The sequence below is a fragment of the Larus michahellis genome, unplaced genomic scaffold (genome assembly GCF_964199755.1).
Source record: "Larus michahellis unplaced genomic scaffold, bLarMic1.1 SCAFFOLD_26, whole genome shotgun sequence".
Lineage (NCBI taxonomy): Eukaryota > Metazoa > Chordata > Aves > Charadriiformes > Laridae > Larus > Larus michahellis.
In genome coordinates, this window is record NW_027436225.1 from 4340127 (window position 1) to 4407147 (window position 67021).

Sequence of the window (67021 nt, forward strand, 5' to 3'; positions counted from 1 at the left end):
GGCCCTACCGGAAAATGCTTCGGGAGCTGGCGCGGCGGCGCCAGGTGGGCGCCGGTGGCGCCGAGGCTGACGGCCGCCGCAAAGCCCGCAGCCCCACGGGCTGTGGGGCCACGCGAGCGGCTGCCAAAGAGCTTTCCAACGAGGCACGGCTTTCCCTCCTGGCTCTTCGGGTGTGGGAGCTGTGGCCAGAGACGCGGCCCTACCGGAAAATGCTTCGGGGGCTGGCGCGGCGGCGCCACGTGGGCGCCAGTGGCACCGAGGCTGACGGCCGCCGCAAAGCCCGCAGCCCCACGGGGTGTGGGGCCACGCGAGCTTCTGCCAAAGAACTTTCCAACGAGGCACGGCTTTCCCTCCTGGCTCTTCGGGTGTGGGAGCTGTGGCCAGAGACGCGGCCCTACCGGAAAATGCTTCGGGGGCTGGCGCGGCGGCGCCAGGTGGGCGCCGGTGGCGCCGAGGCTGACGGACTCCGCAAAGCCCGCAGCCCCACGGGCTGTGGGGCCACGCGAGCGGCTGCCAAAGAGCTTTCCACCGAGGCACGGCTTTCCCTCCTGGCTCTTCGGGCGTCGGAGCTGTGGCCAGAGTCGCGGCCCTACCGGAAAATGCTTCGGGGGCTGGCGCGGCGGCGCCAGGTGGGCGCCGGTGGCGCCGAGGCTGACAGCCGCCGCAAAGCCCGCAGCCCCACGGGCTGTGGGGCCACGCGAGCGGCTGCCAAAGAGCTTTCCAACGAGGCACGGCTTTCCCTCCTGGCTCTTCGGGCGTGGGAGCTGTGGCCAGAGCCGCGGCCCTACCGGAAAATGCTTCGGGGGCTGGCGCGGCGGCGCCAGGTGGGCGCCGGTGGCGCCGAGGCTGACGTCCGCCGCAAAGCCCGCAGCCCCACGGGCTGTGGGGCCACGCGAGCGGCTGCCAAAGAGCTTTCCAACGAGGCACGGCTTTCCCTCCTGGCTCTTCGGGCGTGGGAGCTGTGGCCAGAGCCGCGGCCCTACCGGAAAATGCTTCGGGGGCTGGCGCGGCGGCGCCAGGTGGGCGCCGGTGGCGCCGAGGCTGACGGCCGCCGCAAAGCCCGCAGCCCCACGGGCTGTGGGGCCACGCGAGCGGCTGCCAAAGAGCTTTCCAACGAGGCACGGCTTTCCCTCCTGGCTCTTTGGGCGTGGGAGCTGTGGCCAGAGCCGCGGCCCTACCGGAAAATGCTTCGCAGGCTGGCGCGGCGGCGCCAGGTGGGCGCCGTTGGCGCCGAGGATGACGGCCGCTGGAAAGCCCGCAGCCCCACGGGCTGTGGGGCCACGCGAGCCTCTTCCAAAGAGCTTTCCAACGAGGCACGGCTTTCCCTCCTGGCTCTTCGGGCGTGGGAGCTGTGGCCAGAGACGCGGCCCTACCGGAAAATGCTTCGGGGGCTGGCGCGGCGGCGCCAGGTGGGCGCCGGTGGCGCCGAGGCTGACAGCCGCCGCAAAGCCCGCAGCCCCACGGGCTGTGGGGCCACGCGAGCGGCTGCCAAAGAGCTTTCCAACGAGGCACGGCTTTCCCTCCTGGCTCTTCGGGCGTGGGAGCTGTGGCCAGAGACACGGCCCTACCGGAAAATGCTTCGGGGGCTGGCGCGGCGGCGCCAGGTGGGCGCCGGTGGCGCCGAGGCTGACGTCCGCCGCAAAGCCCGCAGCCCCACGGGCTGTGGGGCCACGCGAGCGGCTGCCAAAGAGCTTTCCAACGAGGCACGGCTTTCCCTCCTGGCTCTTTGGGCGTGGGAGCTGTGGCCAGAGCCGCGGCCCTACCGGAAAATGCTTCGGGGGCTGGCGCGGCGGCGCCACGTGGGCGCCGTTGGCGCCGAGGATGACGGCCGCTGGAAAGCCCGCAGCCCCACGGGCTGTGGGGCCACGCGAGCCTCTTCCAAAGAGCTTTCCAACGAGGCACGGCTTTCCCTCCTGGCTCTTCGGGCGTGGGAGCTGTGGCCAGAGACGCGGCCCTACCGGAAAATGCTTCGGGGGCTGGCGCGGCGGCGCCAGGTGGGCACCGGTGGCGCCGAGGCTGACAGCCGCCGCAAAGCCCGCAGCCCCACGGGCTGTGGGGCCACGCGAGCGGCTGCCAAAGAGCTTTCCAACGAGGCACGGCTTTCCCTCCTGGCTCTTCGGGCGTGGGAGCTGTGGCCAGAGACGCGGCCCTACCGGAAAATGCTTCGGGGGCTGGCGCGGCGGCGCCAGGTGGGCGCCGGTGGCGCCGAGGCTGACGGCCGCCGCAAAGCCCGCAGCCCCACGGGCTGTGGGGCCACGCGAGCGGCTGCCAAAGAGCTTTCCAACGAGGCACGGCTTTCCCTCCTGGCTCTTCGGGCGTGGGAGCTGTGGCCAGAGACGCGGCCCTACCGGAAAATGCTTCGGGGGCTGGCGCGGCGGCGCCAGGTGGGCGCCGGTGGCGTTGAGGCTGACGGCCGCCGCAAAGCCCGCAGCCCCACGGGCTGTGGGGCCACGCGAGCGGCTGCCAAAGAGCTTTCCAACGAGGCACGGCTTTCCCTCCTGGCTCTTTGGGCGTGGGAGCTGTGGCCAGAGCCGCGGCCCTACCGGAAAATGCTTCGGGGGCTGGCGCGGCGGCGCCAGGTGGGCGCCGTTGGCGCCGAGGCTGACGGCCGCCGCAAAGCCCGCAGCCCCACGGGCTGTGGGGCCACGCGAGCGGCTGCCAAAGAGCTTTCCAACGAGGCACGGCTTTCCCTCCTGGCTCTTTGGGCGTGGGAGCTGTGGCCAGAGCCGCGGCCCTACCGGAAAATGCTTCGGGGGCTGGCGCGGCGGCGCCACGTGGGCGCCGGTGGCGCCGAGGCTGACGGCCGCCGCAAAGCCCGCAGCCCCACGGGCTGTGGGGCCACGCGAGCGGCTGCCAAAGAGCTTTCCAACGAGGCACGGCTTTCCCTCCTGGCTCTTCGGGCGTGGGAGCTGTGGCCAGAGCCGCGGCCCTACCGGAAAATGCTTCGGGGGCTGGCACGGCGGCGCCAGGTGGGCGCCGGTGGCGCCGAGGCTGACGGCCGCCGCAAAGCCCGCAGCCCCACGGGCTGTGGGGCCACGCGAGCCTCTTCCAAAGAGCTTTCCAACGAGGCACGGCTTTCCCTCCTGGCTCTTCGGGCGTGGGAGCTGTGGCCAGAGCCGCGGCCCTACCGGAAAATGCTTCGCAGGCTGGCGCGGCGGCGCCAGGTGGGCGCCGGTGGCGCCGAGGCTGATGGCCGCCGGAAAGCCCGCAGCCCCACGGGCTGTGGGGCCACGCGAGCGGCTGCCAAAGAGCTTTCCAACGAGGCACGGCTTTCCCTCCTGGCTCTTCGGGCGTGGGAGCTGTGGCCAGAGACGCGGCCCTACCGGAAAATGCTTCGGGGGCTGGCGCGGCGGCGCCACGTGGGCGCCGGTGGCGCCGAGGCTGACGGCCGCCGCAAAGCCCGCAGCCCCACGGGCTGTGGGGCCACGCGAGCGGCTGCCAAAGAGCTTTCCAACGAGGCACGGCTTTCCCTCCTGGCTCTTCGGGTGTGGGAGCTGTGGCCAGAGCCGCGGCCCTACAGGAAAATGCTTCGGGGGCTGGCGCGGCGGCGCCACGTGGGCGCCAGTGGCACCGAGGCTGACGGACGCCGCAAAGCCCGCAGCCCCACGGGCTGTGGGGCCACGCGAGCGGCTGCCAAAGAGCTTTCCAACGAGGCACGGCTTTCCCTCCTGGCTCTTCGGGCGTGGGAGCTGTGGCCAGAGACGCGGCCCTACCGGAAAATGCTTCGGGGGCTGGCGCGGCGGCGCCAGATGGGCGCCGGTGGCGCCGAGGCTGACGGCCGCCGCAAAGCCCGCAGCCCCACGGGCTGTGGGGCCACGCGAGCGGCTGCCAAAGAGCTTTCCAACGAGGCACGGCTTTCCCTCCTGGCTCTTCGGGCGTGGGAGCTGTGGCCAGAGACGCGGCCCTACCGGAAAATGCTTCGGGGGCTGGCGCGGCGGCGCCAGGTGGGCGCCGGTGGCGCCGAGGCTGACGGCCGCCGCAAAGCCCGCAGCCCCACGGGCTGTGGGGCCACACGAGCGGCTGCCAAAGAGCTTTCCAACGAGGCACGGCTTTCCCTCCTGGCTCTTCGGGCGTGGGAGCTGTGGCCAGAGCCGCGGCCCTACCGGAAAATGCTTCGGGGGCTGGCGCGGCGGCGCCAGGTGGGCGCCGGTGGCGCCGAGGCTGACGGCCGCCGCAAAGCCCGCAGCCCCACGGGCTGTGGGGCCACGCGAGCGGCTGCCAAAGAGCTTTCCAACGAGGCACGGCTTTCCCTCCTGGCTCTTTGGGCGTGGGAGCTGTGGCCAGAGCCGCGGCCCTACCGGAAAATGCTTCGGGGGCTGGCGCGGCGGCGCCAGGTGGGCGCCGTTGGCGCCGAGGCTGACGGCCGCCGCAAAGCCCGCAGCCCCACGGGCTGTGGGGCCACGCGAGCGGCTGCCAAAGAGCTTTCCAACGAGGCACGGCTTTCCCTCCTGGCTCTTTGGGCGTGGGAGCTGTGGCCAGAGCCGCGGCCCTACCGGAAAATGCTTCGGGGGCTGGCGCGGCGGCGCCACGTGGGCGCCGGTGGCGCCGAGGCTGACGGCCGCCGCAAAGCCCGCAGCCCCACGGGCTGTGGGGCCACGCGAGCGGCTGCCAAAGAGCTTTCCAACGAGGCACGGCTTTCCCTCCTGGCTCTTCGGGCGTGGGAGCTGTGGCCAGAGCCGCGGCCCTACCGGAAAATGCTTCGGGGGCTGGCACGGCGGCGCCAGGTGGGCGCCGGTGGCGCCGAGGCTGACGGCCGCCGCAAAGCCCGCAGCCCCACGGGCTGTGGGGCCACGCGAGCCTCTTCCAAAGAGCTTTCCAACGAGGCACGGCTTTCCCTCCTGGCTCTTCGGGCGTGGGAGCTGTGGCCAGAGCCGCGGCCCTACCGGAAAATGCTTCGCAGGCTGGCGCGGCGGCGCCAGGTGGGCGCCGGTGGCGCCGAGGCTGATGGCCGCCGGAAAGCCCGCAGCCCCACGGGCTGTGGGGCCACGCGAGCGGCTGCCAAAGAGCTTTCCAACGAGGCACGGCTTTCCCTCCTGGCTCTTCGGGCGTGGGAGCTGTGGCCAGAGACGCGGCCCTACCGGAAAATGCTTCGGGGGCTGGCGCGGCGGCGCCACGTGGGCGCCGGTGGCGCCGAGGCTGACGGCCGCCGCAAAGCCCGCAGCCCCACGGGCTGTGGGGCCACGCGAGCGGCTGCCAAAGAGCTTTCCAACGAGGCACGGCTTTCCCTCCTGGCTCTTCGGGTGTGGGAGCTGTGGCCAGAGCCGCGGCCCTACAGGAAAATGCTTCGGGGGCTGGCGCGGCGGCGCCACGTGGGCGCCAGTGGCACCGAGGCTGACGGACGCCGCAAAGCCCGCAGCCCCACGGGCTGTGGGGCCACGCGAGCGGCTGCCAAAGAGCTTTCCAACGAGGCACGGCTTTCCCTCCTGGCTCTTCGGGCGTGGGAGCTGTGGCCAGAGACGCGGCCCTACCGGAAAATGCTTCGGGGGCTGGCGCGGCGGCGCCAGATGGGCGCCGGTGGCGCCGAGGCTGACGGCCGCCGCAAAGCCCGCAGCCCCACGGGCTGTGGGGCCACGCGAGCGGCTGCCAAAGAGCTTTCCAACGAGGCACGGCTTTCCCTCCTGGCTCTTCGGGCGTGGGAGCTGTGGCCAGAGACGCGGCCCTACCGGAAAATGCTTCGGGGGCTGGCGCGGCGGCGCCAGGTGGGCGCCGGTGGCGCCGAGGCTGACGGCCGCCGCAAAGCCCGCAGCCCCACGGGCTGTGGGGCCACGCGAGCGGCTGCCAAAGAGCTTTCCAACGAGGCACGGCTTTCCCTCCTGGCTCTTCGGGCGTGGGAGCTGTGGCCAGAGACGCGGCCCTACCGGAAAATGCTTCGCAGGCTGGCGCGGCGGCGCCAGGTGGGCGCCGGTGGCGCCGAGGCTGACGGCCGCCGCAAAGACCGCAGCCCCACGGGCTGTGGGGCCACGCGAGCGGCTGCCAAAGAGCTTTCCAACGAGGCACGGCTTTCCCTCCTGGCTCTTCGGGCGTGGGAGCTGTGGCCAGAGACGCGGCCCTACCGGAAAATGCTTCGGGGACTGGCGCGGCGGCGCGAGGTGGGCGCCGGTGGCGCCGAGGCTGACGGCCGCCGCAAAGCCCGCAGCCCCACGGGCTGTGGGGCCACGCGAGCCTCTTCCAAAGTGCTTTCCAACGAGGCACGGCTTTCCCTCCTGGCTCTTCGGGCGTGGGAGCTGTGGCCAGAGCCGCGGCCCTACCGGAAAATGCTTCGCAGGCTGGCGCGGCGGCTCCAGGTGGGCGCCGTTGGCGCCGAGGCTGACGGCCGCCGCAAAGCCCGCAGCCCCACGGGCTGTGGGGCCACGCGAGCGGCTGCCAAAGAGCTTTCCAACGAGGCACGGCTTTCCCTCCTGGCTCTTCGGGCGTGGGAGCTGTGGCCAGAGACGCGGCCCTACCGGAAAATGCTTCGCAGGCTGGCGCGGCGGCGCCAGGTGGGCGCCGTTGGCGCCGAGGCTGACGGCCGCCGCAAAGCCCGCAGCCCCACGGGCTGTGGGGCCACGCGAGCGGCTGCCAAAGAGCTTTCCAACGAGGCACGGCTTTCCCTCCTGGCTCTTCGGGCGTGGGAGCTGTGGCCAGAGCCGCGGACCTACCGGAAAATGCTTTCGGGGGCTGGCGCGGCGGCGCCAGGTGGGCGCCAGTGGCGCCGAGGCTGACGGCCGCCGCAAAGCCCGCAGCCCCACGGGCTGTGGGGCCACGCGAGCCTCTTCCAAAGAGCTTTCCAACGAGGCACGGCTTTCCCTCCTGGCTCTTTGGGCGTGGGAGCTGTGGCCAGAGACGCGGCCCTACCGGAAAATGCTTCGGGGGCTGGCGCGGCGGCGCCAGGTGGGCGCCGTTGGCGCCGAGGCTGACGGCCGCTGGAAAGCCCGCAGCCCCACGGGCTGTGGGGCCACGCGAGCGGCTGCCAAAGAGCTTTCCAACGAGGCACGGCTTTCCCTCCTGGCTCTTCGGGCGTGGGAGCTGTGGCCAGAGACGCGGCCCTACCGGAAAATGCTTCGGGGGCTGGTGCGGCGGCGCCAGGTGGGCGCCGGTGGCGCCGAGGCTGACGGCCGCCGCAAAGCCCGCAGCCCCACGGGCTGTGGGGCCACGCGAGCGGCTGCCAAAGAGCTTTCCAACGAGGCACGGCTTTCCCTCCTGGCTCTTCGGGCGTGGGAGCTGTGGCCAGAGACGCGGCCCTACCGGAAAATGCTTCGCAGGCTGGCGCGGCGGCGCCAGGTGGGCGCCGGTGGCGCCGAGGCTGACAGCCGCCGCAAAGCCCGCAGCCCCACGGGCTGTGGGGCCACGCGAGCGGCTGCCAAAGAGCTTTCCAACGAGGCACGGCTTTCCCTCCTGGCTCTTCGGGCGTGGGAGCTGTGGCCAGAGCCGCAGACCTACCTAAAAATGCTTTCGGGGGCTGGCGCGGCGGCACCAGGTGGGCGCCAGTGGCGCCGAGGCTGACGGCCGCCGCAAAGCCCGCAGCCCCACGGGCTGTGGGGCCACGCGAGCCTCTTCCAAAGAGCTTTCCAACGAGGCACGGCTTTCCCTCCTGGCTCTTTGGGCGTGGGAGCTGTGGCCAGAGACGCGGCCCTACCGGAAAATGCTTCGGGGGCTGGCGCGGCGGCGCCAGGTGGGCGCCGTTGGCGCCGAGGCTGACGGCCGCTGGAAAGCCCGCAGCCCCACGGGCTGTGGGGCCACGCGAGCGGCTGCCAAAGAGCTTTCCAACGAGGCACGGCTTTCCCTCCTGGCTCTTCGGGCGTGGGAGCTGTGGCCAGAGACGCGGCCCTACCGGAAAATGCTTCGCAGGCTGGCGCGGCGGCGCCAGGTGAGCGCCAGTGGCGCCGAGGCTGACGGCCGCCGCAAAGCCCGCAGCCCCACGGGCTGTGGGGCCACGCGAGCGGCTGCCAAAGAGCTTTCCAACGAGGCACGGCTTTCCCTCCTGGCTCTTCGGGCGTGGGAGCTGTGGCCAGAGACGCGGCCCTACCGGAAAATGCTTCGGGGGCTGGCGCGGCGGCGCCAGGTGGGCGCCGTTGGCGCCGAGGCTGACGGCCGCCGCAAAGCCCGCAGCCCCACGGGCTGTGGGGCCACGCGAGCGGCTGCCAAAGAGCTTTCCAACGAGGCACGGCTTTCCCTCCTGGCTCTTCGGGCGTGGGAGCTGTGGCCAGAGACGCGGCCCTACCGGAAAATGCTTCGCAGGCTGGCGCGGCGGCGCCAGGTGGGCGCCGGTGGCGCCGAGGCTGACGGCCGCCGCAAAGCCCGCAGCCCCACGGGCTGTGGGGCCACGCGAGCGGCTGCCAAAGAGCTTTCCAACGAGGCACGGCTTTCCCTCCTGGCTCTTCGGGCGTGGGAGCTGTGGCCAGAGCCGCGGCCCTACCGGAAAATGCTTCGGGGGCTGGCGCGGCGGCGCCAGGTGGGCGCCGGTGGCGCCGAGGCTGACGGCCGCCGCAAAGCCCGCAGCCCCACGGGCTGTGGGGCTACGCGAGCCTCTTCGAAAGAGCTTTCCAACGAGGCACGGCTTTCCCTCCTGGCTCTTCGGGCGTGGGAGCTGTGGCCAGAGACGCGGCCCTACCGGAAAATGCTTCGGGGGCTGGCGCGGCGGCGCCACGTGGGCGCCAGTGGCACCGAGGCTGACGGCCGCCGGAAAGCCCGCAGCCCCACGGGCTGTGGGGCCACGCGAGCTTCTGCCAAAGAGCTTTCCAACGAGGCACGGCTTTCCCTCCTGGCTCTTCGGGCGTGGGAGCTGTGGCCAGAGACGCGGCCCTACCAGAAAATGCTTCGGGGGCTGGCGCGGCGGCGCCACGTGGGCGCCAGTGGCACCGAGGCTGACGGCCGCCCGAAAGCCCGCAGCCCCACGGGCTGTTCGGCCACGCGAGCTTCTGCCAAAGAGCTTTCCAACGAGGCACGGCTTTCCCTCCTGGCTCTTCGGGCGTGGGAGCTGTGGCCAGAGACGCGGCCCTACCGGAAAATGCTTCGCAGGCTGGCGCGGCGGCGCCAGGTGGGCGCCAGTGGCGCCGAGGCTGACGGCCGCCGCAAAGCCCGCAGCCCCACGGGCTGTGGGGCCACGCGAGCGGCTGCCAAAGAGCTTTCCAACGAGGCACGGCTTTCCCTCCTGGCTCTTCGGGCGTGGGAGCTGTGGCCAGAGACGCGGCCCTACCGGAAAATGCTTCGCGGGCTGGCGCGGCGGCGCCAGGTGGGCGCCGTTGGCGCCGAGGCTGACGGCCGCCGCAAAGCCCGCAGCCCCACGGGCTGTGGGGCCACGCGAGCGGCTGCCAAAGAGCTTTCCAACGAGGCACGGCTTTCCCTCCTGGCTCTTCGGGCGTGGGAGCTGTGGCCAGAGACGCGGCCCTACCGGAAAATGCTTCGCAGGCTGGCGCGGCGGCGCCAGGTGGGCGCCGGTGGCGCCGAGGCTGACGGCCGCCGCAAAGCCCGCAGCCCCACGGGCTGTGGGGCCACGCGAGCGGCTGCCAAAGAGCTTTCCAACGAGGCACGGCTTTCCCTCCTGGCTCTTCGGGCGTGGGAGCTGTGGCCAGAGACGCGGCCCTACCGGAAAATGCTTCGGGGGCTGGCGCGGCGGCGCCAGGTGGGCGCCGGTGGTGCCGAGGCTGACGGCCGCCGCAAAGCCCGCAGCCCCACGGGCTGTGGGGCTACGCGAGCCTCTTCGAAAGAGCTTTCCAACGAGGCACGGCTTTCCCTCCTGGCTCTTCGGGCGTGGGAGCTGTGGCCAGAGACGCGGCCCTACCGGAAAATGCTTCGGGGGCTGGCGCGGCGGCGCCACGTGGGCGCCAGTGGCACCGAGGCTGACGGCCGCCGGAAAGCCCGCAGCCCCACGGGCTGTGGGGCCACGCGAGCTTCTGCCAAAGAGCTTTCCAACGAGGCACGGCTTTCCCTCCTGGCTCTTCGGGCGTGGGAGCTGTGGCCAGAGACGCGGCCCTACCGGAAAATGCTTCGGGGGCTGGCGCGGCGGCACCAGGTGGGCGCCAGTGGCGCCGAGGCTGACGGACGCCGCAAAGCCCGCAGCCCCACGGGCTGTGGGGCCACGCGAGCGGCTGCCAAAGAGCTTTCCAACGAGGCACGGCTTTCCCTCCTGGCTCTTCGGGCGTGGGAGCTGTGGCCAGAGACGCGGCCCTACCGGAAAATGCTTCACAGGCTGGCGCGGCGGCGCCAGGTGGGCGCCGTTGGCGCCGAGGCTGACGGCCGCCGCAAAGCCCGCAGCCCCACGGGCTGTGGGGCCACGCGAGCGGCTGCCAAAGAGCTTTCCAACGAGGCACGGCTTTCCCTCCTGGCTCTTCGGGCGTGGGAGCTGTGGCCAGAGACGCGGCCCTACCGGAAAATGCTTCGGGGGCTGGCGCGGCGGCGCCAGGTGGGCGCCGGTGGCGCCGAGGCTGACGGCCGCCGCAAAGCCCGCAGCCCCACGGGCTGTGGGGCCACGCGAGCGGCTGCCAAAGAGCTTTCCAACGAGGCACGGCTTTCCCTCCTGGCTCTTCGGGCGTGGGAGCTGTGGCCAGAGACGCGGCCCTACCGGAAAATGCTTCGCGGGCTGGCGCGGCGGTGCCAGGTGGGCGCCGTTGGCGCCGAGGCTGACGGCCGCCGCAAAGCCCGCAGCCCCACGGGCTGTGGGGCCACGCGAGCGGCTGCCAAAGAACTTTCCAACGAGGCACGGCTTTCCCTCCTGGCTCTTCGGGCGTGGGAGCTGTGGCCAGAGCCGCGGACCTACCGGAAAATGCTTCGGGGGCTGGCGCGGCGGCGCCAGGTGGGCGCCAGTGGCACCGAGGATGACGGCCGCCGGAAAGCCCGCAGCCCCACGGGCTGTGGGGCCACGCGAGCGGCTGCCAAAGAGCTTTCCAACGAGGCACGGCTTTCCCTCCTGGCTCTTCGGGCGTGGGAGCTGTGGCCAGAGCCGCGGCCCTACCGGAAAATGCTTCGGGGGCTGGCGCGGCGGCGCCACGTGGGCGCCGGTGGCGCGGAGGCTGACGGCCGCCGCAAAGCCCGCAGCCCCACGGGCTGTGGGGCCACGCGAGCGGCTGCCAAAGAGCTTTCCAACGAGGCACGGCTTTCCCTCCTGGCTCTTCGGGTGTGGGAGCTGTGGCCAGAGACGCGGCCCTTCCGGAAAATGCTTCGGGGGCTGGTGCGGCGGCGCCAGGTGGGCGCCGGTGGCGCCGAGGCTGACGGCCGCCGCAAAGCCCGCAGCCCCACGGGCTGTGGGGCCACGCGAGCGGCTGCCAAAGAGCTTTCCAACGAGGCACGGCTTTCCCTCCTGGCTCTTCGGGCGTGGGAGCTGTGGCCAGAGACGCGGCCCTACCGGAAAATGCTTCGCGGGCTGGCGCGGCGGTGCCAGGTGGGCGCCGTTGGCCCCGAGGCTGACGGCCGCCGCAAAGCCCGCAGCCCCACGGGCTGTGGGGCCACGCGAGCGGCTGCCAAAGAGCTTTCCAACGAGGCACGGCTTTCCCTCCTGGCTCTTCGGGCGTGGGAGCTGTGGCCAGAGCCGCGGCCCTACCGGAAAATGCTTCGGGGGCTGGCGCGGCGGCGCCAGGTGGGCGCCGTTGGCGCCGAGGCTGACGGCCGCCGCAAAGCCCGCAGCCCCACGGGCTGTGGGGCCACGCGAGCGGCTGCCAAAGAGCTTTCCAACGAGGCACGGCTTTCCCTCCTGGCTCTTCGGGCGTGGGAGCTGTGGCCAGAGACGCGGCCCTACCGGAAAATGCTTCGGGGGCTGGCGCGGCGGCGCCAGGTGGGCGCCGGTGGCGCCGAGGCTGACGGCCGCCGCAAAGCCCGCAGCCCCACGGGCTGTGGGGCCACGCGAGCGGCTGCCAAAGAGCTTTCCAACGAGGCACGGCTTTCCCTCCTGGCTCTTCGGGCGTGGGAGCTGTGGCCAGAGACGCGGCCCTACCGGAAAATGCTTCGGGGGCTGGCGCGGCGGCGCCAGGTGGGCGCCGGTGGCGCCGAGGCTGACGGCCGCCGCAAAGCCCGCAGCCCCACGGGCTGTGGGGCCACGCGAGCGGCTGCCAAAGAGCTTTCCAACGAGGCACGGCTTTCCCTCCTGGCTCTTCGGGCGTGGGAGCTGTGGCCAGAGACGCGGCCCTACCGGAAAATGCTTCGGGGGCTGGCGCGGCGGCGCCAGGTGGGCGCCGGTGGCGCCGAGGCTGACGGCCGCCGCAAAGCCCGCAGCCCCACGGGCTGTGGGGCCACGCGAGCGGCTGCCAAAGAGCTTTCCAACGAGGCACGGCTTTCCCTCCTGGCTCTTCGGGCGTGGGAGCTGTGGCCAGAGACGCGGCCCTACCGGAAAATGCTTCGCGGGCTGGCGCGGCGGTGCCAGGTGGGCGCCGTTGGCGCCGAGGCTGACGGCCGCCGCAAAGCCCGCAGCCCCACGGGCTGTGGGGCCACGCGAGCGGCTGCCAAAGAGCTTTCCAACGAGGCACGGCTTTCCCTCCTGGCTCTTCGGGCGTGGGAGCTGTGGCCAGAGCCGCGGCCCTACCGGAAAATGCTTCGGGGGCTGGCGCGGCGGCGCCAGGTGGGCGCCGGTGGCGCCGAGGCTGACGGCCGCCGCAAAGCCCGCAGCCCCACGGGCTGTGGGGCCACGCGAGCGGCTGCCAAAGAACTTTCCAACGAGGCACGGCTTTCCCTCCTGGCTCTTCGGGCGTGGGAGCTGTGGCCAGAGCCGCGGACCTACCGGAAAATGCTTCGGGGGCTGGCGCGGCGGCGCCAGGTGGGCGCCAGTGGCGCCGAGGCTGACGGCCGCCGGAAAGCCCGCAGCCCCACGGGCTGTGGGGCCACGCGAGCGGCTGCCAAAGAGCTTTCCAACGAGGCACGGCTTTCCCTCCTGGCTCTTCGGGCGTGGGAGCTGTGGCCAGAGCCGCGGCCCTACCGGAAAATGCTTCGGGGGCTGGCGCGGCGGCGCCACGTGGGCGCCGGTGGCGCCGAGGCTGACGGCCGCCGCAAAGCCCGCAGCCCCACGGGCTGTGGGGCCACGCGAGCGGCTGCCAAAGAGCTTTCCAACGAGGCACGGCTTTCCCTCCTGGCTCTTCGGGTGTGGGAGCTGTGGCCAGAGACGCGGCCCTTCCGGAAAATGCTTCGGGGGCTGGTGCGGCGGCGCCACGTGGGCGCCGGTGGCGCCGAGGCTGACGGCCGCCGCAAAGCCCGCAGCCCCACGGGCTGTGGGGCCACGCGAGCGGCTGCCAAAGAGCTTTCCAACGAGGCACGGCTTTCCCTCCTGGCTCTTCGGGCGTGGGAGCTGTGGCCAGAGACGCGGCCCTACCGGAAAATGCTTCGCGGGCTGGCGCGGCGGTGCCAGGTGGGCGCCGGTGGCCCCGAGGCTGACGGCCGCCGCAAAGCCCGCAGCCCCACGGGCTGTGGGGCCACGCGAGCGGCTGCCAAAGAGCTTTCCAACGAGGCACGGCTTTCCCTCCTGGCTCTTCGGGCGTGGGAGCTGTGGCCAGAGACGCGGCCCTACCGGAAAATGCTTCGGGGGCTGGCGCGGCGGCGCCAGGTGGGCGCCGGTGGCGCCGAGGCTGACGGCCGCCGCAAAGCCCGCAGCCCCACGGGCTGTGGGGCCACGCGAGCGGCTGCCAAAGAGCTTTCCAACGAGGCACGGCTTTCCCTCCTGACTCTTCGGGCGTGGGAGCTGTGGCCAGAGACGCGGCCCTACCGGAAAATGCTTCGCGGGCTGGCGCGGCGGTGCCAGGTGGGCGCCGTTGGCGCCGAGGCTGACGGCCGCCGCAAAGCCCGCAGCCCCACGGGCTGTGGGGCCACGCGAGCGGCTGCCAAAGAGCTTTCCAACGAGGCACGGCTTTCCCTCCTGGCTCTTCGGGCGTGGGAGCTGTGGCCAGAGCCGCGGCCCTACCGGAAAATGCTTCGGGGGCTGGCGCGGCGGCGCCAGGTGGGCGCCGGTGGCGCCGAGGCTGACGGCCGCCGCAAAGCCCGCAGCCCCACGGGCTGTGGGGCCACGCGAGCGGCTGCCAAAGAACTTTCCAACGAGGCACGGCTTTCCCTCCTGGCTCTTCGGGCGTGGGAGCTGTGGCCAGAGCCGCGGACCTACCGGAAAATGCTTCGGGGGCTGGCGCGGCGGCGCCAGGTGGGCGCCAGTGGCGCCGAGGCTGACGGCCGCCGGAAAGCCCGCAGCCCCACGGGCTGTGGGGCCACGCGAGCGGCTGCCAAAGAGCTTTCCAACGAGGCACGGCTTTCCCTCCTGGCTCTTCGGGCGTGGGAGCTGTGGCCAGAGCCGCGGCCCTACCGGAAAATGCTTCGGGGGCTGGCGCGGCGGCGCCAGGTGGGCGCCGGTGGCGCGGAGGCTGACGGCCGCCGCAAAGCCCGCAGCCCCACGGGCTGTGGGGCCACGCGAGCGGCTGCCAAAGAGCTTTCCAACGAGGCACGGCTTTCCCTCCTGGCTCTTCGGGCGTGGGAGCTGTGGCCAGAGACGCGGCCCTTCCGGAAAATGCTTCGGGGGCTGGCGCGGCGGCGCCAGGTGGGCGCCGGTGGCGCCGAGGCTGACGGCCGCCGCAAAGCCCGCAGCCCCACGGGCTGTGGGGCCACGCGAGCGGCTGCCAAAGAGCTTTCCAACGAGGCACGGCTTTCCCTCCTGGCTCTTCGGGCGTGGGAGCTGTGGCCAGAGACGCGGCCCTACTGGAAAATGCTTCGGGGGCTGGCGCGGCGGCGCCAGGTGGGCGCCGGTGGCGCCGAGGCTGACGGCCGCCGCAAAGCCCGCAGCCCCACGGGCTGTGGGGCCACGCGAGCGGCTGCCAAAGAGCTTTCCAACGAGGCACGGCTTTCCCTCCTGGCTCTTCGGGTGTGGGAGCTGTGGCCAGAGACGCGGCCCTACCGGAAAATGCTTCGGGGGCTGGCGCGGCAGCGCCAGGTGGGCGCCGGTGGCGCCGAGGCTGACGGCCGCCGCAAAGCCCGCAGCCCCACGGGCTGTGGGGCCACGCGAGCGGCTGCCAAAGAGCTTTCCAACGAGGCACGGCTTTCCCTCCTGGCCCTTCGGGCGTGGGAGCTGTGGCCAGAGCCGCGGCCCTACCGGAAAATGCTTCGCGGGCTGGCGCGGCGGCGCCAGGTGGGCGCCGGTGGCGCCGAGGCTGACGGCCGCCGCAAAGCCCGCAGCCCCACGGTGTGTGGGGCCACGCGAGCGGCTGCCAAAGAGCTTTCCAACGAGGCACGGCTTTCCCTCCTGGCTCTTCGGGCGTGGGAGCTGTGGCCAGAGACGCGGCCCTACCGGAAAATGCTTCGGGGGCTGGCGCGGCAGCGCCAGGTGGGCGCCGGTGGCGCCGAGGCTGACGGCCGCCGCAAAGCCCGCAGCCCCACGGGCTGTGGGGCCACGCGAGCGGCTGCCAAAGAGCTTTCCAACGAGGCACGGCTTTCCCTCCTGGCTCTTCGGGCGTGGGAGCTGTGGCCAGAGCCGCGGCCCTACCGGAAAATGCTTCGGGGGCTGGCGCGGCGGCGCCAGGTGGGCGCCGTTGGCGCCGAGGCTGACGGCCGCCGCAAAGCCCGCAGCCCCACGGGCTGTGGGGCCACGCGAGCGGCTGCCAAAGAACTTTCCAACGAGGCACGGCTTTCCCTCCTGGCTCTTCGGGCGTGGGAGCTGTGGCCAGAGCCGCGGACCTACCGGAAAATGCTTCGGGGGCTGGCGCGGCGGCGCCAGGTGGGCGCCAGTGGCGCCGAGGCTGACGGCCGCCGGAAAGCCCGCAGCCCCACGGGCTGTGGGGCCACGCGAGCGGCTGCCAAAGAGCTTTCCAACGAGGCACGGCTTTCCCTCCTGGCTCTTCGGGCGTGGGCGCTGTGGCCAGAGCCGCGGCCCTACCGGAAAATGCTTTGGGGGCTGGCGCGGCGGCGCCAGGTGGGCGCCGGTGGCGCGGAGGCTGACGGCCGCCGCAAAGCCCGCAGCCCCACGGGCTGTGGGGCCACGCGAGCGGCTGCCAAAGGGCTTTCCAACGAGGCACGGCTTTCCCTCCTGGCTCTTCGGGCGTGGGAGCTGTGGCCAGAGACGCGGCCCTTCCGGAAAATGCTTCGGGGGCTGGCGCGGCGGCGCCAGGTGGGCGCCGGTGGCGCCGAGGCTGACGGCCGCCGCAAAGCCCGCAGCCCCACGGGCTGTGGGGCCACGCGAGCGGCTGCCAAAGAGCTTTCCAACGAGGCACGGCTTTCCCTCCTGGCTCTTCGGGCGTGGGAGCTGTGGCCAGAGACGCGGCCCTACTGGAAAATGCTTCGGGGGCTGGCGCGGCGGCGCCAGGTGGGCGCCGGTGGCGCCGAGGCTGACGGCCGCCGCAAAGCCCGCAGCCCCACGGGCTGTGGGGCCACGCGAGCGGCTGCCAAAGAGCTTTCCAACGAGGCACGGCTTTCCCTCCTGGCTCTTCGGGTGTGGGAGCTGTGGCCAGAGCCGCGGCCCTACCGGAAAATGCTTCGGGGGCTGGCGCGGCAGCGCCAGGTGGGCGCCGGTGGCGCCGAGGCTGACGGCCGCCGCAAAGCCCGCAGCCCCACGGGCTGTGGGGCCACGCGAGCGGCTGCCAAAGAGCTTTCCAACGAGGCACGGCTTTCCCTCCTGGCCCTTCGGGCGTGGGAGCTGTGGCCAGAGCCGCGGCCCTACCGGAAAATGCTTCGCGGGCTGGCGCGGCGGCGCCACGTGGGCGCCGTTGGCGCCGAGGCTGACGGCCGCCGCAAAGCCCGCAGCCCCACGGTGTGTGGGGCCACGCGAGCGGCTGCCAAAGAGCTTTCCAACGAGGCACGGCTTTCCCTCCTGGCTCTTCGGGCGTGGGAGCTGTGGCCAGAGACGCGGCCCTACCGGAAAATGCTTCGGGGGCTGGCGCGGCAGCGCCAGGTGGGCGCCGGTGGCGCCGAGGCTGACGGCCGCCGCAAAGCCCGCAGCCCCACGGGGTGTGGGGCCACGCGAGCGGCTGCCAAAGAGCTTTCCAACGAGGCACGGCTTTCCCTCCTGGCTCTTCGGGCGTGGGAGCTGTGGCCAGAGACGCGGCCCTACCGGAAAATGCTTCGCGGGCTGGCGCGGCGGCGCCAGGTGGGCGCCGTTGGCGCCGAGGCTGACGGCCGCCGCAAAGCCCGCAGCCCCACGGGCTGTGGGGCCACGCGAGCGGCTGCCAAAGAACTTTCCAACGAGGCACGGCTTTCCCTCCTGGCTCTTCGGGCGTGGGAGCTGTGGCCAGAGACGCGGACCTACCGGAAAATGCTTCGGGGGCTGGCGCGGCGGCGCCAGGTGGGCGCCAGTGGCGCCGAGGCTGACGGCCGCCGCAAAGCCCGCAGCCCCACGGGCTGTGGGGCCACGCGAGCGGCTGCCAAAGAGCTTTCCAACGAGGCACGGCTTTCCCTCCTGGCTCTTCGGGCGTGGGAGCTGTGGCCAGAGACGCGGCCCTACCGGAAAATGCTTCGCGGGCTGGCGCGGCGGCGCCACGTGGGCGCCGGTGGCACCGAGGCTGACGGCCGCCGGAAAGCCCGCAGCCCCACGGGCTGTGGGGCCACGCGAGCGGCTGCCAAAGAGCTTTCCAACGAGGCACGGCTTTCCCTCCTGGCTCTTCGGGCGTGGGAGCTGTGGCCAGAGCCGCGGCCCTACCGGAAAATGCTTCGGGGGCTGGTGCGGCGGCGCCAGGTGGGCGCCGGTGGCGCCGAGGCTGACGGCCGCCGCAAAGCCCGCAGCCCCACGGGCTGTGGGGCCACGCGAGCGGCTGCCAAAGAGCTTTCCAACGAGGCACGGCTTTCCCTCCTGGCTCTTCGGGCGTGGGAGCTGTGGCCAGAGACGCGGCCCTACTGGAAAATGCTTCGGGGGCTGGCGCGGCGGCGCCAGGTGGGCGCCGGTGGCGCCGAGGCTGACGGCCGCCGCAAAGCCCGCAACCCCACGGGGTGTGGGGCCACGCGAGCGGCTGCCAAAGAGCTTTCCAACGAGGCACGGCTTTCCCTCCTGGCTCTTCGGGCGTGGGAGCTGTGGCCAGAGCCGCGGCCCTACCGGAAAATGCTTCGGGGGCTGGCGCGGCGGCGCCAGGTGGGCGCCGTTGGCGCCGAGGCTGACGGCCGCCGCAAAGCCCGCAGCCCCACGGGCTGTGGGGCCACGCGAGCGGCTGCCAAAGAGCTTTCCAACGAGGCACGGCTTTCCCTCCTGGCTCTTCGGGCGTGGGAGCTGTGGCCAGAGACGCGGCCCTACCGGAAAATGCTTAGGGGGCTGGCGCGGCGGCGCCAGGTGGGCGCCGGTGGCGCCGAGGCTGACGGCCGCCGCAAAGCCCGCAGCCCCACGGGCTGTGGGGCCACGCGAGCGGCTGCCAAAGAGCTTTCCAACGAGGCACGGCTTTCCCTCCTGGCTCTTCGGGCGTGGGAGCTGTGGCCAGAGACGCGGCCCTACCGGAAAATGCTTCGCAGGCTGGCGCGGCGGCGCCAGGTGGGCGCCGGTGGCGCCGAGGCTGACGGCCGCCGCAAAGCCCGCAGCCCCACGGGCTGTGGGTCCACGCGAGCGGCTGCCAAAGAGCTTTCCAACGAGGCACGGCTTTCCCTCCTGGCTCTTCGGGCGTGGGAGCTGTGGCCAGAGCCGTGGCCCTACCGGAAAATGCTTCACAGGCTGGCGCGGCGGCGCCAGGTGGGCGCCGTTGGCGCCGAGGCTGACGGCCGCCGGAAAGCCCGCAGCCCCACTGGCTGTGGGGCCACGCGAGCGGCTGCCAAAGAGCTTTCCAACGAGGCACGGCTTTCCCTCCTGGCTCTTCGGGCGTGGGAGCTGTGGCCAGAGATGCGGCCCTACCGGAAAATGCTTCGCGGGCTGGCGCGGCGGCGCCAGGTGGGCGCCGGTGGCGCCGAGGCTGACGGCCGCCGCAAAGCCCGCAACCCCACGGGGTGTGGGGCCACGCGAGCGGCTGCCAAAGAGCTTTCCAACGAGGCACGGCTTTCCCTCCTGGCTCTTCGGGCGTGGGAGCTGTGGCCAGAGACGCGGCCCTACCGGAAAATGCTTCGGGGGCTGGCGCGGCGGCGCCAGGTGGGCGCCGGTGGCGCCGAGGCTGACGGCCGCCGCAAAGCCCGCAGCCCCACGGGCTGTGGGGCCACGCGAGCGGCTGCCAAAGAGCTTTCCAACGAGGCACGGCTTTCCCTCCTGGCTCTTCGGGCGTGGGCGCTGTGGCCAGAGCCGCGGCCCTACCGGAAAATGCTTTGGGGGCTGGCGCGGCGGCGCCAGGTGGGCGCCGGTGGCGCGGAGGCTGACGGCCGCCGCAAAGCCCGCAGCCCCACGGGCTGTGGGGCCACGCGAGCGGCTGCCAAAGGGCTTTCCAACGAGGCACGGCTTTCCCTCCTGGCTCTTCGGGCGTGGGAGCTGTGGCCAGAGACGCGGCCCTTCCGGAAAATGCTTCGGGGGCTGGCGCGGCGGCGCCAGGTGGGCGCCGGTGGCGCCGAGGCTGACGGCCGCCGCAAAGCCCGCAGCCCCACGGGCTGTGGGGCCACGCGAGCGGCTGCCAAAGAGCTTTCCAACGAGGCACGGCTTTCCCTCCTGGCTCTTCGGGCGTGGGAGCTGTGGCCAGAGACGCGGCCCTACTGGAAAATGCTTCGGGGGCTGGCGCGGCGGCGCCAGGTGGGCGCCGGTGGCGCCGAGGCTGACGGCCGCCGCAAAGCCCGCAGCCCCACGGGCTGTGGGGCCACGCGAGCGGCTGCCAAAGAGCTTTCCAACGAGGCACGGCTTTCCCTCCTGGCTCTTCGGGTGTGGGAGCTGTGGCCAGAGCCGCGGCCCTACCGGAAAATGCTTCGGGGGCTGGCGCGGCAGCGCCAGGTGGGCGCCGGTGGCGCCGAGGCTGACGGCCGCCGCAAAGCCCGCAGCCCCACGGGCTGTGGGGCCACGCGAGCGGCTGCCAAAGAGCTTTCCAACGAGGCACGGCTTTCCCTCCTGGCCCTTCGGGCGTGGGAGCTGTGGCCAGAGCCGCGGCCCTACCGGAAAATGCTTCGCGGGCTGGCGCGGCGGCGCCACGTGGGCGCCGTTGGCGCCGAGGCTGACGGCCGCCGCAAAGCCCGCAGCCCCACGGTGTGTGGGGCCACGCGAGCGGCTGCCAAAGAGCTTTCCAACGAGGCACGGCTTTCCCTCCTGGCTCTTCGGGCGTGGGAGCTGTGGCCAGAGACGCGGCCCTACCGGAAAATGCTTCGGGGGCTGGCGCGGCAGCGCCAGGTGGGCGCCGGTGGCGCCGAGGCTGACGGCCGCCGCAAAGCCCGCAGCCCCACGGGGTGTGGGGCCACGCGAGCGGCTGCCAAAGAGCTTTCCAACGAGGCACGGCTTTCCCTCCTGGCTCTTCGGGCGTGGGAGCTGTGGCCAGAGACGCGGCCCTACCGGAAAATGCTTCGCGGGCTGGCGCGGCGGCGCCAGGTGGGCGCCGTTGGCGCCGAGGCTGACGGCCGCCGCAAAGCCCGCAGCCCCACGGGCTGTGGGGCCACGCGAGCGGCTGCCAAAGAACTTTCCAACGAGGCACGGCTTTCCCTCCTGGCTCTTCGGGCGTGGGAGCTGTGGCCAGAGACGCGGACCTACCGGAAAATGCTTCGGGGGCTGGCGCGGCGGCGCCAGGTGGGCGCCAGTGGCGCCGAGGCTGACGGCCGCCGCAAAGCCCGCAGCCCCACGGGCTGTGGGGCCACGCGAGCGGCTGCCAAAGAGCTTTCCAACGAGGCACGGCTTTCCCTCCTGGCTCTTCGGGCGTGGGAGCTGTGGCCAGAGACGCGGCCCTACCGGAAAATGCTTCGCGGGCTGGCGCGGCGGCGCCACGTGGGCGCCGGTGGCACCGAGGCTGACGGCCGCCGGAAAGCCCGCAGCCCCACGGGCTGTGGGGCCACGCGAGCGGCTGCCAAAGAGCTTTCCAACGAGGCACGGCTTTCCCTCCTGGCTCTTCGGGCGTGGGAGCTGTGGCCAGAGCCGCGGCCCTACCGGAAAATGCTTCGGGGGCTGGTGCGGCGGCGCCAGGTGGGCGCCGGTGGCGCCGAGGCTGACGGCCGCCGCAAAGCCCGCAGCCCCACGGGCTGTGGGGCCACGCGAGCGGCTGCCAAAGAGCTTTCCAACGAGGCACGGCTTTCCCTCCTGGCTCTTCGGGCGTGGGAGCTGTGGCCAGAGACGCGGCCCTACTGGAAAATGCTTCGGGGGCTGGCGCGGCGGCGCCAGGTGGGCGCCGGTGGCGCCGAGGCTGACGGCCGCCGCAAAGCCCGCAACCCCACGGGGTGTGGGGCCACGCGAGCGGCTGCCAAAGAGCTTTCCAACGAGGCACGGCTTTCCCTCCTGGCTCTTCGGGCGTGGGAGCTGTGGCCAGAGCCGCGGCCCTACCGGAAAATGCTTCGGGGGCTGGCGCGGCGGCGCCAGGTGGGCGCCGTTGGCGCCGAGGCTGACGGCCGCCGCAAAGCCCGCAGCCCCACGGGCTGTGGGGCCACGCGAGCGGCTGCCAAAGAGCTTTCCAACGAGGCACGGCTTTCCCTCCTGGCTCTTCGGGCGTGGGAGCTGTGGCCAGAGACGCGGCCCTACCGGAAAATGCTTAGGGGGCTGGCGCGGCGGCGCCAGGTGGGCGCCGGTGGCGCCGAGGCTGACGGCCGCCGCAAAGCCCGCAGCCCCACGGGCTGTGGGGCCACGCGAGCGGCTGCCAAAGAGCTTTCCAACGAGGCACGGCTTTCCCTCCTGGCTCTTCGGGCGTGGGAGCTGTGGCCAGAGACGCGGCCCTACCGGAAAATGCTTCGCAGGCTGGCGCGGCGGCGCCAGGTGGGCGCCGGTGGCGCCGAGGCTGACGGCCGCCGCAAAGCCCGCAGCCCCACGGGCTGTGGGTCCACGCGAGCGGCTGCCAAAGAGCTTTCCAACGAGGCACGGCTTTCCCTCCTGGCTCTTCGGGCGTGGGAGCTGTGGCCAGAGCCGCGGCCCTACCGGAAAATGCTTCACAGGCTGGCGCGGCGGCGCCAGGTGGGCGCCGTTGGCGCCGAGGCTGACGGCCGCCGGAAAGCCCGCAGCCCCACTGGCTGTGGGGCCACGCGAGCGGCTGCCAAAGAGCTTTCCAACGAGGCACGGCTTTCCCTCCTGGCTCTTCGGGCGTGGGAGCTGTGGCCAGAGATGCGGCCCTACCGGAAAATGCTTCGCGGGCTGGCGCGGCGGCGCCAGGTGGGCGCCGGTGGCGCCGAGGCTGACGGCCGCCGCAAAGCCCGCAACCCCACGGGGTGTGGGGCCACGCGAGCGGCTGCCAAAGAGCTTTCCAACGAGGCACGGCTTTCCCTCCTGGCTCTTCGGGCGTGGGAGCTGTGGCCAGAGACGCGGCCCTACCGGAAAATGCTTCGGGGGCTGGCGCGGCGGCGCCAGGTGGGCGCCGGTGGCGCCGAGGCTGACGGCCGCCGCAAAGCCCGCAGCCCCACGGGGTGTGGGGCCACGCGAGCGGCTGCCAAAGAGCTTTCCAACGAGGCACGGCTTTCCCTCCTGGCTCTTCGGGCGTGGGAGCTGTGGCCAGAGCCGCGGCCCTACCGGAAAATGCTTCGGGGGCTGGCGCGGCGGCGCCAGGTGGGCGCCGGTGGCGCCGAGGCTGACGGCCGCCGCAAAGCCCGCAGCCCCACGGGCTGTGGGGCCACGCGAGCGGCTGCCAAAGAGCTTTCCAACGAGGCACGGCTTTCCCTCCTGGCTCTTCGGGCGTGGGAGCTGTGGCCAGAGACGCGGCCCTTCCGGAAAATGCTTCGGGGGCTGGCGCGGCGGCGCCAGGTGGGCGCCGGTGGCGCCGAGGCTGACGGCCGCCGCAAAGCCCGCAGCCCCACGGGCTGTGGGGCCACGCGAGCGGCTGCCAAAGAGCTTTCCAACGAGGCACGGCTTTCCCTCCTGGCTCTTCGGGCGTGGGAGCTGTGGCCAGAGACGCGGCCCTACTGGAAAATGCTTCGGGGGCTGGCGCGGCGGCGCCAGGTGGGCGCCGGTGGCGCCGAGGCTGACGGCCGCCGCAAAGCCCGCAGCCCCACGGGCTGTGGGGCCACGCGAGCGGCTGCCAAAGAGCTTTCCAACGAGGCACGGCTTTCCCTCCTGGCTCTTCGGGTGTGGGAGCTGTGGCCAGAGCCGCGGCCCTACCGGAAAATGCTTCGGGGGCTGGCGCGGCAGCGCCAGGTGGGCGCCGGTGGCGCCGAGGCTGACGGCCGCCGCAAAGCCCGCAGCCCCACGGGCTGTGGGGCCACGCGAGCGGCTGCCAAAGAGCTTTCCAACGAGGCACGGCTTTCCCTCCTGGCCCTTCGGGCGTGGGAGCTGTGGCCAGAGCCGCGGCCCTACCGGAAAATGCTTCGCGGGCTGGCGCGGCGGCGCCACATGGGCGCCGTTGGCGCCGAGGCTGACGGCCGCCGCAAAGCCCGCAGCCCCACGGTGTGTGGGGCCACGCGAGCGGCTGCCAAAGAGCTTTCCAACGAGGCACGGCTTTCCCTCCTGGCTCTTCGGGCGTGGGAGCTGTGGCCAGAGACGCGGCCCTACCGGAAAATGCTTCGGGGGCTGGCGCGGCAGCGCCAGGTGGGCGCCGGTGGCGCCGAGGCTGACGGCCGCCGCAAAGCCCGCAGCCCCACGGGGTGTGGGGCCACGCGAGCGGCTGCCAAAGAGCTTTCCAACGAGGCACGGCTTTCCCTCCTGGCTCTTCGGGCGTGGGAGCTGTGGCCAGAGACGCGGCCCTACCGGAAAATGCTTCGCGGGCTGTCGCGGCGGCGCCAGGTGGGCGCCGTTGGCGCCGAGGCTGACGGCCGCCGCAAAGCCCGCAGCCCCACGGGCTGTGGGGCCACGCGAGCGGCTGCCAAAGAACTTTCCAACGAGGCACGGCTTTCCCTCCTGGCTCTTCGGGCGTGGGAGCTGTGGCCAGAGACGCGGACCTACCGGAAAATGCTTCGGGGGCTGGCGCGGCGGCGCCAGGTGGGCGCCAGTGGCGCCGAGGCTGACGGCCGCCGCAAAGCCCGCAGCCCCACGGGCTGTGGGGCCACGCGAGCGGCTGCCAAAGAGCTTTCCAACGAGGCACGGCTTTCCCTCCTGGCTCTTCGGGCGTGGGAGCTGTGGCCAGAGACGCGGCCCTACCGGAAAATGCTTCGCGGGCTGGCGCGGCGGCGCCACGTGGGCGCCGGTGGCACCGAGGCTGACGGCCGCCGGAAAGCCCGCAGCCCCACGGGCTGTGGGGCCACGCGAGCGGCTGCCAAAGAGCTTTCCAACGAGGCACGGCTTTCCCTCCTGGCTCTTCGGGCGTGGGAGCTGTGGCCAGAGCCGCGGCCCTACCGGAAAATGCTTCGGGGGCTGGTGCGGCGGCGCCAGGTGGGCGCCGGTGGCGCCGAGGCTGACGGCCGCCGCAAAGCCCGCAGCCCCACGGGCTGTGGGGCCACGCGAGCGGCTGCCAAAGAGCTTTCCAACGAGGCACGGCTTTCCCTCCTGGCTCTTCGGGCGTGGGAGCTGTGGCCAGAGACGCGGCCCTACTGGAAAATGCTTCGGGGGCTGGCGCGGCGGCGCCAGGTGGGCGCCGGTGGCGCCGAGGCTGACGGCCGCCGCAAAGCCCGCAACCCCACGGGGTGTGGGGCCACGCGAGCGGCTGCCAAAGAGCTTTCCAACGAGGCACGGCTTTCCCTCCTGGCTCTTCGGGCGTGGGAGCTGTGGCCAGAGCCGCGGCCCTACCGGAAAATGCTTCGGGGGCTGGCGCGGCGGCGCCAGGTGGGCGCCGGTGGCGCCGAGGCTGACGGCCGCCGCAAAGCCCGCAGCCCCACGGGCTGTGGGGCCACGCGAGCGGCTGCCAAAGAGCTTTCCAACGAGGCACGGCTTTCCCTCCTGGCTCTTCGGGCGTGGGAGCTGTGGCCAGAGACGCGGCCCTACCGGAAAATGCTTCGGGGGCTGGCGCGGCGGCGCCAGGTGGGCGCCGGTGGCGCCGAGGCTGACGGCCGCCGCAAAGCCCGCAGCCCCACGGGCTGTGGGGCCACGCGAGCGGCTGCCAAAGAGCTTTCCAACGAGGCACGGCTTTCCCTCCTGGCTCTTCGGGCGTGGGAGCTGTGGCCAGAGACGCGGCCCTACCGGAAAATGCTTCGCAGGCTGGCGCGGCGGCGCCAGGTGGGCGCCGGTGGCGCCGAGGCTGACGGCCGCCGCAAAGCCCGCAGCCCCACGGGCTGTGGGTCCACGCGAGCGGCTGCCAAAGAGCTTTCCAACGAGGCACGGCTTTCCCTCCTGGCTCTTCGGGCGTGGGAGCTGTGGCCAGAGCCGCGGCCCTACCGGAAAATGCTTCACAGGCTGGCGCGGCGGCGCCAGGTGGGCGCCGTTGGCGCCGAGGCTGACGGCCGCCGGAAAGCCCGCAGCCCCACTGGCTGTGGGGCCACGCGAGCGGCTGCCAAAGAGCTTTCCAACGAGGCACGGCTTTCCCTCCTGGCTCTTCGGGCGTGGGAGCTGTGGCCAGAGATGCGGCCCTACCGGAAAATGCTTCGCGGGCTGGCGCGGCGGCGCCAGGTGGGCGCCGGTGGCGCCGAGGCTGACGGCCGCCGCAAAGCCCGCAACCCCACGGGGTGTGGGGCCACGCGAGCGGCTGCCAAAGAGCTTTCCAACGAGGCACGGCTTTCCCTCCTGGCTCTTCGGGCGTGGGAGCTGTGGCCAGAGACGCGGCCCTACCGGAAAATGCTTCGGGGGCTGGCGCGGCGGCGCCAGGTGGGCGCCGGTGGCGCCGAGGCTGACGGCCGCCGCAAAGCCCGCAGCCCCACGGGCTGTGGGGCCACGCGAGCGGCTGCCAAAGAGCTTTCCAACGAGGCACGGCTTTCCCTCCTGGCTCTTCGGGCGTGGGAGCTGTGGCCAGAGACGCGGCCCTACCGGAAAATGCTTCGGGGGCTGGCGCGGCGGCGCCAGGTGGGCGCCGGTGGCGCCGAGGCTGACGGCCGCCGCAAAGCCCGCAGCCCCACGGGCTGTGGGGCCACGCGAGCGGCTGCCAAAGAGCTTTCCAACGAGGCACGGCTTTCCCTCCTGGCTCTTCGGGCGTGGGAGCTGTGGCCAGAGCCGCGGCCCTACCGGAAAATGCTTCGGGGGCTGGCGCGGCGGCGCCAGGTGGGCGCCGGTGGCGCCGAGGCTGACGGCCGCCGCAAAGCCCGCAGCCCCACGGGCTGTGGGGCCACGCGAGCGGCTGCCAAAGAGCTTTCCAACGAGGCACGGCTTTCCCTCCTGGCTCTTCGGGCGTGGGAGCTGTGGCCAGAGACGCGGCCCTACCGGAAAATGCTTCGCGGGCTGGCGCGGCGGCGCCACGTGGGCGCCGGTGGCACCGAGGCTGACGGCCGCCGGAAAGCCCGCAGCCCCACGGGCTGTGGGGCCACGCGAGCGGCTGCCAAAGAGCTTTCCAACGAGGCACGGCTTTCCCTCCTGGCTCTTCGGGCGTGGGAGCTGTGGCCAGAGCCGCGGCCCTACCGGAAAATGCTTCGGGGGCTGGTGCGGCGGCGCCAGGTGGGCGCCGGTGGCGCCGAGGCTGACGGCCGCCGCAAAGCCCGCAGCCCCACGGGCTGTGGGGCCACGCGAGCGGCTGCCAAAGAGCTTTCCAACGAGGCACGGCTTTCCCTCCTGGCTCTTCGGGCGTGGGAGCTGTGGCCAGAGCCGCGGCCCTACCGGAAAATGCTTCGGGGGCTGGCGCGGCGGCGCCAGGTGGGCGCCGGTGGCGCCGAGGCTGACGGCCGCCGCAAAGCCCGCAGCCCCACGGGCTGTGGGGCCACGCGAGCGGCTGCCAAAGAGCTTTCCAACGAGGCACGGCTTTCCCTCCTGGCTCTTCGGGCGTGGGAGCTGTGGCCAGAGACGCGGCCCTACCGGAAAATGCTTCGGGGGCTGGCGCGGCGGCGCCAGGTGGGCGCCGGTGGCGCCGAGGCTGACGGCCGCCGCAAAGCCCGCAGCCCCACGGGCTGTGGGGCCACGCGAGCGGCTGCCAAAGAGCTTTCCAACGAGGCACGGCTTTCCCTCCTGGCTCTTCGGGCGTGGGAGCTGTGGCCAGAGACGCGGCCCTACCGGAAAATGCTTCGCAGGCTGGCGCGGCGGCGCCAGGTGGGCGCCGGTGGCGCCGAGGCTGACGGCCGCCGCAAAGCCCGCAGCCCCACGGGCTGTGGGTCCACGCGAGCGGCTGCCAAAGAGCTTTCCAACGAGGCACGGCTTTCCCTCCTGGCTCTTCGGGCGTGGGAGCTGTGGCCAGAGCCGCGGCCCTACCGGAAAATGCTTCACAGGCTGGCGCGGCGGCGCCAGGTGGGCGCCGTTGGCGCCGAGGCTGACGGCCGCCGGAAAGCCCGCAGCCCCACTGGCTGTGGGGCCACGCGAGCGGCTGCCAAAGAGCTTTCCAACGAGGCACGGCTTTCCCTCCTGGCTCTTCGGGCGTGGGAGCTGTGGCCAGAGATGCGGCCCTACCGGAAAATGCTTCGCGGGCTGGCGCGGCGGCGCCAGGTGGGCGCCGGTGGCGCCGAGGCTGACGGCCGCCGCAAAGCCCGCAACCCCACGGGGTGTGGGGCCACGCGAGCGGCTGCCAAAGAGCTTTCCAACGAGGCACGGCTTTCCCTCCTGGCTCTTCGGGCGTGGGAGCTGTGGCCAGAGACGCGGCCCTACCGGAAAATGCTTCGGGGGCTGGCGCGGCGGCGCCAGGTGGGCGCCGGTGGCGCCGAGGCTGACGGCCGCCGCAAAGCCCGCAGCCCCACGGGCTGTGGGGCCACGCGAGCGGCTGCCAAAGAGCTTTCCAACGAGGCACGGCTTTCCCTCCTGGCTCTTCGGGCGTGGGAGCTGTGGCCAGAGACGCGGCCCTACCGGAAAATGCTTCGGGGGCTGGCGCGGCGGCGCCAGGTGGGCGCCGGTGGCGCCGAGGCTGACGGCCGCCGCAAAGCCCGCAGCCCCACGGGCTGTGGGGCCACGCGAGCGGCTGCCAAAGAGCTTTCCAACGAGGCACGGCTTTCCCTCCTGGCTCTTCGGGCGTGGGAGCTGTGGCCAGAGCCGCGGCCCTACCGGAAAATGCTTCGGGGGCTGGCGCGGCGGCGCCAGGTGGGCGCCGGTGGCGCCGAGGCTGACGGCCGCCGCAAAGCCCGCAGCCCCACGGGCTGTGGGGCCACGCGAGCGGCTGCCAAAGAGCTTTCCAACGAGGCACGGCTTTCCCTCCTGGCTCTTCGGGCGTGGGAGCTGTGGCCAGAGACGCGGCCCTACCGGAAAATGCTTCACAGGCTGGCGCGGCGGCGCCAGGTGGGCGCCGTTGGCGCCGAGGCTGACGGCCGCCGGAAAGCCCGCAGCCCCACTGGCTGTGGGGCCACGCGAGCGGCTGCCAAAGAGCTTTCCAACGAGGCACGGCTTTCCCTCCTGGCTCTTCGGGCGTGGGAGCTGTGGCCAGAGACGCGGCCCTACCGGAAAATGCTTCGCGGGCTGGCGCGGCGGCGCCAGGTGGGCGCCGGTGGCGCCGAGGCTGACGGCCGCCGCAAAGCCCGCAGACCCACGGGCTGTGGGGCCACGCGAGCGGCTGCCAAAGAGCTTTCCAACGAGGCACGGCTTTCCCTCCTGGCTCTTCGGGTGTGGGAGCTGTGGCCAGAGCCGCGGCCCTACCGGAAAATGCTTCGGGGGCTGGCGCGGCGGCGCCAGGTGGGCGCCGGTGGCGCCGAGGCTGACGGCCGCCGCAAAGCCCGCAGCCCCACGGGCTGTGGGGCCACGTGAGCGGCTGCCAAAGAGCTTTCCAACGAGGCACGGCTTTCCCTCCTGGCTCTTCGGGCGTGGGAGCTGTGGCCAGAGACGCGGCCCTACTGGAAAATGCTTCGGGGGCTGGCGCGGCGGCGCCAGGTGGGCGCCGGTGGCGCCGAGGCTGACGGCCGCCGCAAAGCCCGCAGCCCCACGGGCTGTGGGGCCACGCGAGCGGCTGCCAAAGAGCTTTCCAACGAGGCACGGCTTTCCCTCCTGGCTCTTCGGGCGTGGGAGCTGTGGCCAGAGCCGCGGCCCTACCGGAAAATGCTTCGGGGGCTGGCGCGGCGGCGCCAGGTGGGCGCCGGTGGCGCCGAGGCTGACGGCCGCCGCAAAGCCCGCAGCCCCACGGGCTGTGGGGCCACGCGAGCGGCTGCCAAAGAGCTTTCCAACGAGGCACGGCTTTCCCTCCTGGCTCTTCGGGCGTGGGAGCTGTGGCCAGAGACGCGGCCCTACCGGAAAATGCTTCGGGGGCTGGCGCGGCGGCGCCAGGTGGGCGCCGGTGGCGCCGAGGCTGACGGCCGCCGCAAAGCCCGCAGCCCCACGGGCTGTGGGGCCACGCGAGCGGCTGCCAAAGAGCTTTCCAACGAGGCACGGCTTTCCCTCCTGGCTCTTCGGGCGTGGGAGCTGTGGCCAGAGACGCGGCCCTACCGGAAAATGCTTCACAGGCTGGCGCGGCGGCGCCAGGTGGGCGCCGTTGGCGCCGAGGCTGACGGCCGCCGGAAAGCCCGCAGCCCCACTGGCTGTGGGGCCACGCGAGCGGCTGCCAAAGAGCTTTCCAACGAGGCACGGCTTTCCCTCCTGGCTCTTCGGGCGTGGGAGCTGTGGCCAGAGCCGCGGCCCTACCGGAAAATGCTTCGCGGGCTGGCGCGGCGGCGCCAGGTGGGCGCCGGTGGCGCCGAGGCTGACGGCCGCCGCAAAGCCCGCAGCCCCACGGGCTGTGGGGCCACGCGAGCGGCTGCCAAAGAGCTTTCCAACGAGGCACGGCTTTCCCTCCTGGCTCTTCGGGTGTGGGAGCTGTGGCCAGAGCCGCGGCCCTACCGGAAAATGCTTCGGGGGCTGGCGCGGCGGCGCCAGGTGGGCGCCGGTGGCGCCGAGGCTGACGGCCGCCGCAAAGCCCGCAGCCCCACGGGCTGTGGGGCCACGCGAGCGGCTGCCAAAGAGCTTTCCAACGAGGCACGGCTTTCCCTCCTGGCTCTTCGGGCGTGGGAGCTGTGGCCAGAGACGCGGCCCTACCGGAAAATGCTTCGCGGGCTGTCGCGGCGGCGCCAGGTGGGCGCCGTTGGCGCCGAGGCTGACGGCCGCCGCAAAGCCCGCAGCCCCACGGGCTGTGGGGCCACGCGAGCGGCTGCCAAAGAACTTTCCAACGAGGCACGGCTTTCCCTCCTGGCTCTTCGGGCGTGGGAGCTGTGGCCAGAGACGCGGCCCTACCGGAAAATGCTTCGGGGGCTGGCGCGGCGGCGCCAGGTGGGCGCCAGTGGCGCCGAGGCTGACGGCCGCCGCAAAGCCCGCAGCCCCACGGGCTGTGGGGCCACGCGAGCGGCTGCCAAAGAGCTTTCCAACGAGGCACGGCTTTCCCTCCTGGCTCTTCGGGCGTGGGAGCTGTGGCCAGAGACGCGGCCCTACCGGAAAATGCTTCGCGGGCTGGCGCGGCGGCGCCACGTGGGCGCCGGTGGCACCGAGGCTGACGGCCGCCGGAAAGCCCGCAGCCCCACGGGCTGTGGGGCCACGCGAGCGGCTGCCAAAGAGCTTTCCAACGAGGCACGGCTTTCCCTCCTGGCTCTTCGGGCGTGGGAGCTGTGGCCAGAGCCGCGGCCCTACCGGAAAATGCTTCGGGGGCTGGTGCGGCGGCGCCAGGTGGGCGCCGGTGGCGCCGAGGCTGACGGCCGCCGCAAAGCCCGCAGCCCCACGGGCTGTGGGGCCACGCGAGCGGCTGCCAAAGAGCTTTCCAACGAGGCACGGCTTTCCCTCCTGGCTCTTCGGGCGTGGGAGCTGTGGCCAGAGACGCGGCCCTACTGGAAAATGCTTCGGGGGCTGGCGCGGCGGCGCCAGGTGGGCGCCGGTGGCGCCGAGGCTGACGGCCGCCGCAAAGCCCGCAGCCCCACGGGCTGTGGGGCCACGTGAGCGGCTGCCAAAGAGCTTTCCAACGAGGCACGGCTTTCCCTCCTGGCTCTTCGGGCGTGGGAGCTGTGGCCAGAGACGCGGCCCTACTGGAAAATGCTTCGGGGGCTGGCGCGGCGGCGCCAGGTGGGCGCCGGTGGCGACGAGGCTGACGGCCGCCGCAAAGCCCGCAGCCCCACGGGCTGTGGGGCCACGCGAGCGGCTGCCAAAGAGCTTTCCAACGAGGCACGGCTTTCCCTCCTGGCTCTTCGGGCGTGGGAGCTGTGGCCAGAGCCGCGGCCCTACCGGAAAATGCTTCGGGGGCTGGCGCGGCGGCGCCAGGTGGGCGCCGGTGGCGCCGAGGCTGACGGCCGCCGCAAAGCCCGCAGCCCCACGGGCTGTGGGGCCACGCGAGCGGCTGCCAAAGAGCTTTCCAACGAGGCACGGCTTTCCCTCCTGGCTCTTCGGGCGTGGGAGCTGTGGCCAGAGACGCGGCCCTACCGGAAAATGCTTCGCGGGCTGGCGCGGCGGCGCCAGGTGGGCGCCGTTGGCGCCGAGGCTGACGGCCGCCGCAAAGCCCGCAGCCCCACGGGCTGTGGGGCCACGCGAGCGGCTGCCAAAGAGCTTTCCAACGAGGCACGGCTTTCCCTCCTGGCTCTTCGGGCGTGGGAGCTGTGGCCAGAGACGCGGCCCTACCGGAAAATGCTTCGGGGGCTGGCGCGGCGGCGCCAGGTGGGCGCCGGTGGCGCCGAGGCTGACGGCCGCCGCAAAGCCCGCAGCCCCACGGGCTGTGGGGCCACGCGAGCGGCTGCCAAAGAGCTTTCCAACGAGGCACGGCTTTCCCTCCTGGCTCTTCGGGCGTGGGAGCTGTGGCCAGAGCCGCGGCCCTACCGGAAAATGCTTCGGGGGCTGGCGCGGCGGCGCCAGGTGGGCGCCGGTGGCGCCGAGGCTGACGGCCGCCGCAAAGCCCGCAGCCCCACGGGCTGTGGGGCCACGCGAGCGGCTGCCAAAGAGCTTTCCAACGAGGCACGGCTTTCCCTCCTGGCTCTTCGGGCGTGGGAGCTGTGGCCAGAGCCGCGGCCCTACCGGAAAATGCTTCGGGGGCTGGCGCGGCGGCGCCAGGTGGGCGCCGGTGGCGCCGAGGCTGACGGCCGCCGCAAAGCCCGCAGCCCCACGGGCTGTGGGGCCACGCGAGCGGCTGCCAAAGAGCTTTCCAACGAGGCACGGCTTTCCCTCCTGGCTCTTCGGGCGTGGGAGCTGTGGCCAGAGACGCGGCCCTACCGGAAAATGCTTCACAGGCTGGCGCGGCGGCGCCAGGTGGGCGCCGTTGGCGCCGAGGCTGACGGCCGCCGGAAAGCCCGCAGCCCCACTGGCTGTGGGGCCACGCGAGCGGCTGCCAAAGAGCTTTCCAACGAGGCACGGCTTTCCCTCCTGGCTCTTCGGGCGTGGGAGCTGTGGCCAGAGATGCGGCCCTACCGGAAAATGCTTCGCGGGCTGGCGCGGCGGCGCCAGGTGGGCGCCGGTGGCGTCGAGGCTGACGGCCGCCGCAAAGCCCGCAACCCCACGGGGTGTGGGGCCACGCGAGCGGCTGCCAAAGAGCTTTCCAACGAGGCACGGCTTTCCCTCCTGGCTCTTCGGGCGTGGGAGCTGTGGCCAGAGCCGCGGCCCTACCGGAAAATGCTTCGGGGGCTGGCGCGGCGGCGCCAGGTGGGCGCCGGTGGCGCCGAGGCTGACGGCCGCCGCAAAGCCCGCAGCCCCACGGGCTGTGGGGCCACGCGAGCGGCTGCCAAAGAGCTTTCCAACGAGGCACGGCTTTCCCTCCTGGCTCTTCGGGTGTGGGAGCTGTGGCCAGAGCCGCGGCCCTACCGGAAAATGCTTCGGGGGCTGGCGCGGCGGCGCCAGGTGGGCGCCGGTGGCGCCGAGGCTGACGGCCGCCGCAAAGCCCGCAGCCCCACGGGCTGTGGGGCCACGTGAGCGGCTGCCAAAGAGCTTTCCAACGAGGCACGGCTTTCCCTCCTGGCTCTTCGGGCGTGGGAGCTGTGGCCAGAGACGCGGCCCTACTGGAAAATGCTTCGGGGGCTGGCGCGGCGGCGCCAGGTGGGCGCCGGTGGCGCCGAGGCTGACGGCCGCCGCAAAGCCCGCAGCCCCACGGGCTGTGGGGCCACGCGAGCGGCTGCCAAAGAGCTTTCCAACGAGGCACGGCTTTCCCTCCTGGCTCTTCGGGCGTGGGAGCTGTGGCCAGAGCCGCGGCCCTACCGGAAAATGCTTCGGGGGCTGGCGCGGCGGCGCCAGGTGGGCGCCGGTGGCGCCGAGGCTGACGGCCGCCGCAAAGCCCGCAGCCCCACGGGCTGTGGGGCCACGCGAGCGGCTGCCAAAGAGCTTTCCAACGAGGCACGGCTTTCCCTCCTGGCTCTTCGGGCGTGGGAGCTGTGGCCAGAGACGCGGCCCTACCGGAAAATGCTTCGGGGGCTGGCGCGGCGGCGCCAGGTGGGCGCCGTTGGCGCCGAGGCTGACGGCCGCCGCAAAGCCCGCAGCCCCACGGGCTGTGGGGCCACGCGAGCGGCTGCCAAAGAGCTTTCCAACGAGGCACGGCTTTCCCTCCTGGCTCTTCGGGCGTGGGAGCTGTGGCCAGAGACGCGGCCCTACCGGAAAATGCTTCACAGGCTGGCGCGGCGGCGCCAGGTGGGCGCCGTTGGCGCCGAGGCTGACGGCCGCCGGAAAGCCCGCAGCCCCACTGGCTGTGGGGCCACGCGAGCGGCTGCCAAAGAGCTTTCCAACGAGGCACGGCTTTCCCTCCTGGCTCTTCGGGCGTGGGAGCTGTGGCCAGAGCCGCGGCCCTACCGGAAAATGCTTCGCGGGCTGGCGCGGCGGCGCCAGGTGGGCGCCGGTGGCGCCGAGGCTGACGGCCGCCGCAAAGCCCGCAGACCCACGGGCTGTGGGGCCACGCGAGCGGCTGCCAAAGAGCTTTCCAACGAGGCACGGCTTTCCCTCCTGGCTCTTCGGGTGTGGGAGCTGTGGCCAGAGCCGCGGCCCTACCGGAAAATGCTTCGGGGGCTGGCGCGGCGGCGCCAGGTGGGCGCCGGTGGCGCCGAGGCTGACGGCCGCCGCAAAGCCCGCAGCCCCACGGGCTGTGGGGCCACGTGAGCGGCTGCCAAAGAGCTTTCCAACGAGGCACGGCTTTCCCTCCTGGCTCTTCGGGCGTGGGAGCTGTGGCCAGAGACGCGGCCCTACTGGAAAATGCTTCGGGGGCTGGCGCGGCGGCGCCAGGTGGGCGCCGGTGGCGCCGAGGCTGACGGCCGCCGCAAAGCCCGCAGCCCCACGGGCTGTGGGGCCACGCGAGCGGCTGCCAAAGAGCTTTCCAACGAGGCACGGCTTTCCCTCCTGGCTCTTCGGGCGTGGGAGCTGTGGCCAGAGCCGCGGCCCTACCGGAAAATGCTTCGGGGGCTGGCGCGGCGGCGCCAGGTGGGCGCCGGTGGCGCCGAGGCTGACGGCCGCCGCAAAGCCCGCAGCCCCACGGGCTGTGGGTCCACGCGAGCGGCTGCCAAAGAGCTTTCCAACGAGGCACGGCTTTCCCTCCTGGCTCTTCGGGCGTGGGAGCTGTGGCCAGAGACGCGGCCCTACCGGAAAATGCTTCGGGGGCTGGCGCGGCGGCGCCAGGTGGGCGCCGTTGGCGCCGAGGCTGACGGCCGCCGCAAAGCCCGCAGCCCCACGGGCTGTGGGGCCACGCGAGCGGCTGCCAAAGAGCTTTCCAACGAGGCACGGCTTTCCCTCCTGGCTCTTCGGGCGTGGGAGCTGTGGCCAGAGACGCGGCCCTACCGGAAAATGCTTCGCGGGCTGGCGCGGCGGCAGGTGGGCGCCGTTGGCGCCGAGGCTGACGGCCGCCGCAAAGCCCGCAGCCCCATGGGCTGTGGGGCCACGCGAGCGGCTGCCAAAGAGCTTTCCAACGAGGCACGGCTTTCCCTCCTGGCTCTTCGGGCGTGGGAGCTGTGGCCAGAGACGCGGCCCTACCGGAAAATGCTTCGGGGGCTGGCGCGGCGGCGCCAGGTGGGCGCCGGTGGCGCCGAGGCTGACGGCCGCCGCAAAGCCCGCAGCCCCACGGGCTGTGGGTCCACGCGAGCGGCTGCCAAAGAGCTTTCCAACGAGGCACGGCTTTCCCTCCTGGCTCTTCGGGCGTGGGAGCTGTGGCCAGAGCCGCGGCCCTACCGGAAAATGCTTCACAGGCTGGCGCGGCGGCGCCAGGTGGGCGCCGTTGGCGCCGAGGCTGACGGCCGCCGGAAAGCCCGCAGCCCCACTGGCTGTGGGGCCACGCGAGCGGCTGCCAAAGAGCTTTCCAACGAGGCACGGCTTTCCCTCCTGGCTCTTCGGGCGTGGGAGCTGTGGCCAGAGATGCGGCCCTACCGGAAAATGCTTCGCGGGCTGGCGCGGCGGCGCCACGTGGGCGCCGGTGGCGCCGAGGCTGACGGCCGCCGCAAAGCCCGCAGCCCCACGGGCTGTGGGGCCACGCGAGCGGCTGCCAAAGAGCTTTCCAACGAGGCACGGCTTTCCCTCCTGGCTCTTCGGGTGTGGGAGCTGTGGCCAGAGCCGCGGCCCTACCGGAAAATGCTTCGGGGGCTGGCGCGGCGGCGCCAGGTGGGCGCCGGTGGCGCCGAGGCTGACGGCCGCCGCAAAGCCCGCAGCCCCACGGGCTGTGGGGCCACGTGAGCGGCTGCCAAAGAGCTTTCCAACGAGGCACGGCTTTCCCTCCTGGCTCTTCGGGCGTGGGAGCTGTGGCCAGAGACGCGGCCCTACTGGAAAATGCTTCGGGGGCTGGCGCGGCGGCGCCAGGTGGGCGCCGGTGGCGCCGAGGCTGACGGCCGCCGCAAAGCCCGCAGCCCCACGGGCTGTGGGGCCACGCGAGCGGCTGCCAAAGAGCTTTCCAACGAGGCACGGCTTTCCCTCCTGGCTCTTCGGGCGTGGGAGCTGTGGCCAGAGCCGCGGCCCTACCGGAAAATGCTTCGGGGGCTGGCGCGGCGGCGCCAGGTGGGCGCCGGTGGCGCCGAGGCTGACGGCCGCCGCAAAGCCCGCAGCCCCACGGGCTGTGGGGCCACGCGAGCGGCTGCCAAAGAGCTTTCCAACGAGGCACGGCTTTCCCTCCTGGCTCTTCGGGCGTGGGAGCTGTGGCCAGAGACGCGGCCCTACCGGAAAATGCTTCGCGGGCTGGCGCGGCGGCGCCAGGTGGGCGCCGTTGGCGCCGAGGCTGACGGCCGCCGCAAAGCCCGCAGCCCCACGGGCTGTGGGGCCACGCGAGCGGCTGCCAAAGAGCTTTCCAACGAGGCACGGCTTTCCCTCCTGGCTCTTCGGGCGTGGGAGCTGTGGCCAGAGCCGCGGCCCTACCGGAAAATGCTTCGGGGGCTGGCGCGGCGGCGCCAGGTGGGCGCCGGTGACGCCGAGGCTGACGGCCGCCGCAAAGCCCGCAGCCCCACGGGCTGTGGGGCCACGCGAGCGGCTGCCAAAGAACTTTCCAACGAGGCACGGCTTTCCCTCCTGGCTCTTCGGGCGTGGGAGCTGTGGCCAGAGACGCGGCCCTACCGGAAAATGCTTCGCGGGCTGGCGCGGCGGCGCCAGGTGGGCGCCGGTGGCGCCGAGGCTGACGGCCGCCGCAAAGCCCGCAGCCCCACGGGCTGTGGGGCCACGCGAGCGGCTGCCAAAGAGCTTTCCAACGAGGCACGGCTTTCCCTCCTGGCTCTTCGGGTGTGGGAGCTGTGGCCAGAGCCGCGGCCCTACCGGAAAATGCTTCGGGGGCTGGCGCGGCGGCGCCAGGTGGGCGCCGGTGGCGCCGAGGCTGACGGCCGCCGCAAAGCCCGCAGCCCCACGGGCTGTGGGGCCACGCGAGCGGCTGCCAAAGAGCTTTCCAACGAGGCACGGCTTTCCCTCCTGGCTCTTCGGGCGTGGGAGCTGTGGCCAGAGACACGGCCCTACCGGAAAATGCTTCGGGGGCTGGCGCGGCGGCGCCAGGTGGGCGCCGGTGGCGCCGAGGCTGACGGCCGCCGCAAAGCCCGCAGCCCCACGGGCTGTGGGGCCACGCGAGCGGCTGCCAAAGAGCTTTCCAACGAGGCACGGCTTTCCCTCCTGGCTCTTCGGGCGTGGGAGTTGTGGCCAGAGCCGCGGCCCTACCGGAAAATGCTTCGGGGGCTGGCGCGGCGGCGCCAGGTGGGCGCCGTTGGCGCCGAGGCTGACGGCCGCCGCAAAGCCCGCAGCCCCATGGGCTGTGGGGCCACGCGAGCGGCTGCCAAAGAGCTTTCCAACGAGGCACGGCTTTCCCTCCTGGCTCTTCGGGCGTGGGAGCTGTGGCCAGAGACGCGGCCCTACCGGAAAATGCTTCGGGGGCTGGCGCGGCGGCGCCAGGTGGGCGCCGGTGGCGCCGAGGCTGACGGCCGCCGCAAAGCCCGCAGCCCCACGGGCTGTGGGTCCACGCGAGCGGCTGCCAAAGAGCTTTCCAACGAGGCACGGCTTTCCCTCCTGGCTCTTCGGGCGTGGGAGCTGTGGCCAGAGACGCGGCCCTACCGGAAAATGCTTCACAGGCTGGCGCGGCGGCGCCAGGTGGGCGCCGTTGGCGCCGAGGCTGACGGCCGCCGGAAAGCCCGCAGCCCCACTGGCTGTGGGGCCACGCGAGCGGCTGCCAAAGAGCTTTCCAACGAGGCACGGCTTTCCCTCCTGGCTCTTCGGGCGTGGGAGCTGTGGCCAGAGATGCGGCCCTACCGGAAAATGCTTCGCGGGCTGGCGCGGCGGCGCCACGTGGGCGCCGGTGGCGCCGAGGCTGACGGCCGCCGCAAAGCCCGCAGCCCCACGGGCTGTGGGGCCACGCGAGCGGCTGCCAAAGAGCTTTCCAACGAGGCACGGCTTTCCCTCCTGGCTCTTCGGGTGTGGGAGCTGTGGCCAGAGCCGCGGCCCTACCGGAAAATGCTTCGGGGGCTGGCGCGGCGGCGCCAGGTGGGCGCCGGTGGCGCCGAGGCTGACGGCCGCCGCAAAGCCCGCAGCCCCACGGGCTGTGGGGCCACGTGAGCGGCTGCCAAAGAGCTTTCCAACGAGGCACGGCTTTCCCTCCTGGCTCTTCGGGCGTGGGAGCTGTGGCCAGAGACGCGGCCCTACTGGAAAATGCTTCGGGGGCTGGCGCGGCGGCGCCAGGTGGGCGCCGGTGGCGCCGAGGCTGACGGCCGCCGCAAAGCCCGCAGCCCCACGGGCTGTGGGGCCACGCGAGCGGCTGCCAAAGAGCTTTCCAACGAGGCACGGCTTTCCCTCCTGGCTCTTCGGGCGTGGGAGCTGTGGCCAGAGCCGCGGCCCTACCGGAAAATGCTTCGGGGGCTGGCGCGGCGGCGCCAGGTGGGCGCCGGTGGCGCCGAGGCTGACGGCCGCCGCAAAGCCCGCAGCCCCACGGGCTGTGGGGCCACGCGAGCGGCTGCCAAAGAGCTTTCCAACGAGGCACGGCTTTCCCTCCTGGCTCTTCGGGCGTGGGAGCTGTGGCCAGAGACGCGGCCCTACCGGAAAATGCTTCGCGGGCTGGCGCGGCGGCGCCAGGTGGGCGCCGTTGGCGCCGAGGCTGACGGCCGCCGCAAAGCCCGCAGCCCCACGGGCTGTGGGGCCACGCGAGCGGCTGCCAAAGAGCTTTCCAACGAGGCACGGCTTTCCCTCCTGGCTCTTCGGGCGTGGGAGCTGTGGCCAGAGCCGCGGCCCTACCGGAAAATGCTTCGGGGGCTGGCGCGGCGGCGCCAGGTGGGCGCCGGTGACGCCGAGGCTGACGGCCGCCGCAAAGCCCGCAGCCCCACGGGCTGTGGGGCCACGCGAGCGGCTGCCAAAGAACTTTCCAACGAGGCACGGCTTTCCCTCCTGGCTCTTCGGGCGTGGGAGCTGTGGCCAGAGACGCGGCCCTACCGGAAAATGCTTCGCGGGCTGGCGCGGCGGCGCCAGGTGGGCGCCGGTGGCGCCGAGGCTGACGGCCGCCGCAAAGCCCGCAGCCCCACGGGCTGTGGGGCCACGCGAGCGGCTGCCAAAGAGCTTTCCAACGAGGCACGGCTTTCCCTCCTGGCTCTTCGGGTGTGGGAGCTGTGGCCAGAGCCGCGGCCCTACCGGAAAATGCTTCGGGGGCTGGCGCGGCGGCGCCAGGTGGGCGCCGGTGGCGCCGAGGCTGACGGCCGCCGCAAAGCCCGCAGCCCCACGGGCTGTGGGGCCACGCGAGCGGCTGCCAAAGAGCTTTCCAACGAGGCACGGCTTTCCCTCCTGGCTCTTCGGGCGTGGGAGCTGTGGCCAGAGACACGGCCCTACCGGAAAATGCTTCGGGGGCTGGCGCGGCGGCGCCAGGTGGGCGCCGGTGGCGCCGAGGCTGACGGCCGCCGCAAAGCCCGCAGCCCCACGGGCTGTGGGGCCACGCGAGCGGCTGCCAAAGAGCTTTCCAACGAGGCACGGCTTTCCCTCCTGGCTCTTCGGGCGTGGGAGTTGTGGCCAGAGCCGCGGCCCTACCGGAAAATGCTTCGGGGGCTGGCGCGGCGGCGCCAGGTGGGCGCCGGTGGCGCCGAGGCTGACGGCCGCCGCAAAGCCCGCAGCCCCACGGGCTGTGGGGCCACGCGAGCGGCTGCCAAAGAGCTTTCCAACGAGGCACGGCTTTCCCTCCTGGCTCTTCGGGCGTGGGAGCTGTGGCCAGAGACGCGGCCCTACCGGAAAATGCTTCGGGGGCTGGCGCGGCGGCGCCAGGTGGGCGCCGTTGGCGCCGAGGCTGACGGCCGCCGCAAAGCCCGCAGCCCCACGGGCTGTGGGGCCACGCGAGCGGCTGCCAAAGAGCTTTCCAACGAGGCACGGCTTTCCCTCCTGGCTCTTCGGGCGTGGGAGCTGTGGCCAGAGCTGCGGCCCTACCGGAAAATGCTTCGGGGGCTGGCGCGGCGGCGCCAGGTGGGCGCCGGTGGCGCCGAGGCTGACGGCCGCCGCAAAGCCCGCAGCCCCACGGGCTGTGGGGCCACGCGAGCGGCTGCCAAAGAACTTTCCAACGAGGCACGGCTTTCCCTCCTGGCTCTTCGGGCGTGGGAGCTGTGGCCAGAGCCGCGGCCCTACCGGAAAATGCTTCGCGGGCTGGCGCGGCGGCGCCAGGTGGGCGCCGTTGGCGCCGAGGCTGACGGCCGCCGCAAAGCCCGCAGCCCCACGGGCTGTGGGGCCACGCGAGCGGCTGCCAAAGAACTTTCCAACGAGGCACGGCTTTCCCTCCTGGCTCTTCGGGCGTGGGAGCTGTGGCCAGAGACGCGGACCTACCGGAAAATGCTTCGGGGGCTGGCGCAGCGGCGCCAGGTGGGCGCCAGTGGCGCCGAGGCTGACGGCCGCCGCAAAGCCCGCAGCCCCACGGGCTGTGGGGCCACGCGAGCGGCTGCCAAAGAGCTTTCCAACGAGGCACGGCTTTCCCTCCTGGCTCTTCGGGCGTGGGAGCTGTGGCCAGAGACGCGGCCCTACCGGAAAATGCTTCGGGGGCTGGCGCGGCGGCGCCAGGTGGGCGCCAGTGGCACCGAGGCTGACGGCCGCCGCAAAGCCCGCAGCCCCACGGGCTGTGGGGCCACGCGAGCGGCTGCCAAAGAGCTTTCCAACGAGGCACGGCTTTCCCTCCTGGCTCTTCGGGCGTGGGAGCTGTGGCCAGAGACGCGGCCCTTCCGGAAAATGCTTCGGGGGCTGGTGCGGCGGCGCCAGGTGGGCGCCGGTGGCGCCGAGGCTGACGGCCGCCGCAAAGCCCGCAGCCCCACGGGCTGTGGGGCCACGCGAGCGGCTGCCAAAGAGCTTTCCAACGAGGCACGGCTTTCCCTCCTGGCTCTTCGGGCGTGGGAGCTGTGGCCAGAGACGCGGCCCTACCGGAAAATGCTTCGCGGGCTGGCGCGGCGGCGCCAGGTGGGCGCCGTTGGCGCCGAGGCTGACGGCCGCCGCAAAGCCCGCAGCCCCACGGGCTGTGGGGCCACGCGAGCGGCTGCCAAAGAGCTTTCCAACGAGGCACGGCTTTCCCTCCTGGCTCTTCGGGCGTGGGAGCTGTGGCCAGAGCTGCGGCCCTACCGGAAAATGCTTCGGGGGCTGGCGCGGCGGCGCCAGGTGGGCGCCGGTGGCGCCGAGGCTGACGGCCGCCGCAAAGCCCGCAGCCCCACGGGCTGTGGGGCCACGTGAGCGGCTGCCAAAGAACTTTCCAACGAGGCACGGCTTTCCCTCCTGGCTCTTCGGGCGTGGGAGCTGTGGCCAGAGACGCGGCCCTACCGGAAAATGCTTCGCGGGCTGGCGCGGCGGCGCCAGGTGGGCGCCGTTGGCGCCGAGGCTGACGGCCGCCGCAAAGCCCGCAGCCCCACGGGCTGTGGGGCCACGCGAGCGGCTGCCAAAGAACTTTCCAACGAGGCACGGCTTTCCCTCCTGGCTCTTCGGGCGTGGGAGCTGTGGCCAGAGCCGCGGCCCTACCGGAAAATGCTTCGGGGTTGGCGCGGCGGCGCCAGGTGGGCGCCGGTGGCGCCGAGGCTGACGGCCGCCGCAAAGCCCGCAGCCCCACGGGCTGTGGGGCCACGCGAGCGGCTGCCAAAGAGCTTTCCAACGAGGCACGGCTTTCCCTCCTGGCTCTTCGGGCGTGGGAGCTGTGGCCAGAGACGCGGCCCTACCGGAAAATGCTTCGCGGGCTGGCGCGGCGGCGCCAGGTGGGCGCCGTTGGCGCCGAGGCTGACGGCCGCCGCAAAGCCCGCAGCCCCACGGGCTGTGGGGCCACGCGAGCGGCTGCCAAAGAGCTTTCCAACGAGGCACGGCTTTCCCTCCTGGCTCTTCGGGCGTGGGAGCTGTGGCCAGAGCCGCGGCCCTACCGGAAAATGCTTCGGGGGCTGGCGCGGCGGCGCCAGGTGGGCGCCAGTGGCGCCGAGGCTGACGGCCGCCGCAAAGCCCGCAGCCCCACGGGCTGTGGGGCCACGCGAGCGGCTGCCAAAGAGCTTTCCAACGAGGCACGGCTTTCCCTCCTGGCTCTTCGGGCGTGGGAGCTGTGGCCAGAGACGCGGCCCTACCGGAAAATTCTTCGCGGGCTGGCGCGGCGGCGCCACGTGGGCGCCGGTGGCGCCGAGGCTGACGGCCGCCGCAAAGCCCGCAGCCCCACGGGCTGTGGGGCCACGCGAGCGGCTGCCAAAGAGCTTTCCAACGAGGCACGGCTTTCCCTCCTGGCTCTTCGGGCGTGGGAGCTGTGGCCAGAGACGCGGCCCTACCGGAAAATGCTTCGGGGGCTGGCGCGGCGGCGCCAGGTGGGCGCCGGTGGCGCCGAGGCTGACGGCCGCCGCAAAGCCCGCAGCCCCACGGGCTGTGGGGCCACGCGAGCGGCTGCCAAAGAGCTTTCCAACGAGGCACGGCTTTCCCTCCTGGCTCTTCGGGCGTGGGAGCTGTGGCCAGAGCCGCGGCCCTACCGGAAAATGCTTCGGGGGCTGGCGCGGCGGTGCCAGGTGGGCGCCGGTGGCGCCGAGGCTGACGGCCGCCGCAAAGCCCGCAGCCCCACGGGCTGTGGGTCCACGCGAGCGGCTGCCAAAGAGCTTTCCAACGAGGCACGGCTTTCCCTCCTGGCTCTTCGGGCGTGCGAGCTGTGGCCAGAGCCGCGGCCCTACCGGAAAATGCTTCACAGGCTGGCGCGGCGGCGCCAGGTGGGCGCCGTTGGCGCCGAGGCTGACGGCCGCCGGAAAGCCCGCAGCCCCACTGGCTGTGGGGCCACGCGAGCGGCTGCCAAAGAGCTTTCCAACGAGGCACGGCTTTCCCTCCTGGCTCTTCGGGCGTGGGAGCTGTGGCCAGAGACGCGGCCCTACCGGAAAATGCTTCGCGGGCTGGCGCGGCGGCGCCAGGTGGGCGCCGGTGGCGCCGAGGCTGACGGCCGCCACAAAGCCCGCAGCCCCACGGGCTGTGGGGCCACGCGAGCGGCTGCCAAAGAGCTTTCCAACGAGGCACGGCTTTCCCTCCTGGCTCTTCGGGCGTGGGAGCTGTGGCCAGAGCCGCGGCCCTACCGGAAAATGCTTAGCAGGCTGGCGCGGCGGCGCCAGGTGGGCGCCGGTGGCGCCGAGGCTGACGGCCGCCGCAAAGCCCGCAGCCCCACGGGCTGTGGGGCCACGCGAGCGGCTGCCAAAGAGCTTTCCAACGAGGCACGGCTTTCCCTCCTGGCTCTTCGGGCGTGGGAGCTGTGGCCAGATCCGCGGCCCTACCGGAAAATGCTTCGGGGGCTGGCGCGGCGGCGCCAGGTGGGCGCCGGTGGCGCCGAGGCTGACGGCCGCCGCAAAGCCCGCAGCCCCACGGGCTGTGGGGCCACGCGAGCGGCTGCCAAAGAGCTTTCCAACGAGGCACGGCTTTCCCTCCTGGCTCTTCGGGCGTGGGAGCTGTGGCCAGAGACGCGGCCCTACCGGAAAATGCTTCGGGGGCTGGCGCGGCGGCGCCAGGTGGGCGCCGGTGGCGCCGAGGCTGACGGCCGCCGCAAAGCCCGCAGCCCCACGGACTGTGGGGCCACGCGAGCCTCTTCCAAAGAGCTTTCCAACGAGGCACGGCTTTCCCTCCTGGCTCTTCGGGCGTGGGAGCTGTGGCCAGAGACGCGGCCCTACCGGAAAATGCTTCGGGGGCTGGCGCGGCGGCGCCAGGTGGGCGCCGGTGGCGCCGAGGCTGACGGCCGCCGCAAAGCCCGCAGCCCCACGGGCTGTGGGGCCACGCGAGCGGCTGCCAAAGAACTTTCCAACGAGGCACGGCTTTCCCTCCTGGCTCTTCGGGCGTGGGAGCTGTGGCCAGAGACGCGGCCCTACCGGAAAATGCTTCGGGGGCTGGCGCGGCGGCGCCAGGTGGGCGCCAGTGGCACCGAGGCTGACGGCCGCCGCAAAGCCCGCAGCCCCACGGGCTGTGGGGCCACGCGAGCGGCTGCCAAAGAGCTTTCCAACGAGGCACGGCTTTCCCTCCTGGCTCTTCGGGCGTGGGAGCTGTGGCCAGAGACGCGGCCCTACTGGAAAATGCTTCGGGGGCTGGCGCGGCGGCGCCAGGTGGGCGTCGGTGGCGCCGAGGCTGACGGCCGCCGCAAAGCCCGCAACCCCACGGGGTGTGGGGCCACGCGAGCCGCTGCCAAAGAGCTTTCCAACGAGGCACGGCTTTCCCTCCTGGCTCTTCGGGCGTGGGAGCTGTGGCCAGAGACGCGGCCCTACCGGAAAATGCTTCGCGGGCTGGCGCGGCGGCGCCAGGTGGGCGCCGGTGGCGCCGAGGCTGACGGCCGCCGCAAAGCCCGCAGCCCCACGGGCTGTGGGGCCACGCGAGCGGCTGCCAAAGAGCTTTCCAACGAGGCACGGCTTTCCCTCCTGGCTCTTCGGGCGTGGGAGCTGTGGCCAGAGCCGCGGCCCTACCGGAAAATGCTTCGCAGGCTGGCGCGGCGGCGCCAGGTGGGCGCCGGTGGCGCCGAGGCTGACGGCCGCCGCAAAGCCCGCAGCCCCACTGGCTGTGGGGCCACGCGAGCGGCTGCCAAAGAGCTTTCCAACGAGGCACGGCTTTCCCTCCTGGCTCTTCGGGCGTGGGAGCTGTGGCCAGAGACGCGGCCCTACCGGAAAATGCTTCGCGGGCTGGCGCGGCGGCGCCAGGTGGGCGCCGGTGGCGCCGAGGCTGACGGCCGCCGCAAAGCCCGCAGCCCCACGGGCTGTGGGGCCACGCGAGCGGCTGCCAAAGAGCTTTCCAACGAGGCACGGCTTTCCCTCCTGGCTCTTTGGGCGTGGGAGCTGTGGCCAGAGCCGCGGCCCTACCGGAAAATGCTTCGGGGGCTGGCGCGGCGGCGCCAGGTGGGCGCCAGTGGCGCCGAGGCTGACGGCCGCCGCAAAGCCCGCAGCCCCACGGGCTGTGGGGCCACGCGAGCCTCTTCCAAAGAGCTTTCCAACGAGGCACGGCTTTCCCTCCTGGCTCTTCGGGCGTGGGAGCTGTGGCCAGAGACGCGGCCCTACCGGAAAATGCTTCGCAGGCTGGCGCGGCGGCGCCAGGTGGGCGCCTGTCGCACCGAGGCTGACGGCCGCCGCAAAGCCCGCAGCCCCACGGGCTGTGGGGCCACGCGAGCGGCTGCCAAAGAGCTTTCCAACGAGGCACGGCTTTCCCTCCTGGCTCTTCGGGTGTGGGAGCTGTGGCCAGAGCCGCGGCCCTACCGGAAAATGCTTCGGGGGCTGGCGCGGCGGCGCCAGGTGGGCGCCAGTGGCACCGAGGCTGACGGCCGCCAGAAAGCCCGCAGCCCCACGGGGTGTGGGGCCACGCGAGCTTCTGCCAAAGAGCTTTCCAACGAGGCATGGCTTTCCCTCCTGGCTCTTCGGGCGTGGGAGCTGTGGCCAGAGACGCGGCCCTACCGGAAAATGCTTCGGGGGCTGGCGCGGCGGCGCCAGGTGGGCGCCGGTGGCGCCGAGGCTGACGGCCGCCGCAAAGCCCGCAGCCCCACGGGCTGTGGGGCCACGCGAGCGGCTGCCAAAGAGCTTTCCAACGAGGCACGGCTTTCCCTCCTGGCTCTTCGGGCGTGGGAGCTGTGGCCAGAGCCGCGGCCCTACCAGAAAATGCTTCGCGGGCTGGCGCGGCGGCGCCAGGTGGGCGCCGGTGGCGCCGAGGCTGACGGCTGACAGAAAGCCCGCAGCCCCACGGGCTGTGGGGCCACGTGAGCGGCTGCCAAAGAGCTTTCCAACGAGGCACGGCTTTCCCTCCTGGCTCTTCGGGCGTGGGAGCTGTGGCCAGAGCCGCGGACCTACCGGAAAATGCTTCGGGGGCTGGCGCGGCGGTGCCACGTGGGCGCCAGTGGCGCCGAGGCTGACGGCCGCCGCAAAGCCCGCAGCCCCACGGACTGTGGGGCCACGCGAGCCTCTTCCAAAGAGCTTTCCAACGAGGCACGGCTTTCCCTCCTGGCTCTTCGGGTGTGGGAGCTCTGGCCAGAGACGCGGCCCTACTGGAAAATGCTTCGGGGGCTGGCGCGGCGGCGCCAGGTGGGCGCCGGTGGCGCCGAGGCTGACGGCCGTCGCAAAGCCCGCAGCCCCACGGGCTGTGGGGCCACGCGAGCGGCTGCCAAAGAGCTTTCCAACGAGGCACGGCTTTCCCTCCTGGCTCTTCGGGCGTGGGAGCTGTGGCCAGAGACGCGGCCCTACCGGAAAATGCTTCGGGGGCTGGCGCGGCGGCGCCAGGTGGGCGCCGGTGGCGCCGAGGCTGACGGCCGCCGCAAAGCCCGCAGCCCCACGGGCTGTGGGGCCACGCGAGCGGCTGCCAAAGAGCTTTCCAACGAGGCACGGCTTTCCCTCCTGGCTCTTCGGGCGTGGGAGCTGTGGCCAGAGCCGCGGCCCTACCGGAAAATGCTTAGCAGGCTGGCGCGGCGGCGCCAGGTGGGCGCCGGTGGCGCCGAGGCTGACGGCCGCCGCAAAGCCCGCAGCCCCACGGGCTGTGGGGCCACGCGAGCGGCTGCCAAAGAGCTTTCCAACGAGGCACGGCTTTCCCTCCTGGCTCTTCGGGCGTGGGAGCTGTGGCCAGAGCCGCGGCCCTACCGGAAAATGCTTCGGGGGCTGGCGCGGCGGCGCCAGGTGGGCGCCGGTGGCGCCGAGGCTGACGGCCGCCGCAAAGCCCGCAGCCCCACGGGCTGTGGGGCCACGCGAGCGGCTGCCAAAGAGCTTTCCAACGAGGCACGGCTTTCCCTCCTGGCTCTTCGGGCGTTGGAGCTGTGGCCAGAGACGCGGCCCTACCGGAAAATGCTTCGCGGGCTGGCGCGGCGGCGCCACGTGGGCGCCGGTGGCGCCGAGGCTGACGGCCGCCGCAAAGCCCGCAGCCCCACGGGCTGTGGGGCCACGCGAGCGGCTGCCAAAGAACTTTCCAACGAGGCACGGCTTTCCCTCCTGGCTCTTCGGGCGTGGGAGCTGTGGCCAGAGACGCGGCCCTACCGGAAAATGCTTCGGGGGCTGGCGCGGCGGCGCCAGGTGGGCGCCAGTGGCACCGAGGCTGACGGCCGCCGCAAAGCCCGCAGCCCCACGGGCTGTGGGGCCACGCGAGCGGCTGCCAAAGAGCTTTCCAACGAGGCACGGCTTTCCCTCCTGGCTCTTCGGGCGTGGGAGCTGTGGCCAGAGACGCGGCCCTACTGGAAAATGCTTCGGGGGCTGGCGCGGCGGCGCCAGGTGGGCGCCGGTGGCGCCGAGGCTGACGGCCGCCGCAAAGCCCGCAACCCCACGGGGTGTGGGGCCACGCGAGCCGCTGCCAAAGAGCTTTCCAACGAGGCACGGCTTTCCCTCCTGGCTCTTCGGGCGTGGGAGCTGTGGCCAGAGACGCGGCCCTACCGGAAAATGCTTCGGGGGCTGGCGCGGCGGCGCCAGGTGGGCGCCGGTGGCGCCGAGGCTGACGGCCGCCGCAAAGCCCGCAGCCCCACGGGCTGTGGGGCCACGCGAGCGGCTGCCAAAGAGCTTTCCAACGAGGCACGGCTTTCCCTCCTGGCTCTTCGGGCGTGGGAGCTGTGGCCAGAGCCGCGGCCCTACCGGAAAATGCTTCGCAGGCTGGCGCGGCGGCGCCAGGTGGGCGCCGGTGGCGCCGAGGCTGACGGCCGCCGCAAAGCCCGCAGCCCCACTGGCTGTGGGGCCACGCGAGCGGCTGCCAAAGAGCTTTCCAACGAGGCACGGCTTTCCCTCCTGGCTCTTCGGGCGTGGGAGCTGTGGCCAGAGACGCGGCCCTACCGGAAAATGCTTCGCGGGCTGGCGCGGCGGCGCCAGGTGGGCGCCGGTGGCGCCGAGGCTGACGGCCGCCGCAAAGCCCGCAGCCCCACGGACTGTGGGGCCACGCGAGCGGCTGCCAAAGAGCTTTCCAACGAGGCACGGCTTTCCCTCCTGGCTCTTCGGGCGTGGGAGCTGTGGCCAGAGACGCGGCCCTACCGGAAAATGCTTCGGGGGCTGGCGCGGCGGCGCCAGGTGGGCGCCGGTGGCGCCGAGGCTGACGGCCGCCGCAAAGCCCGCAGCCCCACGGGCTGTGGGGCCACGCGAGCGGCTGCCAAAGAGCTTTCCAACGAGGCACGGCTTTCCCTCCTGGCTCTTCGGGCGTGGGAGCTGTGGCCAGAGCCGCGGACCTACCGGAAAATGCTTCGGGGGCTGGCGCGGCGGCGCCAGGTGGGCGCCAGTGGCGCCGAGGCTGACGGCCGCCGCAAAGCCCGCAGCCCCACGGGCTGTGGGGCCACGCGAGCCTCTTCCAAAGAGCTTTCCAACGAGGCACGGCTTTCCCTCCTGGCTCTTCGGGCGTGGGAGCTGTGGCCAGAGACGCGGCCCTACCGGAAAATGCTTCGCAGGCTGGCGCGGCGGCGCCAGGTGGGCGCCGGTCGCACCGAGGCTGACGGCCGCCGCAAAGCCCGCAGCCCCACGGGCTGTGGGGCCACGCGAGCGGCTGCCAAAGAGCTTTCCAACGAGGCACGGCTTTCCCTCCTGGCTCTTCGGGTGTGGGAGCTGTGGCCAGAGCCGCGGCCCTACCGGAAAATGCTTCGGGGGCTGGCGCGGCGGCGCCAGGTGGGCGCCAGTGGCACCGAGGCTGACGGCCGCCAGAAAGCCCGCAGCCCCACGGGGTGTGGGGCCACGCGAGCGGCTGCCAAAGAGCTTTCCAACGAGGCACGGCTTTCCCTCCTGGCTCTTCGGGCGTGGGAGCTGTGGCCAGAGACGCGGCCCTACCGGAAAATGCTTCGGGGGCTGGCGCGGCGGCGCCAGGTGGGCGCCGGTGGCGCCGAGGCTGACGGCCGCCGCAAAGCCCGCAGCCCCACGGGCTGTGGGGCCACGCGAGCGGCTGCCAAAGAGCTTTCCAACGAGGCACGGCTTTCCCTCCTGGCTCTTCGGGCGTGGGAGCTGTGGCCAGAGCCGCGGCCCTACCAGAAAATGCTTCGCGGGCTGGCGCGGCGGCGCCAGGTGGGCGCCGGTGGCGCCGAGGCTGACGGCTGACAGAAAGCCCGCAGCCCCACGGGCTGTGGGGCCACGTGAGCGGCTGCCAAAGAGCTTTCCAACGAGGCACGGCTTTCCCTCCTGGCTCTTCGGGCGTGGGAGCTGTGGCCAGAGCCGCGGACCTACCGGAAAATGCTTCGGGGGCTGGCGCGGCGGTGCCACGTGGGCGCCAGTGGCGCCGAGGCTGACGGCCGCCGCAAAGCCCGCAGCCCCACGGACTGTGGGGCCACGCGAGCCTCTTCCAAAGAGCTTTCCAACGAGGCACGGCTTTCCCTCCTGGCTCTTCGGGTGTGGGAGCTGTGGCCAGAGACGCGGCCCTACTGGAAAATGCTTCGGGGGCTGGCGCGGCGGCGCCAGGTGGGCGCCGGTGGCGCCGAGGCTGACGGCCGTCGCAAAGCCCGCAGCCCCACGGGCTGTGGGGCCACGCGAGCGGCTGCCAAAGAGCTTTCCAACGAGGCACGGCTTTCCCTCCTGGCTCTTCGGGCGTGGGAGCTGTGGCCAGATCCGCGGCCCTACCGGAAAATGCTTCGGGGGCTGGCGCGGCGGCGCCAGGTGGGCGCCGGTGGCGCCGAGGCTGACGGCCGCCGCAAAGCCCGCAGCCCCACGGGCTGTGGGGCCACGCGAGCGGCTGCCAAAGAGCTTTCCAACGAGGCACGGCTTTCCCTCCTGGCTCTTCGGGCGTGGGAGCTGTGGCCAGAGCCGCGGCCCTACCGGAAAATGCTTCGGGGGCTGGCGCGGCGGCGCCAGGTGGGCGCCGTTGGCGCCGAGGCTGACGGCCGCCGCAAAGCCCGCAGCCCCACGGGCTGTGGGGCCACGCGAGCGGCTGCCAAAGAGCTTTCCAACGAGGCACGGCTTTCCCTCCTGGCTCTTCGGGCGTGGGAGCTGTGGCCAGAGACGCGGCCCTACCGGAAAATGCTTCGCGGGCTGGCGCGGCGGCGCCAGGTGGGCGCCGGTGGCGCCGAGGCTGACGGCCGCCGCAAAGCCCGCAGCCCCACGGGCTGTGGGGCCACGCGAGCGGCTGCCAAAGAACTTTCCAACGAGGCACGGCTTTCCCTCCTGGCTCTTCGGGCGTGGGAGCTGTGGCCAGAGACGCGGCCCTACCGGAAAATGCTTCGCAGACTGGCGCGGCGGCGCCAGGTGGGCGCCAGTGGCGCCGAGGCTGACGGCCGCCGCAAAGCCCGCAGCCCCACGGGCTGTGGGGCCACGCGAGCGGCTGCCAAAGAGCTTTCCAACGAGGCACGGCTTTCCCTCCTGGCTCTTCGGGCGTGGGAGCTGTGGCCAGAGACGCGGCCCTACTGGAAAATGCTTCGGGGGCTGGCGCGGCGGCGCCAGGTGGGCGCCGGTGGCGCCGAGGCTGACGGCCGCCGCAAAGCCCGCAACCCCACGGGGTGTGGGGCCACGCGAGCCGCTGCCAAAGAGCTTTCCAACGAGGCACGGCTTTCCCTCCTGGCTCTTCGGGCGTGGGAGCTGTGGCCAGAGACGCGGCCCTACCGGAAAATGCTTCGGGGGCTGGCGCGGCGGCGCCAGGTGGGCGCCGGTGGCGCCGAGGCTGACGGCCGCCGCAAAGCCCGCAGCCCCACGGGCTGTGGGGCCACGCGAGCGGCTGCCAAAGAGCTTTCCAACGAGGCACGGCTTTCCCTCCTGGCTCTTCGGGTGTGGGAGCTGTGGCCAGAGCCGCGGCCCTACCGGAAAATGCTTCGGGGGCTGGCGCGGCGGCGCCAGGTGGGCGCCAGTGGCACCGAGGCTGATGGCCGCCAGAAAGCCCGCAGCCCCACGGGGTGTGGGGCCACGCGAGCTTCTGCCAAAGAGCTTTCCAACGAGGCACGGCTTTCCCTCCTGGCTCTTCGGGCGTGGGAGCTGTGGCCAGAGACGCGGCCCTACCGGAAAATGCTTCGGGGGCTGGCGCGGCGGCGCCAGGTGGGCGCCGGTGGCGCCGAGGCTGACGGCCGCCGCAAAGCCCGCAGCCCCACGGGCTGTGGGGCCACGCGAGCGGCTGCCAAAGAGCTTTCCAACGAGGCACGGCTTTCCCTCCTGGCTCTTCGGGCGTGGGAGCTGTGGCCAGAGCCGCGGCCCTACCAGAAAATGCTTCGCGGGCTGGCGCGGCGGCGCCAGGTGGGCGCCGGTGGCGCCGAGGCTGACGGCTGACAGAAAGCCCGCAGCCCCACGGGCTGTGGGGCCACGTGAGCGGCTGCCAAAGAGCTTTCCAACGAGGCACGGCTTTCCCTCCTGGCTCTTCGGGCGTGGGAGCTGTGGCCAGAGCCGCGGACCTACCGGAAAATGCTTCGGGGGCTGGCGCGGCGGTGCCACGTGGGCGCCAGTGGCGCCGAGGCTGACGGCCGCCGCAAAGCCCGCAGCCCCACGGACTGTGGGGCCACGCGAGCCTCTTCCAAAGAGCTTTCCAACGAGGCACGGCTTTCCCTCCTGGCTCTTCGGGTGTGGGAGCTGTGGCCAGAGACGCGGCCCTACTGGAAAATGCTTCGGGGGCTGGCGCGGCGGCGCCAGGTGGGCGCCGGTGGCGCCGAGGCTGACGGCCGCCGCAAAGCCCGCAGCCCCACGGGCTGTGGGGCCACGCGAGCGGCTGCCAAAGAGCTTTCCAACGAGGCACGGCTTTCCCTCCTGGCTCTTCGGGCGTGGGAGCTGTGGCCAGAGACGCGGCCCTACCGGAAAATGCTTCGCGGGCTGGCGCGGCGGCGCCACGTGGGCGCCGGTGGCGCCGAGGCTGACGGCCGCCGCAAAGCCCGCAGCCCCACGGGCTGTGGGGCCACGCGAGCGGCTGCCAAAGAACTTTCCAACGAGGCACGGCTTTCCCTCCTGGCTCTTCGGGCGTGGGAGCTGTGGCCAGAGACGCGGCCCTACCGGAAAATGCTTCGGGGGCTGGCGCGGCGGCGCCAGGTGGGCGCCAGTGGCACCGAGGCTGACGGCCGCCGCAAAGCCCGCAGCCCCACGGGCTGTGGGGCCACGCGAGCGGCTGCCAAAGAGCTTTCCAACGAGGCACGGCTTTCCCTCCTGGCTCTTCGGGCGTGGGAGCTGTGGCCAGAGACGCGGCCCTACTGGAAAATGCTTCGGGGGCTGGCGCGGCGGCGCCAGGTGGGCGCCGGTGGCGCCGAGGCTGACGGCCGCCGCAAAGCCCGCAACCCCACGGGGTGTGGGGCCACGCGAGCCGCTGCCAAAGAGCTTTCCAACGAGGCACGGCTTTCCCTCCTGGCTCTTCGGGCGTGGGAGCTGTGGCCAGAGACGCGGCCCTACCGGAAAATGCTTCGGGGGCTGGCGCGGCGGCGCCAGGTGGGCGCCGGTGGCGCCGAGGCTGACGGCCGCCGCAAAGCCCGCAGCCCCACGGGCTGTGGGGCCACGCGAGCGGCTGCCAAAGAGCTTTCCAACGAGGCACGGCTTTCCCTCCTGGCTCTTCGGGCGTGGGAGCTGTGGCCAGAGCCGCGGCCCTACCGGAAAATGCTTCGCAGGCTGGCGCGGCGGCGCCAGGTGGGCGCCGGTGGCGCCGAGGCTGACGGCCGCCGCAAAGCCCGCAGCCCCACTGGCTGTGGGGCCACGCGAGCGGCTGCCAAAGAGCTTTCCAACGAGGCACGGCTTTCCCTCCTGGCTCTTCGGGCGTGGGAGCTGTGGCCAGAGACGCGGCCCTACCGGAAAATGCTTCGCGGGCTGGCGCGGCGGCGCCAGGTGGGCGCCGGTGGCGCCGAGGCTGACGGCCGCCGCAAAGCCCGCAGCCCCACGGACTGTGGGGCCACGCGAGCGGCTGCCAAAGAGCTTTCCAACGAGGCACGGCTTTCCCTCCTGGCTCTTCGGGCGTGGGAGCTGTGGCCAGAGACGCGGCCCTACCGGAAAATGCTTCGGGGGCTGGCGCGGCGGCGCCAGGTGGGCGCCGGTGGCGCCGAGGCTGACGGCCGCCGCAAAGCCCGCAGCCCCACGGGCTGTGGGGCCACGCGAGCGGCTGCCAAAGAGCTTTCCAACGAGGCACGGCTTTCCCTCCTGGCTCTTCGGGCGTGGGAGCTGTGGCCAGAGCCGCGGACCTACCGGAAAATGCTTCGGGGGCTGGCGCGGCGGCGCCAGGTGGGCGCCAGTGGCGCCGAGGCTGACGGCCGCCGCAAAGCCCGCAGCCCCACGGGCTGTGGGGCCACGCGAGCCTCTTCCAAAGAGCTTTCCAACGAGGCACGGCTTTCCCTCCTGGCTCTTCGGGCGTGGGAGCTGTGGCCAGAGACGCGGCCCTACCGGAAAATGCTTCGCAGGCTGGCGCGGCGGCGCCAGGTGGGCGCCGGTCGCACCGAGGCTGACGGCCGCCGCAAAGCCCGCAGCCCCACGGGCTGTGGGGCCACGCGAGCGGCTGCCAAAGAGCTTTCCAACGAGGCACGGCTTTCCCTCCTGGCTCTTCGGGTGTGGGAGCTGTGGCCAGAGCCGCGGCCCTACCGGAAAATGCTTCGGGGGCTGGCGCGGCGGCGCCAGGTGGGCGCCAGTGGCACCGAGGCTGACGGCCGCCAGAAAGCCCGCAGCCCCACGGGGTGTGGGGCCACGCGAGCGGCTGCCAAAGAGCTTTCCAACGAGGCACGGCTTTCCCTCCTGGCTCTTCGGGCGTGGGAGCTGTGGCCAGAGACGCGGCCCTACCGGAAAATGCTTCGCGGGCTGGCGCGGCGGCGCCAGGTGGGCGCCGGTGGCGCCGAGGCTGACGGCCGCCGCAAAGCCCGCAGCCCCACGGGCTGTGGGGCCACGCGAGCGGCTGCCAAAGAGCTTTCCAACGAGGCACGGCTTTCCCTCCTGGCTCTTCGGGCGTGGGAGCTGTGGCCAGAGCCGCGGCCCTACCAGAAAATGCTTCGCGGGCTGGCGCGGCGGCGCCAGGTGGGCGCCGGTGGCGCCGAGGCTGACGGCTGACAGAAAGCCCGCAGCCCCACGGGCTGTGGGGCCACGTGAGCGGCTGCCAAAGAGCTTTCCAACGAGGCACGGCTTTCCCTCCTGGCTCTTCGGGCGTGGGAGCTGTGGCCAGAGCCGCGGACCTACCGGAAAATGCTTCGGGGGCTGGCGCGGCGGTGCCACGTGGGCGCCAGTGGCGCCGAGGCTGACGGCCGCCGCAAAGCCCGCAGCCCCACGGACTGTGGGGCCACGCGAGCCTCTTCCAAAGAGCTTTCCAACGAGGCACGGCTTTCCCTCCTGGCTCTTCGGGTGTGGGAGCTGTGGCCAGAGACGCGGCCCTACTGGAAAATGCTTCGGGGGCTGGCGCGGCGGCGCCAGGTGGGCGCCGGTGGCGCCGAGGCTGACGGCCGTCGCAAAGCCCGCAGCCCCACGGGCTGTGGGGCCACGCGAGCGGCTGCCAAAGAGCTTTCCAACGAGGCACGGCTTTCCCTCCTGGCTCTTCGGGCGTGGGAGCTGTGGCCAGATCCGCGGCCCTACCGGAAAATGCTTCGGGGGCTGGCGCGGCGGCGCCAGGTGGGCGCCGGTGGCGCCGAGGCTGACGGCCGCCGCAAAGCCCGCAGCCCCACGGGCTGTGGGGCCACGCGAGCGGCTGCCAAAGAGCTTTCCAACGAGGCACGGCTTTCCCTCCTGGCTCTTCGGGCGTGGGAGCTGTGGCCAGAGCCGCGGCCCTACCGGAAAATGCTTCGGGGGCTGGCGCGGCGGCGCCAGGTGGGCGCCGTTGGCGCCGAGGCTGACGGCCGCCGCAAAGCCCGCAGCCCCACGGGCTGTGGGGCCACGCGAGCGGCTGCCAAAGAGCTTTCCAACGAGGCACGGCTTTCCCTCCTGGCTCTTCGGGCGTGGGAGCTGTGGCCAGAGACGCGGCCCTACCGGAAAATGCTTCGCGGGCTGGCGCGGCGGCGCCAGGTGGGCGCCGGTGGCGCCGAGGCTGACGGCCGCCGCAAAGCCCGCAGCCCCACGGGCTGTGGGGCCACGCGAGCGGCTGCCAAAGAACTTTCCAACGAGGCACGGCTTTCCCTCCTGGCTCTTCGGGCGTGGGAGCTGTGGCCAGAGACGCGGCCCTACCGGAAAATGCTTCGCAGACTGGCGCGGCGGCGCCAGGTGGGCGCCAGTGGCGCCGAGGCTGACGGCCGCCGCAAAGCCCGCAGCCCCACGGGCTGTGGGGCCACGCGAGCGGCTGCCAAAGAGCTTTCCAACGAGGCACGGCTTTCCCTCCTGGCTCTTCGGGCGTGGGAGCTGTGGCCAGAGACGCGGCCCTACTGGAAAATGCTTCGGGGGCTGGCGCGGCGGCGCCAGGTGGGCGCCGGTGGCGCCGAGGCTGACGGCCGCCGCAAAGCCCGCAACCCCACGGGGTGTGGGGCCACGCGAGCCGCTGCCAAAGAGCTTTCCAACGAGGCACGGCTTTCCCTCCTGGCTCTTCGGGCGTGGGAGCTGTGGCCAGAGACGCGGCCCTACCGGAAAATGCTTCGGGGGCTGGCGCGGCGGCGCCAGGTGGGCGCCGGTGGCGCCGAGGCTGACGGCCGCCGCAAAGCCCGCAGCCCCACGGGCTGTGGGGCCACGCGAGCGGCTGCCAAAGAGCTTTCCAACGAGGCACGGCTTTCCCTCCTGGCTCTTCGGGTGTGGGAGCTGTGGCCAGAGCCGCGGCCCTACCGGAAAATGCTTCGGGGGCTGGCGCGGCGGCGCCAGGTGGGCGCCAGTGGCACCGAGGCTGATGGCCGCCAGAAAGCCCGCAGCCCCACGGGGTGTGGGGCCACGCGAGCTTCTGCCAAAGAGCTTTCCAACGAGGCACGGCTTTCCCTCCTGGCTCTTCGGGCGTGGGAGCTGTGGCCAGAGACGCGGCCCTACCGGAAAATGCTTCGGGGGCTGGCGCGGCGGCGCCAGGTGGGCGCCGGTGGCGCCGAGGCTGACGGCCGCCGCAAAGCCCGCAGCCCCACGGGCTGTGGGGCCACGCGAGCGGCTGCCAAAGAGCTTTCCAACGAGGCACGGCTTTCCCTCCTGGCTCTTCGGGCGTGGGAGCTGTGGCCAGAGCCGCGGCCCTACCAGAAAATGCTTCGCGGGCTGGCGCGGCGGCGCCAGGTGGGCGCCGGTGGCGCCGAGGCTGACGGCTGACAGAAAGCCCGCAGCCCCACGGGCTGTGGGGCCACGTGAGCGGCTGCCAAAGAGCTTTCCAACGAGGCACGGCTTTCCCTCCTGGCTCTTCGGGCGTGGGAGCTGTGGCCAGAGCCGCGGACCTACCGGAAAATGCTTCGGGGGCTGGCGCGGCGGTGCCACGTGGGCGCCAGTGGCGCCGAGGCTGACGGCCGCCGCAAAGCCCGCAGCCCCACGGACTGTGGGGCCACGCGAGCCTCTTCCAAAGAGCTTTCCAACGAGGCACGGCTTTCCCTCCTGGCTCTTCGGGTGTGGGAGCTGTGGCCAGAGACGCGGCCCTACTGGAAAATGCTTCGGGGGCTGGCGCGGCGGCGCCAGGTGGGCGCCGGTGGCGCCGAGGCTGACGGCCGCCGCAAAGCCCGCAGCCCCACGGGCTGTGGGGCCACGCGAGCGGCTGCCAAAGAGCTTTCCAACGAGGCACGGCTTTCCCTCCTGGCTCTTCGGGCGTGGGAGCTGTGGCCAGAGACGCGGCCCTACCGGAAAATGCTTCGCGGGCTGGCGCGGCGGCGCCAGGTGGGCGCCGGTGGCGCCGAGGCTGACGGCCGCCGCAAAGCCTGCAGCCCCACGGGCTGTGGGGCCACGCGAGCGGCTGCCAAAGAACTTTCCAACGAGGCACGGCTTTCCCTCCTGGCTCTTCGGGCGTGGGAGCTGTGGCCAGAGACGCGGCCCTACCGGAAAATGCTTCGCAGACTGGCGCGGCGGCGCCAGGTGGGCGCCAGTGGCGCCGAGGCTGACGGCCGCCGCAAAGCCCGCAGCCCCACGGGCTGTGGGGCCACGCGAGCGGCTGCCAAAGAGCTTTCCAACGAGGCACGGCTTTCCCTCCTGGCTCTTCGGGCGTGGGAGCTGTGGCCAGAGACGCGGCCCTACTGGAAAATGCTTCGGGGGCTGGCGCGGCGGCGCCAGGTGGGCGCCGGTGGCGCCGAGGCTGACGGCCGCCGCAAAGCCCGCAACCCCACGGGGTGTGGGGCCACGCGAGCCGCTGCCAAAGAGCTTTCCAACGAGGCACGGCTTTCCCTCCTGGCTCTTCGGGCGTGGGAGCTGTGGCCAGAGACGCGGCCCTACCGGAAAATGCTTCGGGGGCTGGCGCGGCGGCGCCAGGTGGGCGCCGGTGGCGCCGAGGCTGACGGCCGCCGCAAAGCCCGCAGCCCCACGGGCTGTGGGGCCACGCGAGCGGCTGCCAAAGAGCTTTCCAACGAGGCACGGCTTTCCCTCCTGGCTCTTCGGGCGTGGGAGCTGTGGGCAAAGCCGCGGCCCTACCGGAAAATGCTTCGGGGGCTGGCGCGGCGGCGCCAGGTGGGCGCCGGTGGCGCCGAGGCTGACGGCTGCCGCAAAGCCCGCAGCCCCATGGGCTGTGGGGCCACGCGAGCGGCTGCCAAAGAGCTTTCCAACGAGGCACGGCTTTCCCTCCTGGCTCTTCGGGCGTGGGAGCTGTGGCCAGAGCCACGGCCCTACCGGAAAATGCTTCGGGGGCTGGCGCGGCGGCGCCAGGTGGGCGCCGGTGGCGCCGAGGCTGACGGCCGCCGCAAAGCCCGCAGCCCCACGGGCTGTGGGTCCACGCGAGCGGCTGCCAAAGAGCTTTCCAACGAGGCACGGCTTTCCCTCCTGGCTCTTCGGGCGTGGGAGCTGTGGCCAGAGCCGCGGCCCTACCGGAAAATGCTTCGGGGGCTGGCGCGGCGGCGCCAGGTGGGCGCCGGTGGCGCCAAGGCTGATGGCCGCCGCAAAGCCCACAGCCCCACGGGCTGTGGGGCCACGCGAGCGGCTGCCAAAGAGCTTTCCAACGAGGCACGGCTTTCCCTCCTGGCTCTTCGGGCGTGGGAGCTGTGGCCAGAGCCGCGGCCCTACCGGAAAATGCTTCGGGGGCTGGCGCGGCGGCGCCAGGTGGGCGCCGGTGGCGCCGAGGCTGACGGCCGCCGCAAAGCCCGCAGCCCCACGGGCTGTGGGGCCACGCGAGCGGCTGCCAAAGAGCTTTCCAACGAGGCACGGCTTTCCCTCCTGGCTCTTCGGGCGTGGGAGCTGTGGCCAGAGCCGCGGACCTACCGGAAAATGCTTCGGGGGCTGGCGCGGCGGCGCCAGGTGGGCGCCGTTGGCGCCGAGGCTGACGGCCGCCGCAAAGCCCGCAGCCCCACGGGCTGTGGGGCCACGCGAGCGGCTGCCAAAGAGCTTTCCAACGAGGCACGGCTTTCCCTCCTGGCTCTTCAGGCGTGGGAGCTGTGGCCAGAGACGCGGCCCTACCGGAAAATGCTTCGGGGGCTGGCGCGGCGGCGCCAGGTGGGCGCCGGTGGCGCCGAGGCTGACGGCCGCCGCAAAGCCCGCAGCCCCACGGGCTGTGGGGCCACGCGAGCGGCTGCCAAAGAGCTTTCCAACGAGGCACGGCTTTCCCTCCTGGCTCTTCGGGTGTGGGAGCTGTGGCCAGAGCCGCGGCCCTACCGGAAAATGCTTCGGGGGCTGGCGCGGCGGCGCCAGGTGGGCGCCGGTGGCGCCGCGGCTGACGGCCGCCGCAAAGCCCGCAGCCCCACGGGCTGTGGGGCCACGCGAGCGGCTGCCAAAGAGCTTTCCAACGAGGCACGGCTTTCCCTCCTGGCTCTTCGGGCGTGGGAGCTGTGGCCAGAGCCGCGGCCCTACCGGAAAATGCTTCGGGGGCTGGCGGCGGCGCCAGGTGGGCGCCGGTGGCGCCGAGGCTGACGGCCGCCGGAAAGCCCGCAGCCCCACTGGCTGTGGGGCCACGCGAGCGGCTGCCAAAGAGCTTTCCAACGAGGCACGGCTTTCCCTCCTGGCTCTTCGGGCGTGGGAGCTGTGGCCAGAGACGCGGCCCTACCGGAAAATGCTTCGCAGGCTGGCGCGGCGGCGCCACGTGGGCGCCGGTCGCGCCGAGGCTGACGGCCGCCGCAAAGCCCGCAGCCCCACGGGCTGTGGGGCCACGCGAGCGGCTGCCAAAGAGCTTTCCAACGAGGCACGGCTTTCCCTCCTGGCTCTTCGGGTGTGGGAGCTGTGGCCAGAGCCGCGGCCCTACCGGAAAATGCTTCGGGGGCTGGCGCGGCGGCGCCAGGTGGGCGCCAGTGGCACCGAGGCTGATGGCCGCCAGAAAGCCCGCAGCCCCACGGGGTGTGGGGCCACGCGAGCTTCTGCCAAAGAGCTTTCCAACGAGGCACGGCTTTCCCTCCTGGCTCTTCGGGCGTGGGAGCTGTGGCCAGAGACGCGGCCCTACCGGAAAATGCTTCGGGGGCTGGCGCGGCGGCGCCAGGTGGGCGCCGGTGGCGCCGAGGCTGACGGCCGCCGCAAAGCCCGCAGCCCCACGGGCTGTGGGGCCACGCGAGCGGCTGCCAAAGAGCTTTCCAACGAGGCACGGCTTTCCCTCCTGGCTCTTCGGGCGTGGGAGCTGTGGCCAGAGCCGCGGCCCTACCAGAAAATGCTTCGCGGGCTGGCGCGGCGGCGCCAGGTGGGCGCCGGTGGCGCCGAGGCTGACGGCTGACAGAAAGCCCGCAGCCCCACGGGCTGTGGGGCCACGTGAGCGGCTGCCAAAGAGCTTTCCAACGAGGCACGGCTTTCCCTCCTGGCTCTTCGGGCGTGGGAGCTGTGGCCAGAGCCGCGGACCTACCGGAAAATGCTTCGGGGGCTGGCGCGGCGGTGCCACGTGGGCGCCAGTGGCGCCGAGGCTGACGGCCGCCGCAAAGCCCGCAGCCCCACGGACTGTGGGGCCACGCGAGCCTCTTCCAAAGAGCTTTCCAACGAGGCACGGCTTTCCCTCCTGGCTCTTCGGGTGTGGGAGCTGTGGCCAGAGACGCGGCCCTACTGGAAAATGCTTCGGGGGCTGGCGCGGCGGCGCCAGGTGGGCGCCGGTGGCGCCGAGGCTGACGGCCGCCGCAAAGCCCGCAGCCCCACGGGCTGTGGGGCCACGCGAGCGGCTGCCAAAGAGCTTTCCAACGAGGCACGGCTTTCCCTCCTGGCTCTTCGGGCGTGGGAGCTGTGGCCAGAGACGCGGCCCTACCGGAAAATGCTTCGCGGGCTGGCGCGGCGGCGCCAGGTGGGCGCCGGTGGCGCCGAGGCTGACGGCCGCCGCAAAGCCCGCAGCCCCACGGGCTGTGGGGCCACGCGAGCGGCTGCCAAAGAACTTTCCAACGAGGCACGGCTTTCCCTCCTGGCTCTTCGGGCGTGGGAGCTGTGGCCAGAGACGCGGCCCTACCGGAAAATGCTTCGCAGACTGGCGCGGCGGCGCCAGGTGGGCGCCAGTGGCGCCGAGGCTGACGGCCGCCGCAAAGCCCGCAGCCCCACGGGCTGTGGGGCCACGCGAGCGGCTGCCAAAGAGCTTTCCAACGAGGCACGGCTTTCCCTCCTGGCTCTTCGGGCGTGGGAGCTGTGGCCAGAGACGCGGCCCTACTGGAAAATGCTTCGGGGGCTGGCGCGGCGGCGCCAGGTGGGCGCCGGTGGCGCCGAGGCTGACGGCCGCCGCAAAGCCCGCAACCCCACGGGGTGTGGGGCCACGCGAGCCGCTGCCAAAGAGCTTTCCAACGAGGCACGGCTTTCCCTCCTGGCTCTTCGGGCGTGGGAGCTGTGGCCAGAGACGCGGCCCTACCGGAAAATGCTTCGGGGGCTGGCGCGGCGGCGCCAGGTGGGCGCCGGTGGCGCCGAGGCTGACGGCCGCCGCAAAGCCCGCAGCCCCACGGGCTGTGGGGCCACGCGAGCGGCTGCCAAAGAGCTTTCCAACGAGGCACGGCTTTCCCTCCTGGCTCTTCGGGCGTGGGAGCTGTGGGCAAAGCCGCGGCCCTACCGGAAAATGCTTCGGGGGCTGGCGCGGCGGCGCCAGGTGGGCGCCGGTGGCGCCGAGGCTGACGGCTGCCGCAAAGCCCGCAGCCCCATGGGCTGTGGGGCCACGCGAGCGGCTGCCAAAGAGCTTTCCAACGAGGCACGGCTTTCCCTCCTGGCTCTTCGGGCGTGGGAGCTGTGGCCAGAGCCACGGCCCTACCGGAAAATGCTTCGGGGGCTGGCGCGGCGGCGCCAGGTGGGCGCCGGTGGCGCCGAGGCTGACGGCCGCCGCAAAGCCCGCAGCCCCACGGGCTGTGGGTCCACGCGAGCGGCTGCCAAAGAGCTTTCCAACGAGGCACGGCTTTCCCTCCTGGCTCTTCGGGCGTGGGAGCTGTGGCCAGAGCCGCGGCCCTACCGGAAAATGCTTCGGGGGCTGGCGCGGCGGCGCCAGGTGGGCGCCGGTGGCGCCAAGGCTGATGGCCGCCGCAAAGCCCACAGCCCCACGGGCTGTGGGGCCACGCGAGCGGCTGCCAAAGAGCTTTCCAACGAGGCACGGCTTTCCCTCCTGGCTCTTCGGGCGTGGGAGCTGTGGCCAGAGCCGCGGCCCTACCGGAAAATGCTTCGGGGGCTGGCGCGGCGGCGCCAGGTGGGCGCCGTTGGCGCCGAGGCTGACGGCCGCCGCAAAGCCCGCAGCCCCACGGGCTGTGGGGCCACGCGAGCGGCTGCCAAAGAGCTTTCCAACGAGGCACGGCTTTCCCTCCTGGCTCTTCGGGCGTGGGAGCTGTGGCCAGAGCCGCGGACCTACCGGAAAATGCTTCGGGGGCTGGCGCGGCGGCGCCAGGTGGGCGCCGTTGGCGCCGAGGCTGACGGCCGCCGCAAAGCCCGCAGCCCCACGGGCTGTGGGGCCACGCGAGCGGCTGCCAAAGAGCTTTCCAACGAGGCACGGCTTTCCCTCCTGGCTCTTCAGGCGTGGGAGCTGTGGCCAGAGACGCGGCCCTACCGGAAAATGCTTCGGGGGCTGGCGCGGCGGCGCCAGGTGGGCGCCGGTGGCGCCGAGGCTGACGGCCGCCGCAAAGCCCGCAGCCCCACGGGCTGTGGGGCCTCGCGAGCGGCTGCCAAAGAGCTTTCCAACGAGGCACGGCTTTCCCTCCTGGCTCTTCGGGTGTGGGAGCTGTGGCCAGAGCCGCGGCCCTACCGGAAAATGCTTCGGGGGCTGGCGCGGCGGCGCCAGGTGGGCGCCGGTGGCGCCGAGGCTGACGGCCGCCGCAAAGCCCGCAGCCCCACGGGCTGTGGGGCCACGCGAGCGGCTGCCAAAGAGCTTTCCAACGAGGCACGGCTTTCCCTCCTGGCTCTTCGGGCGTGGGAGCTGTGGCCAGAGCCGCGGCCCTACCGGAAAATGCTTCGGGGGCTGGCGGCGGCGCCAGGTGGGCGCCGGTGGCGCCGAGGCTGACGGCCGCCGGAAAGCCCGCAGCCCCACTGGCTGTGGGGCCACGCGAGCGGCTGCCAAAGAGCTTTCCAACGAGGCACGGCTTTCCCTCCTGGCTCTTCGGGCGTGGGAGCTGTGGCCAGAGACGCGGCCCTACCGGAAAATGCTTCGCAGGCTGGCGCGGCGGCGCCACGTGGGCGCCGGTCGCACCGAGGCTGACGGCCGCCGCAAAGCCCGCAGCCCCACGGGCTGTGGGGCCACGCGAGCGGCTGCCAAAGAGCTTTCCAACGAGGCACGGCTTTCCCTCCTGGCTCTTCGGGTGTGGGAGCTGTGGCCAGAGCCGCGGCCCTACCGGAAAATGCTTCGGGGGCTGGCGCGGCGGCGCCAGGTGGGCGCCAGTGGCACCGAGGCTGATGGCCGCCAGAAAGCCCGCAGCCCCACGGGGTGTGGGGCCACGCGAGCTTCTGCCAAAGAGCTTTCCAACGAGGCACGGCTTTCCCTCCTGGCTCTTCGGGCGTGGGAGCTGTGGCCAGAGCCGCGGCCCTACCGGAAAATGCTTCGGGGGCTGGCGCGGCGGCGCCAGGTGGGCGCCGGTGGCGCCGAGGCTGACGGCCGCCGCAAAGCCCGCAGCCCCACGGGCTGTGGGGCCACGCGAGCGGCTGCCAAAGAGCTTTCCAACGAGGCACGGCTTTCCCTCCTGGCTCTTCGGGCGTGGGAGCTGTGGCCAGAGACGCGGCCCTACCAGAAAATGCTTCGGGGGCTGGCGCGGCGGCGCCAGGTGGGCGCCGGTGGCGCCGAGGCTGACGGCTGACAGAAAGCCCGCAGCCCCACGGGCTGTGGGGCCACGTGAGCGGCTGCCAAAGAGCTTTCCAACGAGGCACGGCTTTCCCTCCTGGCTCTTCGGGCGTGGGAGCTGTGGCCAGAGCCGCGGACCTACCGGAAAATGCTTCGGGGGCTGGCGCGGCGGCGCCACGTGGGCGCCAGTGGCGCCGAGGCTGACGGCCGCCGCAAAGCCCGCAGCCCCACGGGCTGTGGGGCCACGCGAGCCTCTTCCAAAGAGCTTTCCAACGAGGCACGGCTTTCCCTCCTGGCTCTTCGGGTGTGGGAGCTGTGGCCAGAGACGCGGCCCTACCGGAAAATGCTTCGGGGGCTGGCGCGGCGGCGCCAGGTGGGCGCCAGTGGCACCGAGGCTGACGGCCGCCGCAAAGCCCGCAGCCCCACGGGGTGTGGGGCCACGCGAGCGGCTGCCAAAGAGCTTTCCAACGAGGCACGGCTTTCCCTCCTGGCTCTTCGGGCGTGGGAGCTGTGGCCAGAGACGCGGCCCTACCGGAAAATGCTTAGGGGGCTGGCGCGGCGGCGCCAGGTGGGCGCCGGTGGCGCCGAGGCTGACGGCCGCCGCAAAGCCCGCAGCCCCACGGGCTGTGGGGCCACGCGAGCGGCTGCCAAAGAGCTTTCCAACGAGGCACGGCTTTCCCTCCTGGCTCTTCGGGCGTGGGAGCTGTGGCCAGAGCCGCGGACCTACCGGAAAATGCTTCGGGGGCTGGCGCGGCGGCGCCAGGTGGGCGCCAGTGGCGCCGAGGCTGACGGCCGCCGCAAAGCCCGCAGCCCCACGGGCTGTGGGGCCACGCGAGCGGCTGCCAAAGAGCTTTCCAACGAGGCACGGCTTTCCCTCCTGGCTCTTCGGGCGTGGGAGCTGTGGCCAGAGCCGCGGCCCTACCGGAAAATGCTTCGCAGGCTGGCGCGGCGGCGCCAGGTGGGCGCCGGTCGCACCGAGGCTGACGGCCGCCGCAAAGCCCGCAGCCCCACGGGCTGTGGGGCCACGCGAGCGGCTGCCAAAGAGCTTTCCAACGAGGCACGGCTTTCCCTCCTGGCTCTTCGGGTGTGGGAGCTGTGGCCAGAGCCGCGGCCCTACCGGAAAATGCTTCGGGGGCTGGCGCGGCGGCGCCAGGTGGGCGCCAGTGGCACCGAGGCTGACGGCCGCCAGAAAGCCCGCAGCCCCACGGGCTGTGGGGCCACGCGAGCTTCTGCCAAAGAGCTTTCCAACGAGGCACGGCTTTCCCTCCTGGCTCTTCGGGCGTGGGAGCTGTGGCCAGAGACGCGGCCCTACCGGAAAATGCTTCGGGGGCTGGCGCGGCGGCGCCAGGTGGGCGCCGGTGGCGCCGAGTCTGACGGCCGCCGGAAAGCCCGCAGCCCCACGGGCTGTGGGGCCACGCGAGCGGCTGCCAAAGAGCTTTCCAACGAGGCACGGCTTTCCCTCCTGGCTCTTCGGGCGTGGGAGCTGTGGCCAGAGACGCGGCCCTACCAGAAAATGCTTCGGGGGCTGGCGCGGCGGCGCCAGGTGGGCGCCAGTGGCACCGAGGCTGACGGCCGCCGCAAAGCCCGCAGCCCCACGGGGTGTGGGGCCACGCGAGCGGCTGCCAAAGAGCTTTCCAACGAGGCACGGCTTTCCCTCCTGGCTCTTCGGGCGTGGGAGCTGTGGCCAGAGACGCGGCCCTACCGGAAAATGCTTCGGGGGCTGGCGCGGCGGCGCCAGGTGGGCGCCGGTGGCGCCGAGGCTGACGGCCGCCGCAAAGCCCGCAGCCCCACGGGCTGTGGGGCCACGCGAGCGGCTGCCAAAGAGCTTTCCAACGAGGCACGGCTTTCCCTCCTGGCTCTTCGGGCGTGGGAGCTGTGGCCAGAGCCGCGGACCTACCGGAAAATGCTTCGGGGGCTGGCGCGGCGGCGCCAGGTGGGCGCCAGTGGCGCCGAGGCTGACGGCCGCCGCAAAGCCCGCAGCCCCACGGGCTGTGGGGCCACGCGAGCGGCTGCCAAAGAGCTTTCCAACGAGGCACGGCTTTCCCTCCTGGCTCTTCGGGCGTGGGAGCTGTGGCCAGAGCCGCGGCCCTACCGGAAAATGCTTCGCAGGCTGGCGCGGCGGCGCCAGGTGGGCGCCGGTCGCACCGAGGCTGACGGCCGCCGCAAAGCCCGCAGCCCCACGGGCTGTGGGGCCACGCGAGCGGCTGCCAAAGAGCTTTCCAACGAGGCACGGCTTTCCCTCCTGGCTCTTCGGGTGTGGGAGCTGTGGCCAGAGCCGCGGCCCTACCGGAAAATGCTTCGGGGGCTGGCGCGGCGGCGCCAGGTGGGCGCCAGTGGCACCGAGGCTGACGGCCGCCAGAAAGCCCGCAGCCCCACGGGCTGTGGGGCCACGCGAGCTTCTGCCAAAGAGCTTTCCAACGAGGCACGGCTTTCCCTCCTGGCTCTTCGGGCGTGGGAGCTGTGGCCAGAGACGCGGCCCTACCGGAAAATGCTTCGGGGGCTGGCGCGGCGGCGCCAGGTGGGCGCCGGTGGCGCCGAGTCTGACGGCCGCCGGAAAGCCCGCAGCCCCACGGGCTGTGGGGCCACGCGAGCGGCTGCCAAAGAGCTTTCCAACGAGGCACGGCTTTCCCTCCTGGCTCTTCGGGCGTGGGAGCTGTGGCCAGAGACGCGGCCCTACCGGAAAATGCTTCGGGGGCTGGCGCGGCGGCGCCAGGTGGGCGCCGGTGGCGCCGAGGCTGACGGCTGACAGAAAGCCCGCAGCCCCACGGGCTGTGGGGCCACGTGAGCGGCTGCCAAAGAGCTTTCCAACGAGGCACGGCTTTCCCTCCTGGCTCTTCGGGCGTGGGAGCTGTGGCCAGAGCCGCGGCCCTACCGGAAAATGCTTCGGGGGCTGGCGCGGCGGCGCCACGTGGGCGCCGGTGGCGCCGAGGCTGACGGCCGCCGCAAAGCCCGCAGCCCCACGGGCTGTGGGGCCACGCGAGCGGCTGCCAAAGAGCTTTCCAACGAGGCACGGCTTTCCCTCCTGGCTCTTCGGGCGTGGGAGCTGTGGCCAGAGCCGCGGCCCTACCGGAAAATGCTTCGGGGGCTGGCGGCGGCGCCAGGTGGGCGCCGGTGGCGCCGAGGCTGACGGCCGCCGGAAAGCCCGCAGCCCCACTGGCTGTGGGGCCACGCGAGCGGCTGCCAAAGAGCTTTCCAACGAGGCACGGCTTTCCCTCCTGGCTCTTCGGGCGTGGGAGCTGTGGCCAGAGACGCGGCCCTACCGGAAAATGCTTCGCGGGCTGGCGCGGCGGCGCCAGGTGGGCGCCGGTGGCGCCGAGGCTGACGGCCGCCGCAAAGCCCGCAGCCCCACGGGCTGTGGGGCCACGCGAGCGGCTGCCAAAGAGCTTTCCAACGAGGCACGGCTTTCCCTCCTGGCTCTTCGGGTGTGGGAGCTGTGGCCAGAGACGCGGCCCTACCAGAAAATGCTTCGGGGGCTGGCGCGGCGGCGCCAGGTGGGCGCCGGTGGCGCCGAGGCTGACGGCCGCCGCAAAGCCCGCAGCCCCACGGGCTGTGGGGCCACGCGAGCGGCTGCCAAAGAGCTTTCCAACGAGGCACGGCTTTCCCTCCTGGCTCTTCGGGCGTGGGAGCTGTGGCCAGAGCCGCGGCCCTACCGGAAAATGCTTCGCAGGCTGGCGCGGCGGCGCCAGGTGGGCGCCGGTCGCACCGAGGCTGACGGCCGCCGCAAAGCCCGCAGCCCCACGGGCTGTGGGGCCACGCGAGCGGCTGCCAAAGAGCTTTCCAACGAGGCACGGCTTTCCCTCCTGGCTCTTCGGGCGTGGGAGCTGTGGCCAGAGCCGCGGCCCTACCGGAAAATGCTTCGGGGGCTGGCGGCGGCGCCAGGTGGGCGCCGGTGGCACCGAGGCTGACGGCCGCCGCAAAGCCCGCAGCCCCACGGGCTGTGGGGCCACGCGAGCGGCTGCCAAAGAGCTTTCCAACGAGGCACGGCTTTCCCTCCTGGCTCTTCGGGCGTGGGAGCTGTGGCCAGAGACGCGGCCCTACTGGAAAATGCTTCGGGGGCTGGCGCGGCGGCGCCAGGTGGGCGCCGGTGGCGCCGAGGCTGACGGCCGCCGGAAAGCCCGCAGCCCCACGGGCTGTGGGGCCACGCGAGCGGCTGCCAAAGAGCTTTCCAACGAGGCACGGCTTTCCCTCCTGGCTCTTCGGGCGTGGGAGCTGTGGCCAGAGACGCGGCCCTACCGGAAAAAGCTTCGGGGGCTGGCGCGGCGGCGCCAGGTGGGCGCCGGTGGCGCCGAGGCTGACGGCCGCCGCAAAGCCCGCAGCCCCACGGGCTGTGGGGCCACGCGAGCGGCTGCCAAAGAGCTTTCCAACTAGGCA